The following is a 72,089-nucleotide window of genomic DNA, read 5'->3' as shown; positions in this document are numbered from 1 at the left end:
CCAAAAAGCGTATAAATTATCCGCTCATCACAACACCAAACTTAAATTGTTGCTTGTCCCCAAGCAACTAAAAATCAATTAGGATAAAAAGAAGAGAATATACTATAAATCCCAAAATATCAATGAACATTAGTTCTAATTAGATGAGCGGGACTTGTAGCTTTTTGCTTCTGAATAGTTTTGGCATCTCACTTTTTCCTTTGAAGTTTAGAATGATTGGCTTCTATAGGAACTCAGAGTTCAGATAGTGTTAATTGATTCTCCTAGTTAAGCATGTTGATTCTTGAACACAGCTACTTTTATGAGTCTTGGCCGTGGCCCTAAGCACTTTGTTTTCCAGTATTATCACCGGATACATAAATGCCACAGACACATGACTGGGTGAACCTTTTAAGATTGCGACTCAGCTTTGCTAGAGTCCCCAGTTAGAGGTGTCCAAAGCTCTTAAGCACACTCTTTTTGCTTTGGATCACGACTTTAACCACTCAGTCTCAAGCTTTTCACTTGGACTGCATGCCACAAGCACATGGTTAGGGACAGCTTGATTTAGCCGCTTAGGCCTGGATTTATTTCCTTGGGCCCTCCTATCCATTGATGCTCAAAGTCTTGGATCCTTTTTACCCTTGCCTTTTGGTTTTAAGGGCTATTGGCTTTTTCTGCTTGCTTTTTCTTTTTCTTTCTAATTTTTTTCGCAAAATTTTTTTTTCCGCAAGCCTGTGTTTTTTACTACTTTTTCTTGCTTCAAGAATCAATTTTATGATTTTTCAGATCATCAATAACATTTCTCTTTGTTCATCATTCTTTCAAGAGCCAAAAATTTTAACATTCATAAACAACAAGATAAAAAATATGCATTGTTCAAACATTCATTCAGAAAACAAAAAGTATTGTCACCACATCAATGTAATTAAACTAAATTCAAGGATGAATTTGAAACTCATGTACTTCTTGTTCTTTTGAATTAGAAACATTTTTCATTTAAGAAAGGTGAAGGATTCATGGAATTATTCATAGCTTAAGACATAGACACTAGACACTAATGATCATGTAATGAAGACACAAACATAGATAAACATATAGCATAAAAACCGAAAAACAGTGAAATAAGAACAAGGAGTGAGTCCACCTTAGTGGCGTCTTCTTCTTGAAGGACCAATGATGTCCTTGAGCTCTTCTATGTCTCTTCCTTGCCTTTGTTGCTCCTCCTTCATTGCTCTTTGATCTTCTCTAATCTCATGGAGAATGATGGAGTGCTCTTGATGTTCCACCCTTAATTGATCCATGTTATAACTCAAATCTTCTAGAGAATTGTTGAGTTGTTCCCAATAGTTATTTGGAGGAAAATGCATCCCTTGAGGCATCTCAGGGATTTCTTGATGATGAGCTTCCTCATGCATCTCTTAAGATCTGTGGATGGCCTCTCTTGTTTGCTCTATCCTCTTCTTAGTGATGGGCTTGTCCTCTTCAATGAGGATGTCTCCTTCTGTGATAACTCCAACTGAGTAGCATAGATGGCAGATAAGATGAGGAAAAACTAGCCTTGCCATAGTGGAGGACTTTTCGGCTATTTTGTAGAATTCAAGGGAGATGACTTCATGAACTTTTACTTCCTCTCCATTCATGATGCTATGAATCATGATGGCCCGATCCACAGTAACTTCGGATCGGTTGCTAGTGGGGATGATGAAGCATTGGATGAACTCCAACCATGCTCTAGCCACAGGTGTAAGACCCAAAACTTTTGAAAAGTCTTATTATGATTAAGTCTCAAATCATATAGTTATTTGTAGCCTTAATTTCAGAAATTATTTTATTAAAGATAATTAAGGCAATTTTTAATTTATTGAATTTGAGATAAGTTATGATTATTATCCAATTTTGCAATTATTGGATTATTTTCTATATATACTTGGTAGTTGTGAAGTAAAAAGGATTTTATATGATATGGACTAAATAATCAATATTTTAATATATTGATATTGCTATTTTGGAAAAATGAAGAAATTAAATATATTATTTCTAATTATATGATTTGGGCATTTTGTTGAAAATAATTTGTAAAAGTAATGAGTAAATAGTATTTTTCTATATACAAATAGTGTTGGATTTAAATTGGATTTCAATTACTATATTATCCCTATTTTAAGTGAAATTACTAAAATACCCTTAACCCTAATTTTTGAAAATGAAACCCTAACCCAGAAAAACCCTACCCGGTAACCCGGTTCCCCTGACCCGGTACACACTAAGGTACCTAATGCCACAACAGCAGCAGCTGTAAACTAATTGAAGGAAAGAAAAGAAGGGGGAAGCAGGGGAGGGGTTTTGCGGAATCAGGGGAGAGGGGAGAAGAGGGAGGCGGCGCGGTGGGTGCCATTGCCACCGTCGCCGCCGTCGCTAACAAAGGGGAGGGGAGGTCTGAATGAAAAGAGAGAGTGACGCGAAGGAGGGAGATGAGGCCTCACTACCGTCACACTCTGCCGCCATCGCGCCGTCACCTGACCGAGGGAGAAGACCGTCGCGCCTCACTGCCTCGCCACCGCCAAACTCGCGCGCAGAGAGAGAGAAGATGCGCGAAAGGGAGCCACCGCGGGGAAGCCATCACCGCCTGTCACCGTCGCCGAGCGTGGGGCCTTCGCCGTTCTCCTCGTCGCTGACTAGCTTGTCGTGTCGCCGCTGTCGCGCCGTCACTGCGCCGTCGTCCTCGTCACAGAGCCAGCCACCGTCGAGCTTCCACAGCCGCCGCGTTTAATCGCGGTTGAGGGCGTCTCCACCACCGCACCTTGGCCGACGGTGCTGCTGATCTATTGCTCCGCGTTGCCTAGCTTGAGCTTCTGTTGCTAATGACGGAGGTCGGTGGTTGTCGAAAGACACAATTGTTGTTGCTGCCGAAGGAGAGAGAAGCCCTGCCGCTGTTCTGGCCGCCGGGAGCAGTCTTGTGGCCGCCAGAAACACCGCTGGAGATGCCGTCACTGGGGGTCAGTCACTCCTTGGTTGCGGTAAGGATTTTGTTTTTGGCTTTGGTCCTTTTTGAATTCTCAGAATGCTGTAGTTACTGAATGTTGCTGCAGTCGCCCCTGTCGCCGGAAACAGCCACCGAGTCCCCTGTTTTGGGATATGGATTTGTGCTTGCATTCCGTGCTCAGAGTTTGTAGCTGCCTCGTTTTGTCGTTCCAGTAGAGCTGTTTATGTTGCTGCAAAAATGTGTGGGACTTTGCTTTGAAGCTGCCTTTGGTTTGGGTTGAAACGAAAAGAACTTTATGAGGCGTTTGGGCTATGGAATTGCGTTTTCAGGTAGGGACGCTTTCCAAACACTATGTTTTATGTATTGGAATTATTACATATGGATACTGATGTGAGATATTGTGTATTTGGTGATTTTATCTGCCTTATGTATTATTTGATTAACTCGAATGATTATGGATGTTGATTTGGCTGAATTGTTGTGCGGCTTGTGAAATGTAATGTTTGAAGTTGATTCTTTAAAGATTTGAAATCTGAGTTTAATCCGTTGAGGATTGATTTGATTTGAGTAAATTATTTTGATGATTTGAAAAGTCGAATGTACCTTTGAATTTAGCCTGGTTCATTTTAATTGATTTGGTTTTGGACAACTGATTTGTTATTGAACCATTTCTTTAAAGCTTTGGAAATGAGTTATATCGATTGATATTGAGTTGATTTTGAAATGGTATCCTTGAGATACGCCACTGAGGCAATTGTTGGATTTAGCTTGCTTTAAATTGATTTCTGGTTTTGAGCTGTTGAAAAGGAATGAGAAATGGTTTAGTTGGGACCCGAACCGGGTGACAAAAGTCCAAGTTTTAGGGGAGGTGCTGCCGAAATTTCTACAAAATCCTAGCCTTGTTTGAAAAGTTATTTGAAAAGGGTTGGATTTGAGAAATTGTATTATCTGATTTATTAAGAGAATATTTATGTTTCAAGCTTAACTTATGTAATGAACTTTATGCGTTGAGTTCGGCTTATTTAGAAATGAACTATTTGCACCGTTTGAATCACTAAAGGAAAGAATGATGCTCTAAGGTTTGATTTCAATACAAAAAGGGGTTTTTAGTGATCTTAAAGGAATCTAGACTTTTGATTGAGTAATTAAATTTGAAGTATTTTGGAAGAGTTAGAAAAATGGATTCCAACAAGAAACCTGAAAGTGGTTTAATTCAAATGAACCGGTTCCGTTTCAAATGAGTTGATTTTTGGACCGGGTTGGAACCTGTGATTCTTTATGGCCGGTTTTATAGTAAATTCAGTTTTATTTACTTGAACCGAGAATCTGTGATTTTAAGAGTTTCAATGAATTTTAAGGAAATTATATAAGTTGACCTTCCCTAAAGACTTGGGACTCTGCCGAGAAACTTTTGTTATAAAATCCCATTGTTGGATGGGTGATTTTGAATGCTTTGAAATAAATCCCTAACTTGCCATGGTTTGGAAGTTTGGAAAGAGAATGCCGAGAGTGGCTCTGTTTCAAAAAGGAAACTCACTTTGAGTAAATTTGGCTTATAAGCCTGAGATGATTTGAGAAATGAGATTTCTAAAAGCCAAGGCTAAAAAGAGTTGAAACTTGATTTCAAAGGGAAATGATATGAGAAAAAGTGATTTATGGCTTAAATGCCAATTTTACAAGTTGATGATGTTGAATGTGGAAGTGCTGTTTTGTTGTGAGCCGGAATGCCCGTGTATGTTATGAATATTGGCTGGTTCTGGATTGAACCGTGAGCCGGAATGGATGTGTATGTTATGAATATTGGCTGGTTCTGGACTGAACCGTGAGCCGAAATGGCTGTGTATGCTATGAATATTGGCTGGTTCTGGACTGAACCGTGAGCCGGATGGCTGAGATGGATGTTGATCCATGGATGAGAATGAATGCATGTATATGCTGAATTATTGATAATTTTGATTTGCACTTCCACTATCTGAGATACGAGTTTCCCTGGGTAGTAGCAGTGGCTAGCCACCACGTGCTCCAGGTTGAGACTTGATACTCTATTGACCCTATGTCGTAAGTGTGGCCGGGCACTGTGAAAGTCCCGGATGAGCTCGCCCCCGAAATATTCACCAGTGAGGGTGATGGATATGGATCATGTTTATGATCAAATTTATGATGAGTATAACTCGAGTTGGGGATGCGCGACAGAGGGACAGTCCAATGGTTAGCTACCAGGACTTGTCGGGTTGGCTCTATAACCGACAGATGATATCATCAGCCACTAAGGACAGGCATGCATCATATGCATCTATGTGACATTGTTTGGGTGTGCATATTGTACTTGGTTTGCCTATGTGATTAACTGCTAATTGTTCTACTTGCAATAACTATTTGTTTGTGTTTGCATCCTCCTACTTGTGTTTGCATTTGGAACTCTGTTGGACTGTGGTGATTGGTTGATGGTTGGATTATTTGGGCTTAAAGCCGTGGTTGTAATGAGATGAACCGATGGTTGATTTCGATTTTGTGTTTCTGGTTTGGAATAAAATATGAAAAAGGCTATTTTGTTTCAGCATAGATACACTGTTTTGAACAGCTTGAGTTGTTGAGAATTGAATGGTTCCTCTTTCAGAAAAGATTTCTGACTTTACTTTTATTGAAAACCGTTGTTTTTGAAAAGAGGCATAAGACGGTTATTAATCACTGGTACGGTTTTCTTCATGTATCCTATTACAGTAATTCCCAAAAACCCTCTACTGAGAACCCTTTCGAGGATGATGTTCTCACCCCCCTACATTTTTCCTTTTTCAGGATATGGACGCAGAAGTCACGAAGAGTTTATTTAGTTGTTGTGGAAATGCTCTGTATGCTTTAGATTATTATTTTTGTACCTTCGCCTTTATCTTGATATATTCTAAAAGAGGGATAGGAATTGTATTGGTTAATGTTTGTAATATTACTTATATATATGTACTTATATATATGGATGTATCTTTTAAGAGTTTTTGTAAGCTGTATGGTATCTATGGATGTACTTGGTCGAACGAAAGTATTTTGGGAGTGGTATTGCGTTTTTAAAGTTTTAAACAGGCTCATATTTTAGTATTAATTAGTATAAGTGTCGTCGTAATGTCCGAGCTATCAGAGTTGCACAGCCGGAAGCGTGAGCTTTGGTAGTTAGGGTGTTACAACATGCTTGAAGTCCAGTCTTTTTAATTGAACCGGCTCGCCTTTGGAGTCTCTTTTCCATTGAGCTCCTTCAACACATATGTCCATAAGGACTTGGTCCAACCTTTGATCAAAGTTGACCCTTCTAGTGTAGGGGCATTCATCTCATTGTATTATGGGAAAGTTGAACGCTAACCTCACATTTTCCGGACTAAAATCTAAGTATTTTCCCCGAACCATTGTAAGATAGTTCTTTGGATTCGGGTTTATATTTTGATCATGGTTCCTAGTGATCCATGCATTGGCATAGAACTCTTGAACCATTAGGATTCCAACTTGTTGAATGGGGTTGGTCAGAACTTCCCAACCTCTTTTTTGGATCTCATGTCGGATCTCCGGATACTCATTTTTCTTGAGCTTGAAAGGGACCTCGGGGATCACCTTCTTCTTGGCCACAACTTCATAGAAGTGGTCTTGATGGGCTTTTGAGATGAATCTCTCCGTCTCCCATGACTCGGAGGTGGAAGCTTTTGTCTTCCCTTTCCCTTTTCTAAAGGTTTCTCCGGCCTTAGGTGCCATCAGTGGTTATGGAAAAACAAAAAAGTTATACTTTTACCACACCAAACTTAGAATATTTACTCGTCCTCGAACAAAAGAAGAGAGAATAGATGAAGAAGAAGAAGATATGGAGGAGAAGGAGAGAGGGTGTATTTCGGCCAAGGAGGAAAAGAGAGGGTTATGTTGTGTGAAAATGAAGAAGAATGGAGGGGTTTATATAGTGGAGGGGGAGGGGTTAAGGTTCGGCCATATTGGGTGGGTTTGGGTGGGAAAGGGATTTTGAATTTGAAGGTAAGTGGGGTTTATAGGGAAGAGTGGATGGATATGAGTGGTGAAGAGGTGATGGGGAAGAGAGATTGAGGTGATTGGTGAAGGGTTTTTGGGAAAGAGTGTTATTGGATTGTGTGAAGAGAAGAGAAGGTGAGTTGAGGTAGGTGGGGATCCTGTGGGGTCCACAAATCCTGAGGTGATCCTGTGGGGTCCACAGATCTTGAGGTGTCAAGGATTTAACATCCCTGCACCAATTAGGCGTGTAAAACACCCTATGCATGCAATCCTGACATTTAACGCCAGATTGATGCTTGTTTCTGGCGTTGAACGCCAGCTTCATGCTTGTTTTGGGCGTTCAACGCCCATCTGCAACATGTTTCTGGCGTTGAACGCCAGTTCCATGCTTGTTTCTGGCATTCAGCGCCAGCTCTCCTCAGGGTGTATTGCTGGTGTTTGAACGCCAGGATGTTGCTTGTTTCTGGCGTTCAACGCCAGATCCATGCTCTGTTCTAGCGTTGAACACCAGCCAGATGCTCCTTACTAGCGTTTAAACGCCAGTAAGTCCTTCCTCCAGGGTGTGCTTTTTCTTCTGCTATTTTTTATTCTGTTTTTAATTTTAGTATTTTTTTCGTGACTCCACATGATCATGAACCTAATAAAACACAAAAGAACAATAAAATAAAAAATAAAATTAGATAAACAAAAAATGGGTTGCCTCCCAATAAGCGCTTCTTTAATGTTAATAGCTTGACAGCGGGCTCTCATGGAGCCTCAAAGGTGATCAGGTCAATGTTGTAGACTCCCAACACCAAACTTAGAGTTTGGATGTGAGGTTTTAACGCCAACTTTAAAGTTTGGCTGTGGCCTCCCAACACCAAACTTAGAGTTTGATTGTGGGGGCTTTGTTGACTCTGTCTTGAGAGAAGCTTTCCATGCTTCTTCTCCATGTATACAGAAGAATACCCTTGGGTCTTAAACACAAGGTAGTCCCCATTGAATTGAAGGACTAATTCTCCTCTATTAACATCTATCACAGCTCCTATTGTGGCTAGGAAAGGTCTTCCAAGGATGATGCATTCATCCTCCTCCTTCCTAGTGTCTAAGATTATGAAATTAGCAGGGATGTAAAGGCCTTCAGCCTTTACTAACACGTCCTCTACCAATCTATAAGCTTGTCTTACTGACTTGTCTGCCATTTGTAATGAGAATATGGCAGGCTGTACCTCAATGATCCCTAGCTTCTCCATTACAGAGAGTGGCATTAGATTTATGCCTGACCCTAGGTCACACAGAGCCTTTTCAAAGGTCATGGTGCCTATGGTATAGGGTATTAAGAATTTGCCAGGATCTTGTCTCTTTTGAGGTAAAATTTGCTAAACCCATGTATCTAGTTCACTAATGAGCAAGGGAGGTTCACCTTCCCAAGTCTCATTACCAAACAACTTGGCATTCAGCTTTATGATGGCTCCTAGATATTGAGCAACTTGCTCTCCAGTTACATCTTCATCCTCTTCAGAGGAAGAATAGTCTTCAGAGCTCATGAATGGCAGAAGAAGATTTAATGGGATCTCTATGGTCTCTATATGAGCCTCAGATTCCCTTAAGTTCTCAATAGGGAACTCCTTCTTGCTTGAGAGACGTCCCATGAGGTCTTCCTCATTGGGATTCATGTCCTCTCCTTCCTCTCTAGTTTCAGCCATCTTAATTATGTCAATGGCCTTGCACTCTCTTTTTGGATTCTCTTCAGTATTGCTTGGGAGAGTACTAGGAGGAGTTTCAGTGACTTTCTTACTCAACTGGCCCACCTGTGCCTCCAAATTTCTGATGGAGGACCTTGTTTCACTCATGAAACTTAATGTGGCCTTAGACAGATCAGAGACTACGTTTGCTAAGTTAGAAGTGCTCTGCTCAGAATTCTCTATTTGTTGCTGAGAAGATGATGGAAAAGGCTTACTATTGCTAAACCTGTTTCTTCCACCATTATTAAAGCCTTATTGAGGCTTTTGTTGATCCTTTCATGAGAAATATGGATGATTTCTCCATGAGGGGTTATAGGTGTTGCCAAAGGCTTCCCCCATGTAATTTACCTCTGCCATTGCAGGGTTTTTAGGATCATAGCCAATATGGCATTCAGAGCATCAATTTCAAGAACTTCCTTCCTCTGAGGCATCCTATTATTCACGGAATTCCTCTCAGAAGTGTACATGAATTGGTTATTTGCAACCATTTCAATAAGTTCCTGAGCTTCTGCAGGAATTTTCTTTAGGTGAATGGATCCACCTGCAGAATGGTTCAGTGACATTTTAGAGAACTCAGATAGACCATAATAGAATATATCTATCATGGTCCACTCTGAAAACATGTCAGAAAGACACTTTTTGGTCATCTGCTTGTATCTTTCCCAAGCTTCATAGAGGGTGAGCGGATAATTTATACGCTTTTTGGCATTGTTTTTAGGTAGTTTTTAGTAAGTTTAAGCTACTTTTAGGGATGTTTTCATTAGTTTTTATGTTAAATTCACATTTCTGGACTTTACTATGAGTTTGTGTGTTTTTCTGTGATTTCAGGTAAATTCTGACTGAAATTGAGGGATTTGAGCAAAACTCTGAAAAAGGCTGACAAAAGGACTGCTGATGCTGTTGGAATCTGACCTCCCTGCACTCGAAATGGATTTTCTGGATTTATGCATCAATTACTTACTCATGTAAACCCTAGTAGCTAGTCTAGTATATATAGGACCTCTTTCTATTGTATTAGATATCTTTGGTCTCAGTTTTGTTTTATTCTTCATCCTAAGAGGCTATTGATCACGTTTTAGGGGGCTGGCCATTCGGCCATGCCTGAACCTTCTACTTATGTATTTTCAACGGTGGAGTTTCTGCACACCATAGATTAAGGGTGTGGAGCTCTGCTGTACCTCAAGTATTAATGCAGTACTATTTTCTTCTATTCAATTCTCTCTTATTCTTATTCCAAGATATTCATTCGCACCCAAAAACATGACGAATGTGATGATTAGATAACCCTCATTATCATTCCCACTTATGAACGCACGTGATTGACAACCACTTCCGTTCTACATGCAACAGAGCTTGAATGCGTATCTCTTAGATTCCCCAACAGAATCTTCGTGGTATAAGTTAGATAGATGGCGGCATTCATAAGGATCCGGAAAGTCTAAACCTTGTCTATGGTATTCCGAGTAGGATTCTGGGATTGAATGACTGTGACGAGCTTCAAACTCCTGAAGGCTGGGCGTGATGACAAGCGCAAAAGAATCAATGGATTCTATTCCAACCTGATTGAGAACCGACAGATGATTAGCCATGCGAGTGACAGCCGCAGAGGACCATTTTCACTGAGAGGATGGGATGTAGCCACTGACAACGGTGATGCCCTACATACAGCTTGCCATGGAGAGGAGTAAGAAGAATTGAGTTGAGGCAATAGGAGAGCAGGCGTCCTTGAGCCATACAGTATCTCCATATGCTTATCTGAAATTCCCACCAATGAACCTGCATAAGTGTTCTATCCCTTTTATTATTTCATTTATTTCTTATTATTAATTTCTGAAACCATAAACAATTTTAATCTGCCTAACTGAGATTTACAAGGTGACCATAGCTTGCTTCATACCAACAATCTCTGTGGGATCGACCCTTACTCACGTAAGGTTTATTACTTGGACGACCCAGTACACTTGCTGGTTAGTTGAACGGAGTTGTGTTCACTCGTGCCAATTTCTTAAATTCCATAATTTTACAAGGAGTACATCTTAAAGAATATGGATCACAATTTCGTCCACCAAGTTTTTGGCGCCGTTGCCGGGGATTGTTCGAGTATGGACAACTGACGGTTCATCTTGTTGCTCAGATTAGGTAATTTTCTTTTCAAAAAGTTTTCTAAAATCTTTCAAAAATATTTTTTTTATTATTTTCGTTTTTTTAATATAATTTTCGAAAAAAAAATAATAAAAATACTAAAAAATTCATAAAATCATAAAAAAATCAAAAATATTTTGTGTTTCTTGTTTGAGTCTTGAGTCAATTTTTAAGTTTGGTGTTAATTGCATGCTTTAAAAAAAATTTTCTTGCATTTTTCAAAATTCCATGCATTCATAGTGTTCTTCATGATCTTCAAGTTGTTCTTGATAAGTCTTCTTGTTTGATCTTGATGATTTCTTGTTTTGTGTTGTTTGTTGTTTTTCATATGCATTTTTCGTTTGTTAGAGTCCATGCATTAAAGATTTCTAAGTTTGGTGTCTTGCATGTTTTCTTTGCATCAAAATTTTTTCAAAATTATGTTCTTGATGTTCATCATGATCTTCAAAGTGTTCTTGGTGTTCATCTTGACATTCATAGCATTCTTGCATGCATTCATTGTTTTGATCTAAAAATTTCATGCATTGAGTATTTTTGTTGTTTTTCTCTCTCATAATTAAAAATTTAAAAATCAAAAAATATCTCTTCCTTATTTCCCTCCAAAAATTTCGAAATTTTGGGATTGACTTGGTCAAAAATTTTTAAAATTAGTTGTTTCTTACAAGTCAAGTCAAAATTTCAATTTTAAAAATCTTATCTTTTTAAAATCTTTTTCAAAAATCATATCTTTTTCAGTTTTCTATATAATTTTCGAAAATTTCAATTTATTTTTAAAATCTTTTTCTTATCTTTACATCTAATTTTCGAAAATTCACTAATAATTAATGTAATTGGTTCAAAAATTTGAAGTTTGTTACTTTCTTGTTAAGAAGGGTTCAATCTTTAAAGTTCTAGAATCTTATCTTGTAGTTTCTTGTTAGTGAAGTAAAGAATTTTAAAATTTTTGAATTAAATCTTTTTATCTTTTATTTTATCTTTTTCAAAAATTTTATATTTTTCAAAATTTGATTTCAAAATATCTTATCTAACTTCTTATCTTCTTATCTTTTTAAATTTTGATTTCAAATTTTTTTCAATCAACTAACTAACTTTTTGTTTGTTTCTTATCTTTTTCAAAACCACCTAACTACTTCTCTCTCTTCTATTTTCGAAAATATCTCTCTCTTTTTCAAAAGTTCTTTTTAATTAACTAATTGTTTCATGTTTAATTTTAATTACATTTTATCTCTAATTTTCGAAAATCACTAACCCCTTTTTAAAATTATTTTCGAAAATTCCCTTCTCTTTTCTTCTTCTATTTAATTATTTAATTACTAACACTTCTCTTCACCTCTCTTCATCCAAAAATCCGAACCTCCTTCTCCATTCTTCTACCCCCTTTCTTTTTCTACTAACATAAAGGAATCTCTATACTGTGACATAGAGGATTCCTCTTTCTTTTCTTGTTTTCTTCTCTTTCATATGAGCAGGAACAGGGATAAAGGCACTCTTGTTGAAATAGATCCAGAACCTGAAAGGACTTTGAAGAGAAAATTAAGAGAAGCTAAATTAAATTATTCTAAAGGTAACCTTTCAGAAACATTAGAACAAGAGAAGGAGATGGCAGCCGAAAATAATAATAATGCAAGGAGAATGCTTGGCGACTTCACAAAGCCAACGTCCAAGTTTGATGGAAGAAGCATCTCCATTCCTGCCATTGGAGCCAATAACTTTGAGCTTAAGCCTCAACTAGTTGCTTTAATGCAACAAAACTGCAAGTTTTATGGACTTCCATCTGAAGATCCTTATCAGTTTTTAACTGAGTTCTTGCAGATCTGTGAGACTGTAAAGACGAATGGAGTTGATCCTGAAGTCTACAGACTCATGCTTTTCCCTTTTGCTGTAAGAGACAGAGCTAGAGTATGGTTGGATTCACAACCCAAGGATAGCCTGGACTCATGGGATAAGCTGGTCACTGCCTTTTTGGATAAATTCTTTCCTCCTCAAAAACTGAGCAAGCTGAGAGTGGATGTTCAAACCTTCAAACAAAAAGATGGTGAATCCCTCTATGAAGCTTGGGAAAGATACAAGCAGCTGACCAAAAGATGTCCATCTGACATGTTTTCAGAATGGACCATTTTAGATATATTCTATTATGGTCTCTCTGAATTTTCAAAAATGTCATTGGACCATTCTGCAGGTGGATCTATTCACCTGAAGAAAACGCCTGAAGAGGCTCAAGAACTCATTGACATGGTTGCAAATAACCAGTTCATGTACACTTCTGAGAGGAATTCTGTGAACAATGGGATACCTCAGAAGAAAGGAGTTCTTGAAATTGATGCTCTGAATGCCATATTGGCTCAGAACAAAGTGTTGACTCAACAAGTCAACATGATCTCTCAAAATCTGAATGGATTGCAACATGCATCCAACAATACTAGAGAGGCAGCTTCTGAAGAAGCTTATGATCCTGAGAACCCTGCCATGGCAGAGGTTAATTACATGGGTGAACCTTATAGAAACACCTATAACTCATCATGGAGAAATCATCCAAATTTCTCCTGGAAGGATCAACAAAAGCCTCAACAAGGCTTTAACAATGGTGGATGCAACAGGCTGGGCAATAGCAAGCCATATCCATCATCTTCTCAGCAACAGACAGAGAATTCCGAACAAAACACTTCTAATTTAGCCAATGTAGTCTCTGATCTGTCAAAGGCCACTTTCAGTTTCATGAATGAAACAAGATCCTCCATTAGAAATCTGGAGGCACAAGTGGGCCAGCTAAGTAAGAAAGTCATTGAAACTCCTCCCAGTATTCTCCCAAGCAATACAGAAGAAAATCCAAAAGGAGAGTGCAAGGCCATTGACATAGTCAATATGGCCGAATGCACAAGGGAGGAGGAGGACGAAAATCCTAGTGAGAAAGACCTCCTGGGACGTCCCTCAAGCAAGAAGGAGTTTCCTATTGAGGACCCAAAGGAATCTGAGGCTCATACAGAGACCATAGAGATTCCATTGAATCTCCTTCTGCCATTCATGAGCTCTGAAGACTATTCATCCTCTGAAGAGGATGAAGATGTAATTGGAGAGCAAGTTGCTCAATATTTAGGAGCTATCATGAAGCTGAATGCCAAGTTATTTGGTAATGAGACTTGGGAAAGTGAACCTCCCTTGCTCATTAATGAACTGGATTCTTGGATTCAGAAAACTCTACCTCAAAAGAAACAAGATCCTGGCAAGTTCTTAATACCTTGTACCATAGGCACCATGATCTTTGAAAAAGCTCTGTGTGATCTGGGGTCAGGGATAAATCTTATGCTACTCTCTGTAATGGAGAAGCTGGGGATTATTGAGGTACAGCCTGCCTTGTTCTCATTGTAATTGGCAGACAAGTCATTGAGACAAGCTTATGGGTTAGTAGAAGACGTACTAGTAAAGGTTGAAGGCCTTTACATCCCTACTGATTTCATAATCCTAGACACTAGGAAGGAGGATGATGAATGTATCATCCTTGGAAGACCTTTCCTAGCCACAGCAGAAGCTGTGATAGATGTCAACAGAGGAGAATTAGTCCTTCAATTGAATGGGGAATACCTTGTGTTTAAGGCACATGGCCATCCTTCTGTGACAAAAGAGAGTAAGCATGAAGAGCTTCTCTCAGTTCAGAGTCAAGAAGAGCCCCCACAGTCAAACTCTAAGTTTGGTGTTGGGAGGCCACAACCAAACTCTAAGTTTTGTGTTAAAATCCTATATCCACACTCTAAGTTTGGTGTGGACAACTATACAACATTGACCTGAGCACCTTGTGGCTCCATGAGAGTCACTGTCAAGCTATTGACATTAAAGAAGCGCTTGTTGGGAGGCAGCCTAATTTTTATTTATCTAATTTTATTTTTTTCTATTTTATTGTTATTTTGTGTTTTATTAGGTACATGATCAGGAGGAGTCACGAAAAAATCAAAAAATTTAAAAACAGAATCAAAAACAGCAGAAGAAAAAAATACACACCCTGGAGGACGCACAGGCTGGCGCTCAACGCCAGTAAAATGCATCTGGCTGGCGTTCAACGCCAGAACAGAGCACCATTCTGGCGCTGAACGCCAGAAACAAGCAACATCCTGGCGCTGAACGCCAGGAATGTGCCTAGAGGAGAAAAGCTGGCGCTGAACGCCAGTAACAAGCATGAAACTGGCGTTCAACGCCAGAAACATGCATTACATGGGCGTTGAACGCCCAGAACATGCACCAATGGGCGTTTGAACGCCAGAATGATGCATGAAGGCATTTTACATGCCTATATAGTGAAGGAATGGTATTTGTTTACACCTCAGGATCCTGTGGACCCCACAGGATCACCTCAGGATCTGTGGACCCCACAGGATCCCCACCTACCATATTCCCACCTTACCTTTTAATCCTAATCACACTCTCCTAATCCTAAATCTCATTCTCTCTACTCCCCATGTCACACTTCCCATTCACCATTCACATCACCCCACTCTTCCCCATAAACCCCACCTACCTTCATAAAATTCAAATTCAATTTCCCACCCATTCCCACCTAATTTGGCCGAACACCCACCCTCCCCTCTCCCTATAAAAACCCTTCCCTTCTCTTTCATTTTCACACAACACTACACCTTCTTCTCCCACATAGCCGAACCTACCTCTCTCCCTCTCCACCATATTTTCTTCTTCTTCTTCTACTCTTCTTTTCTTTTTTTTTTTGCTCGAGGACGAGCAATATTTAAGTTTGGTGTGGTAAAAAACACAAGCTTTTTGTTTTTCCATTACCAATGGCACCTAAGGCCGGAGTTTCCTCTAGAAAAGGAAAAGGGAAGACAAAAGCTTCCACCTCCGAGTCATGGGAGATGGAAAGATTCATCTCCAAGAGCCATCAAGACCACTTCTATGATGTTGTGGCAAAGAAGAAGGTGATCCCTGAGGTCCCTTTCAAGCTCAAGAAAAATGAGTATCCGGAGATCCGACATGAAATTCGAAGAAGAGGTTGGGAAGTCTTAACCAACCCCATGCAACAAGTCAGGATCTTAATGGTTCAAGAGTTCTATGCCAATGCATGGATCACTAGGAACCATGACCAAGGTATGAACCCGAGCCCAAAGAATTATCTCACAATGGTTAGGGGGAAATACTTGGATTTCAGTCCGGAAAATGTGAGGTTGGCGTTTCACTTGCCTATGATGCAAGGTGATGAACGCCCCTACACTAGGAGGGTCAACTTTAATCAAAGGTTGGACCAAGTCCTTATGGACATTTGTGTGGAAGGAGCTCAGTGGAGAATAGACTCCAAAGGCAAGCCAGTCCAACTAAGAAGATCGGACCTCAAGCCTATAGCTAGAGGATGGTTGGAGTTCATTCAACGCTCCATCATTCCTACTAGCAACCGATCTGAAGTTACTGTGGATCGGGCCATCATGATTCATAGCATCATGATTGGAGAGGAAGTAGAAGTTCATGAGGTCATCTCCAATGAAATCTACAAAATAGCCGACAAGCCCTCACCTATGGCACGGCTAGCTTTTCCTCACCTTATTTGCCATCTATGTTACTCAGCTGGAGTTATCATAGAAGGAGATGTCTCTATTGAAGAAGACAAGCCCATCACCAAGAAAAGGATGGAGCAAGCAAAAGAAGCTTCTCACGGCCCTCAAGAAGTGCATGAGGAAGCTCATCATCAACAAATTCCTGAGATGCCCCAAGGGATGCACTTTCCCCCAAACAATTATTGGGAGCAACTCAACACCTCCTTAGAAGATTTAAGCCACAATGTGGAACAATTAAGGGTGGAACATCATGAGCACTCCATCATTCTCCAAGAAATAAGAGAAGATCAAAGAGCAATGAGGGAGGAGCAACAAAGGCAAGGAAGGGACATAGAAGAGCTTAAGAACACCATTGGTCCTTCAAGAAGAAGACGCCACTAAAGGTGGATTCATTCCTTGTTCTTATTTCTTTCTGCTTTTTGGTTTTTAGTATTATGTTTATCTATGTTTTGTGTCTTTATTTCATGATCATTAGTATGTAACCATGCCTTAAAGCTATGAATAAATTCCATTAATCCTTCACTTCTCTTAAAAGAAAAATGTTTTAATTCAAAAGAACAAGAAGTACATAAATTTCGAAAATAGCTATTGAATTTAGTTTAATTATATTGATGTGGTGACAATACTTTTTGTTTTCTGAATGAATGCTTGAACAGTGCATATGTCTTTTGATCTTGTTGTTTATGAATGTTAAAATTATTGGCTCTTGAAAGAATGATGAACAAAGAGAAATGTTATTGATGATCTGAAAAATCATGAAATTGATTCTTGAAGCAAGAAAAAGCAGTGAAAAAAAAAGGGCTAAAAAGAGTATATAGAAAAAGAAGGAGCAGTAGAAAAAGCCAATAGCCCTTAAAACCAAAAGGCAAGGGTGAAAAGGATCCAAGGCTGTGAGCATCAATGGATAGGAGGGCCCAAGGAAATTAAATACAGGCCTAAGCGGCTAAATCAAGCTGTCCCTAACCATGTGCTTGTGTCATGAAGGTCCAAGTGAAAATCTTGAGACTGAGTGGTTAAAGTCGTGATCCAAAGCAAAAGAGTGTGCTTAAGAGCTCTGGACACCACTAACTGGGGACTCTAGCAAAGCTGAGTCACAATCTGAAAAGGTTCACCCAGTTATGTGTCTGTGGCATTTGTGTATCCGGTGGTAATACTGGAAAACAAAATGCTTAGGTCCACAGCCAAGACTCATAAGTAGCTGTGTTCAAGAATCAACATGCTTAACTAGGAAAGTCAATAACATCATCCGAAATTCTAAGTTCCTAGAGACGCCAATCACTCTAAACTACAAAGGAAAAAGTGAGATGCCAAAACTGTTCAGAAGCAAAAAGCTACAAGTCCCGCTCATTTAATTATAATTAATATTCATTGATATTTCTGAATTTATAGTATATTCTCTTCTTTTTATCCTATTTGATTTTCAGTTGCTTGGGGACAAGCAACAATTTAAGTTTGGTGTTGTGATGAGCGGATAATTTATACGCTTTTTGGCATTGTTTTTAGGTAGTTTTTAGTAAGTTTAAGCTACTTTTAGGGATGTTTTCATTAGTTTTTATGTTAAATTCACATTTCTGGACTTTACTATGAGTTTGTGTGTTTTTCTGTGATTTCAGGTAAATTCTGACTGAAATTGAGGGATTTGAGCAAAACTCTGAAAAAGGCTGACAAAAGGACTGCTGATGCTGTTGGAATCTGACCTCCCTGCACTCGAAATGGATTTTCTGGAGCTACAGAACTCCAATTGGCGCGCTATCAACGGCGTTGGAAAGTAGACATCCAGGGCTTTCCAGCAATATATAATAGTCCATACTTTATTCGGAAATTGACGACGTAACTTGGCGTTGAACGCCAAGTACATGCTGCTGTCTGGAGTTAAACGCCAGAAAAACGTCATGATCCGGAGTTGAACGCCCAAAACACGTCATAACTCGAAGTTCAACTCCAAGAGAAGCCTCAGCTCATGGATTGATCAAGCTCAGCCCAAGCATACACCAAGTGGGCCCCGGAAGTGGATTTATGCATCAATTACTTACTCATGTAAACCCTAGTAGCTAGTCTAGTATATATAGGACCTCTTACTATTGTATTAGACATCTTTGGTCTCAGTTTTGTTTTATTCTTCATCCTAAGAGGCTATTGATCACGTTTTAGGGGGCTGGCCATTCGGCCATGCCTGAACCTTCTACTTATGTATTTTCAACGGTGGAGTTTCTGCACACCATAGATTAAGGGTGTGGAGCTCTGCTGTACCTCAAGTATTAATGCAGTACTATTTTCTTCTATTCAATTCTCTCTTATTCTTATTCCAAGATATTCATTCGCACCCAAAAACATGACGAATGTGATGATTAGATAACCCTCATTATCATTCCCACTTATGAACGCACGTGATTGACAACCACTTCTGTTCTACATGCAACAGAGCTTGAATGCGTATCTCTTAGATTCCCCAACAGAATCTTCGTGGTATAAGTTAGATAGATGGCGGCATTCATGAGGATCTGGAAAGTCTAAACCTTGTCTATGGTATTCCGAGTAGGATTCTGGGATAGAATGACTGTGACGAGCTTCAAACTCCTGAAGGCTGGGCGTGATGACAAGCGCAAAAGAATCAATGGATTCTATTCCAACCTGATTGAGAACCGACAGATGATTAGCCATGTGAGTGACAGCCGCAGAGGACCATTTTCACTGAGAGGATGGGATGTAGCCACGGACAACGGTGATGCCCTACATACAGCTTGCCATGGAGAGGAGTAAGAAGAATTGAGTTGAGGCAATAGGAGAGCAGGCGTCCTTGAGCCATACAGTATCTCCACATGCTTATCTGAAATTCCCACCAATGAACCTGCATAAGTGTTCTATCCCTTTTATTATTTCATTTATTTCTTATTATTAATTTCCGAAACCATAAACAATTTTAATCTGCCTAACTGAGATTTACAAGGTGACCATAGCTTGCTTCATACCAACAATCTCTGTGGGATCGACCCTTACTCACGTAAGGTTTATTACTTGGACGACCCAGTACACTTGCTGGTTAGTTGAACGGAGTTGTGTTCACTCGTGCCAATTTCTTAAATTCCATAATTTTACAAGGAGTACATCTTAAAGAATATGGATCACAATTTCGTCCACCAGATTCACCATCTTTTTGCTTGAAGGTCTAAACATCCACTCTAAGCTTGCTCAACTTTTGAGGAGGAAAGAACTTAACCAAGAAGGCCATGACCAGCTTATCCCAAGAGTCCAGGCTATCCTTAGGTTGTGAGTCCAACCATGTTCTAGCCCTGTCTCTTACAGCAAAAGGTAAAAGCATGAGCCTGTAGACTTCAGGATCTACTCCATTAGTCTTAACAGTCTTACAGATCTGTAAGAACTCAGTTAAAAACTGGTAGGGATCTTCTGATGGAAGTCCATGAAACTTGCAGTTCTGTTGCATTAGAGCAACTAATTGAGGCTTCAGCTCAAAATTGTTTGCTCCAATGGCAGGAATTGAGATGCTTCTTCTATCAAATTTGGAAGTAGGTGTAGTATAGTCACCAAGCATCCTCCTTGCATTATTGTTGTTGTGTTCGGCTGCCATATCCTTTTCTTGTTCGAAAATCTCAGTAAGGTTGTCTCTGGATTGTTGTATTTTAGCTTCTCTTAGTTTCCTCTTCAAAGTCCTTTCAGATTCAGGATCAGCTTCAATAAGAATGCCTTTTTTTTGTTTCTGCTCATATGAAAAAGAAGAGAACAGAAAAGGAAGAGGAATCCTCTATGTCACAGTATAGAGATTCCTCTATGTCACTTGGTGTGTGCTTGGGCTGAGCTTGAATTTTACACGTGCAGATGCTTCTTTTGGAGTTGAACGCCAAGTTGTAACATGTTTTTTGCGTTTAACTCTGGTTCGTGATGTGTTTTTGGCGTTTGACTCCAGAATGCAGCATGTAACTGGCGTTGAGCGCCAGTTTGCATCGTCTAATCTCGAATAAAGTATGGACTATTAAATATTGCTGGAAAGCTCTGGATGTCTACTTTCCAACGCCGTTGAGAGCGTGCCATTTGGAGTTCTGTAGCTCCATAAAATCCATTTCGAGTGCAGGGAGGTCAGAATCCAATAGCATCAGCAGTCCTTTGTCAGCCTTCTTATCAGAGTTTTGCTCAGGTCCCTCAATTTCAACCAGAAAAAACCTGAAATCACAGAAAAACACACAAACTCATAGTAAAGTCTAGAAATATGAATTTAGCATAAAAACTAATGAAAACATCCCTAAAAGTAGCTAGATCCTACTAAAAACTACCTAAAAATAATGCCAAAAAGCGTATAAATTATCCGCTCATCAGTTCTTCAAGAGGAAGACGCCACCCTCACTAAGGTGGACTCATTCCTTAATCTCCTTGTCTATCTATTGTTCTATTTTCAGTTTTGAGCTTCATGTTTGTCTATGTTTGTGTCTTCATTACATGATCATTAGTGTCTATGTTTGTGTCTAGTGTCTTTATTACTATGAATCCTTCACCTCTCTTAAATGAAAAATGTGCTTAATTACAAAAGAACAAGAAGTACTTGGATTTCAAATTTTATCTTAAAATTAGTTTAATTATTTTGATGTGGTGGCAATACTTTTTTGTTCTCTGAATGAATGCTTGAATAGTGCATATTTTTTATGGCTCTTGAATGAATGATGAACAAAGAGAAATGTTATTGATAATCTGAAAAATCATGAAATTGATTCTTGAAGCAAGAAATAGCAATGAATAAGAAAGCTTGCGAAAAAAAAAGAGAAAGAGAAAAATGGCAAAAAAAAGAGAAAGAAAAAGAAAAAGCAAGCAGAAAAAGCCAATAGCCCTTTAAACCAAAAGGCAAGGGTAAAAAGGATCCAAGGCTTTGAGCATTAATGGATAGGAGGGCCCAAGGAAATAAAATCCAAGCCTAAGCGGCTAAATCAAGCTGTCCCTAACCATGTGTTTGTGTCACGAAGGTCCAACTGAAAAGCTTGAGACTGAGTGGTTAAAGTCGTGATCCAAAGCAAAAAGAGTGTGCTTAAGAGCTCTGGACACCTCTAACTGGGGACTTCAGCAAAGCTGAGTCACAATCTGAAAAGGTTCACCCAGTTATGTGTCTGTGGCATTTATGTATCCAGTGGTAATACTGGAAAACAAAGTGCTTAGAGCCACGACCAAGACTCATAAAGTAGCTGTGTTCAAGAATCAACATACTGAACTAGGAAAATCAATAACACTATCTGAAATTCTGAGTTCCTATAGATGCCAATCATTCTGAATTTCAAAGGAAAAAGTGAGATGCCAAAACTGTTCAGAAGCAAAAAGCTACTAGCCCCGCTCATCTAATTGGGACTAAGTTTCATTGATACTATGAGATTCATTGTATATTCTCTTCTTTTTATCCTATTTTGATTTCAGTTTCTTGGGGATAAGCAACAATTTAAGTTTGGTGTTGTGATGAGCGGATAATTTAAACGCTTCTTGGCATTATTTTTAGATAGTTTTTAGTAGGATCTAGCTACTTTTTAGTATATTTTTATTAGTTTTTAAGCAAAATTCACATTTCTGGACTTTACTTTGAGTTTGTATGTTTTTCTATGATTTCAGGTATTTTCTGGCTGAAATTGAGGGACCTGAGCAAATATCTGATTCAGAGGCTGACAAAGGACTGCTGATGCTGTTGGATTCTGACCTCCCCGTACTCGAAATGAATTTTTTGGATCTATAGGAGTCCAAATGGCGTGCTCTCAATTGCGTTGGAAAGTAGACATCCAGGGCTTTCCAGAAATATATAATAGTCCATACTTTGCCCGAGTTTAGACGACGCAAACTGGCGTTTACCGCCAGCTTTCTGCCCTATTCTGGCGTTAAACGCTAGAAACAAGTTGCAAAGCAGAGTTAAACGCCAGAAACAAGTTCCAAACTGGTGTTTAACTCCAAGGAAGATGTATACACGTGAAAGCTTCAATGCTCAACCCAAGCACACACCAAGTGGGCTCGGAAGTGGATTTCTGCATCATTTACTTGTTTTTGTAAACCCTAGTAACTAGTTTAGTATAAAAGAACTTTTTACTATTATACTGGGGGTCATTTTCCCTATTTTTGAATTCAGATGCTATTTGGGGAGGCTGGCCATTCGGCCATGCCTAGACCTTGTTCTTATGTATTTTCAACGGTGGAATTTCTACACACCATAGATTAAGGGTGTGGAGCTCTGCTGTTCCTCGAGTATTAATGCAAAGTACTATTATTCTTCTATTCAATTCATGCTTATTTTTATTCTAAGATATTCATTTGCACACAAGAACATGATGAATATGATGATTATGTGACACTCATCACCATTCTCACATATGAACGTGTGATTGACAAGCACTTCCGTTCTACATGAAGACAAGCTTGAATGTATATCTCTTGGGTTTCTAATCAACGATTCACATCGACTCCCCTCTGACAATGGGGCATCTGAATCCGAGATTAGAGTCTTCATGGTATAGGCTAGAATCCATTGGCAGCATTCTTGAGATCTGGAAAGTCTTAACCTTGTCTGTGGTATTCCAAGTAGGATCTGGGAAGGGATGACTGTGACGAGCATCAAACTCGCGACTGTAGGGCGTGGTGACAGACGCAAAAGGATAGTAAATCCTATTCCTGCACGATCGAGAACCAACAGCTGATTAGCCATACGATATCTGTGCATGGTATTTTTCATCCGAGACGAGCAATCCGACAATTGATTAGCCGTACAGAAACCGTAGAGGACTATTTTCATTGAGAGGACGGGAAGTAGCCATTGACAATGGTGACACCCAACATACAGCTTGCCATGGAAAGGAGTATGAAGGATTGGATGAAGGCAGTAGGAAAGCAGAGATTCAGAAGGGACAAAGCATCTCCATACACTTATCTGAAATTCCCACCAATGATTTACATAAGTATCTCTATCTTTATTTTATGTTTATTTATCTTTTAATTATTAAAACTCCATAACCATTTGAATCTGCCTGACTGAGATTTACAAGGTGACCATAGCTTGCTTCAAGCCGACAATCTCCGTGGGATTGACCCTTACTCACGTAAGGTTTATTTCTTGGACAACCCAGTGCACTTGCTGGTTAGTTGTGCGAAGTTGTGAAAAAGAGTGATATTACAATTGTACATACCAAGTTGTTGGCGCCATTGAGATCACAATTTCGTGCACCAGGAACTCCTTTTCGTTCAGAGGACATTCCATGAGGTTTTTCTCACTGGGAATCATGTCCTCCTCACTCTCTCCAGGTTCGGCCATGTTGGTCATGGTTATGGCCTTGCACTCTCTCATGGGATTTTCTTCTGTATTGCTTGGGAGAGTGCTAGGAAGAGTTTCAGTAACCTTCTTACTCAACTGACCCACTTGTGCCTCCAAATTTCTAATTGAGGGTCTTGTTTCTTTCATGAAACTTAGTGTGGTCTTAGATAGATCAGAGATTATGGTTGCTAAGCCAGAACGATTTTGCTCAGAATTTTTAGTCTGTTGCTGAGAAGATGATGGGAAAGGTTTGCTATTGCCAAACCTGTTTCTCCAACCATTATTGTTGTTGAAGCCTTGTTAAGGCTTCTGTTGATCCTTCCATGAGAAATTTGGACGATTACTCCATGAAGAATTATAGGTGTTTCCATAGGATTTTCCCATGTAATTCACCTCTTCCATTGCAGGATTCTCAGGGTCATAAGCTTCTCCTTCAGAGGAGGCTTCTTTAGCACTGCCAGATGCAAGCTTGCAATCCAGTCAGATTCTGAGAAATTATATTGACTTGCTGAGTCAATAATTTGTTCTAAGCCAATATGGCATTCAGAGTATCATCTCGAGAACTCCTTTCTTCTGGGTTGTCCCATTGTTCACAGGATTTCTTTCAGAAGTGTACATGAACTGGTTATTTGCAACCATTTCAATGAGTTCCTGAGCTTCTGCAGTCATTTTCTTCAGATGAATAGATCCGCCTGCAGAATGGTCCAATGACATCTTGGATAACTCAGACAGACCATCATAGAAGATACCTATGATGCTCCATTCTGAAAGCATGTCAGAAGGACACCTTCTGATTAATTGCTTATAGCTTTCCCAAGCTTCATAGAGGGATTCACCTTCCCTCTGTTTGAACGTTTGAACTTCCACTCTAAGCTTACTCATTTTTTGAGGTGGAAAGAATTTAGCTAAGAAGGCATTGACCAGCTTTTCCCAATAGTTCAGGCTGTCTCTAGGTTGTGAGTTTAACCATATACTAGCTCTGTCTTTCACAGCAAAAGGGAAGAGCATAAGTCTGTAGACCTCGGGATTAACTCCATTGGTCTTAACAGTGTCACAGATTTGCAAACATTCAGCCAAAAACTGACGAGGATCTTCCAATGGAAGTCCATGAAACTTGCAATTCTATTGCATCAGAGAAACTAATTGAGGTTTAAGCTCAAAGTTGTTTGCTCCAATGGCAGGAATAGAGATGCTTCTCTCACAAAAGTCGGGAGTAGGTGCAGTAAAGTCACCAAGCACCTTCCTTGCATTGTTGGCATTGTTGATATTTTTGGCTGCCATGTCTTTTTCTTTTTTAAAAATTTTTGTCAGGTCCTATCCAGAGAGTTGTGCTTTAGCTTCTCTTAGCTTCCTCTTCAGAGTCCTTTCAGGTTCAGGATTAGCTTCAACAAGAATGCTTTTATCTTTGTTCCTACTCATATGAAAGAGAAGAAAACAAGAAAGTATGGAATCCTCTATATCACAGTATAGAGATTCCTTGATATGTCAGAGGAAAAGAAGAATAGAAGGATGAGGTAGAGAATTCGAACTTATTAAGAGGGAGAGAGTCCGAATTGCTAATAGAGGAGAAGTGTTAGTCTCTAAATAGAAAGAGATGAGAGAGGGAGTTTTCAAAAATTAAAAAGATTTTTGGAAAAGTGGTTAGTGATTTTCGAAAAAGATAAGAAATAGTGATTAGTTGAAAAAGATTTGAAAATAATTTTAAAAAGATAAGAAGTTAAAAAAAAAGTTTGAAATCAAATTAAAAGAGATATGATTGAAAAAATTTGATTTTTAAAAAGATATGATTGAAAATATATGGTTGAAAAAGATTTGATTGAAAAAAATATGTTTGAAAATATATGATTGAAAAACAAATTTTTGAAAAAGATTTGATTTTTAAAATTTGATGACTTGACTAACAAGAAATTAAAAGATATGATTCTAAAATTCAAAAATTGAACCTTTCTTAACAAGAAAGTAACAAACTTGAAATTTTTGAATCACAACATTAATTGTTAGCAAAGATTTTCAAAAATCTTAAAAGAAAAATGAAAAATATTTGATTTTGAAAAAGATATGATTGATAAGAGAGGATATGAAAAAGATAAGATTTTGAAAAATTAGTTTTAAAACTTGAAAAATTGAAAAATATATGATTTGAAAACAAAATTTCCTTCTTTGTGCTATCCTGGCGTTAAACGCCCAGAATGGTGTCCATTCTGGCGTTAAACGCCCAGAATGGTGTCCATTCTGGCGTTTAACGCCCACTTGTCTACCTTTTTGGGTGTTAAACGCCCAGCTAGGTACCCTGTTTTGAACGCCCAGCTTTTTCTCTGTGATTCCTCTGTTGTATGTTCTGAATCTTCAATTCTCTGTATTATTGACTTGAAAAGACATAATTTTTTTGAAAATTTTTAAGAAAAGAGAAACATGCAAGACACCAAACTTAGAAATTTTCATACTAGGGACACTAACAATTTGAGAATGCATATGAAAAATAACAAAAGACACAAAACAGGAGAATTTAAAGATCAGAACAAGGAAGATCATCAAGAACAACTTGAAGATCAATGAAGAACACAATGCATGAGTTTTCAAAAATTTGAAAGAAAAATGAAAACATGCAATTGACACCAAACTTAAAAATTGACACTAGACTCAAACAAGAAGCACAAAATATTTTTGATTTTATGATTTTATGATTTTTTTTGTAATTTTTCAAAAAAATTTTTGAAAAAGAAAATAAGAAACTCAAAAACTTTTAATAAGAATTCCAAGAATCATGCAATCTTAGTCTAAAGCTTCAGTCTAAAAAGATTAGACATGGTCAGCCAAGCTTCAGCAGGACATTACATACAACAGCCAAATTGATGGGAATCAACTAGCTCCTGTGATGATGAAAACATCATCTGAAACTCTAAAACTCATTCTTAAAAATTCTGAAGAAGAAAATAAGAAGAAAAATACCTAATCTAAGCAACAAGATGAACCATCAGTTGTCCAAACTCAAACAATCTCCGGCAACGGCGCCAAAAACTTGGTACACGAAATCGTGATACACAACTTCGTGCAGCTGACCAGCAAGTGCACTGGGTCGTCCAAGTAATACTTTACATGAGTAAGGGTCGATCCTACGGAGATTGTCGGCTTGAAGCAAGCTATGGTCATCTTGTAAATCTCAGTCAGGCAGATTCAAATGGATATGGGGTTTTGATAATTTAAAAATAAAATAGAACAGAAAATAGGATAGAAATACTTATGCAATTCAATGGTGGGAATTTTAGATAAGCGTATGAAGATGCTTTATTCTTTCTGACCTTCTGCTTTCCTATTGCCTTCATCCAATCATTCATACTCCTTTCCATGGCAAGCTGTATGTAGGTGGATCACCGTTGTCAATGGCTACCATCCATCCTCTTAGTGAAAATGGTCCTCTACGGTTTTCTGCATGGCTAATCATCTGTCGGTTCTCGATCATGTCGGAATAAGATCCATTGATCCTTTTGCACACTGTCACTGCGCCCAATACTCACGAGTTTGAAGCTTGTCACAGTCATCACATCCCAGATCCTACTCGGAATACCACAGACAAGGTTTAGACTTTCCGGATCTCAAGAATTCTGCCCATGTGATTCTATCTTATACCACGAAGACTCTGATCGAACGGAATGGAGGCTCTGTTGTCAGGAGAGGCAACCATGCGTCGTGAACCAAGAGGCCAAGAGATACACACTCAAGCTCTCGCAGATAGAACGGAGGTGGTTGTCAGGTACACGTTCATAAGGGGAGGATGATGATAAGTGTCACGGATCATCACATCCACCAGGTTGAAGTACAAGTGAATATCTTAGAACAAGAATAAGCTTGAATTGAATAGAAAATAGTAGTAATTACATTGATTCATGAGGAACAACAGAGCTCCACACCTTAATATATGGTGTGTAAAAACTCCACCGTTGAAAATACATAAGAACAAGGTCTAGGCATGGCCGAATGGCCAGCCTCCCAAAATTGATCAAAAGATCAAAGGATGATCCAAAGATGAAAATACAATAGTAAAAGGTCCTATTTATAGAGAACTAGTAACCTAAGGTTTACAGAAATAAGTAAATGATGCAAAAATCCAGTTCCAGGGCCCACTTGGTGTGTGCTTGGGCTGAGCATTGAAGCTTTCACGTTCATAGGTTTCTCTTGGAGTTAAACGCCAGCTTTGGTGCCAGTTTGGGCATTTAACTCCAGCTTTTATGCCAGTTTGGGCGTTTTACGCCAGAATTTTTATGCTGACTTGGAACGCCAGTTTGGGCCATCAAATCTCAGGCAAAGTATGGACTATTATACATTTCTAGAAAGCCCAAGATGTCTACTTTTTAACGCAATTTAGAGCGCGTAAATTGGGCTTTCGTAGCTCCAGAAAATCCATTTTGAATGCAGGAATGTCAGAATCTAACAGCATCTGCAGTCCTTTTTCAGCCTCTGAATCAGATTTTTGCTCAGGTCCCTCAATATCAGCCAGAAAATACCTGAAATCACAGAAAAACACACAAACTCATAGTAAAGTCTAGAAATGTGAATTTTACATAAAAACTAATAATTATATACTAAAAACTAACTAAATCATACTAAAAACTACCTAAAAACAATGCCAAAAAGCGTATAAATTATCCGCTCATCACTACATTACAGGACCACAAGAGGTCGGTTTTAAAAGCAGTAAAGAGGAAAGTAATACCTAGCTGGCTAAAGAAGTAATCGTAAGCATAGAAAAAGGGACGCTCAGCCCGAGTTAAGGGAGGGAAACTAACCCTCTCTTCAAGGTCGGGTGACACCAGCTCATAATTCTTCTTGAACTCCCTATTACTACATATCCTATGAAACCTTCTAAGCCTCTCACAGTACTCGAGATCAGCCACAGTCACACACATCAGAACAATTGAATCTAGCCAATCGGCCATACCAACAGGAACTTTGGAGGACATCTCAACAATGTTTTTATGCGAAGACATAGACCAACTATCCCTACAAGTAAAGAAAATGAAAAGTCACTAACAAACAACTCGGACGGAAACAGCAAGCACGAAACAACCAAACAAGCAACAAACTTTAGCAAGAAAAAGGATACCCCAGGATTCACACAAAAGAGATCAAACGCCAGAAATCCAAGGGCAATCCTTTGGAGGCAACATTACAAAGCAACAACATTACAGAGCAACAACATTACAGAGCACATGAAAAAGAGTAAAACCTAACCCTCTTAAAACAGAAGAAAAGTACAAATCTAAGTATCAACACTGGAGAAGTAAAAAGATTGCGACTTTCAAACACATACAATGAGAATCAAAGAAAGCTTCGTCTTTTTTATCTTTTGAGGAACTCAACAAAAATCAAAACCTTATTGTAGAGAAAAACAACGCATGCAACAATCATTATTGAAAGTAAAACAGAATTGGAAAGTAACGCAAATAAGTTCAGGATGAAAGAACGAACCTGGAAAAGAAGAAGGCAGAAAGACAAACTGCACGAAGCCACAAGACACAGCTGCTACCAAAAGGAAAAACTCGAAAAGAGGCAATCTTAGGTCAGGGGGCAAGGAGAAAGAAGCTTATTTTCACTAAGCAAGCGAAATACACGAACGGACCAAGAGGAAAAAACTCCAGAGAAAGAAGAAAAAGCTTGGGGCAAAAGTGAGTTCTTTTTCAAAAATGAAGTAAGCAAAGGAAGAAGAAGGGGTTAAAATTCAAAATTCGTTTGATCTCAAAGAAAAGAGGGAAAAAGAAACGGCAAAGTAAAAGCACCATCAAGAAGCATTAAAAGCACGTGCATGTTTCCAAGGAAGTACCCCCCCCCCCCCCAGAGGAACGAACGCGACAATAAAGGAGCTGAGAAATAAAACGCTTCGCAATTAAAAAACTCGCAAAGGGAAGAACGGACTGAACCAAGATGCTTGAGCACAACTTCCCCAAAGAGATCGAAGCTCTGAAAAGCACGATCTCATGGAAAGGTCCGAACTCAAGCAAGGGCACTGTTCATACCCTAGACCGAGTTGTATTACCCTGGTTGGATGATGTCAGAGCGACCGACCTCTCGTAAAGGTTGGCTCGCGGCCCAAAAAAAGGACGTAGCCCACTTCAAAGGCGGATGGCCTGAAAGATAAGGTGACTTCACTCAAAGATAAGATAAGATAACTAACTTATCTCAAGAAAGGTCACTCTACACTACTATAAATATACTGGAGCACCCAGGTATAACTCATACTCTGATTCTACAAAAAAAACCTGCCTAAAGCACGTGCTAACTTAAGCATAGGAGTCTCTTACAGGTACCACCACCCTCCGATGACGAAGGATCAGCAGCATTTCCAACTCTACCAGGTCGGACATAGCCGCACCGACCAGGACATAAGATGTCGTCCGAGATCGACCTTTAGTTTTAGGTAACCCTCGGAATAGTCACCGATCTGAGAAAAATAAAAAAAAATAAAAGGAGAGTTGACACAGTGTTAGAAATGTAATAGTATGTACAAGAATAGAATCATAGGATGGCTGAATCAGTATCAATAATAAAATAATTCAATGGAAGAACAGAATACATCATTATTTTCTCCCCTATCTCCACCGCGACCACCAACTTTATTGTCTATACCCCCTACCATCACCCAAGATTTCCAATTTTTCTATGATACCTTCTTTGGAAAGTCACTTTCTGGCTTGGTAAACGCTGGAGACTTTAGTCCTTCCTTATATGAGTGGTTAGACATAGCTGAAGAAGATGCCTCGCCAACCGAAATGCCAATAAAGCATCCTCTTCCTTCCCTGTCTCTATACGTAGTTATTCTAGAATCTTTTGAAGTAGGTGCATAGTCACAAAATCCAGTGCTTTCCATAATCCCATCCAATCCTGAAGTGGTCGTTTCTAACAATAACATCACCAACAACAGAGCTGGAGGGCCTAAACGTTCAGTGGAATCAATTGTTGTTGGAAATGGAAATCCGAGAGGCGATGAACCAGATGATGAAGAAGATAATATTATAACTAGGTAAGAAGAAAAAAAAATAATAGTAACAGTACTGAAAAAAAACAAATAATACAATTAAATGACTATTATTTTCCTTGTTTACTCTTTCTAATGGTATACTTTTTGCTGTTATGATTTAATCTTCCATTTGAAAATTTTCACCACTTTTATTTATTGTTGTAACAGATGTTTTTTGAAAAATATCAAATAATAAAAAAGAAAAAATGAGAAAAAAATTTGTTATAGAAAGAGAGAAGGCCAGGAAAGGGTTCATCATACATAGCATGATGAGTGAGAAATAAAAACCTTAGAATATGGGGTCTTTGTACTAATATTTTCTTTTTTGCTCTCTGTTTTCTTAGGTTGAAACTTTGAGCATCGACGCTGGCATCGGTTGCTGATACCATGAGGATGAACAACAAAAGGAATAAAAATAGTCTTTCAAAAATTACTTACTTGACAGAGAGCGAGTCTGAAAACCTCGAAGATGGTTATAAATGACGCAAGTACGGCAAAAAATCGCTCAAAAAGAGCCCTTTCCCAAGGTGATGATCTAACTACCACACTACTGCAGCAAAATCTGCGGTGTTGTTTAAAATATTAAATAAAGACACATGGATAGCTTTACCTCTAACAATACTGTTGTGGCTTCTTTTGCAGGAGCTACTATCGTTGCACTACAATTGGTTGTAATGCAAAGAAGAGAGTGGAGCGGTACATGGATGATCCCACCCATATACTAACCACCTATGTGGGTTTGCACGCTTATGATTTGCCACCAATCCTCCCTCCTCCATCAAGATCTTTCAACCTCTACAATAACTCCACCATAAACCCTAAACTTGGTAAAGGAAGCGGTGTACAAAAACTTATACTTTCAGATGCAAGTTCAGGTGCAAGGAAAAGAATGTACGCCAACAACACTATTACTAGTGTTAATGTTAGAACTGACAGTGATAGTTGTGTTAATGACGTTGGCTCGATTGAGGATATTGGTACCGGACTGCTTGAGGATATTGTTAATTTGTCATCAATAGCACCTCATTATCAACATCATCAACCAACATCTCTATAGCTGAAGAAAGTATAACAAATAATTCTTAGATATTCTCAACAGTCTTGTTTAATATTTTAGCCATTTTGAGTATTTTGAAATAGGCATAAAATAATTTCAGTGCTTTTCCTTTTTATCTTATCTTTTTCTTTATTGATTGTTAGGCAATAAAAAAAATCTATTGGCAATGTATTAAAATCATAGCCATTAGTTAACAATAAGAAATATAAAAAGGAAAGTTTAGAAGGTATAAACGTTTACATATTCAAAATAATTGTACATATATGATAATAGTTTGAATTTACTATTTAATTATCATAATTATGTGTATTGAGGTGTATTTATATTTGAAAATGGTCAAATCTTTAGATTAAATATTGTGTTTTAAAAGGTAACAAAACTGATGATATTTAATAGCAGCAATTAATGTTAAATTTTGTAAATTATAAGTATTATGAAATAAATTATATATGCGTGATATTTTTATTATTAAATTTTTTACATGAAAAACTTAAACTATTGTATTTTTTTATTTATTCTTACTTTAAAATAGTCAACATAGTACTAAATGTAGGGTTTATGAGAAATGGAATTCACGAAAGTATTTGTTAATAAATATAAACATAACAAAAATTATAGAAAATTTAAATAACTTAATTATTGATAAACAATTATTTCAATTAGTTTTTATCCATGTTTATAAAATAGTCAGATAAATTCAAATCTTAAGCATGATGTCAGAATGACCCTCAAACCAGGCTTAGTCAGCATGTGTACAATGATTAACAATAATTTTAAAACCGCCATGAATATCTATAGCTGGAATTTTATTTTTGATAGAGATCATTGTTCTTTGCATAATCAGTTTATAATGGGAACACTATGTACAACTATATCGGATTTATATATGTATCGTTTCTTTATATCTTGTAAATTTTCAAAATTGTATACACTTAGTCATTGCATCGAATTAAAGCCGATATGTTATGATGTATAAACATAGAAGCGGACACAGAGCATAATATAATATTGGAATCGCAGACATAGAAATGTTGAATTTTAATAATATATATATATATATATATATATATATATATAATTTCATTAAATGAATTATAATGATATTTTGGTATTCTATTAGTATTAAAATATAAATCCATTTTTTAGTTATTTTAATGTCTATTTTAATTATATAAAGTATTTGAAAATATATTTCTCTTAATAAATAATAATATGTATTATTTTTAAACTTATTTCAAAAATATATATTGGTATTTATGTTTGAAGAAATATTTTTTATGTTTTATTAAGATACAGTTGGACACGAAAGACACGTGTGTTAGATGAATGTCGGACGAGTGTTGTGTTCAAAATGTGTTTGGCATACATACATTGAAACTCAGCAAAGTGTTTGCAATTCATAGTTTATATACAAATTCTGGTATTCTATCTATTCACCCTCAGATCACTAAAACTCGCTTTTAAGCTAAGAGATACGCTCTTAGCATTCTGATGTGTAATCGACATGCTACTAACTTCAATTAACCAATTCAATTGAATAAGAATAATTGATCCGAGCAGCCTTCCATGTTAAATGACCTTTTAAGGGATTACGAAGAACATGGGATATTCAAACACCAACAAGTGGGACGAAGGTAGTCGTTCTCCTAATTATAAGAATCCTACACTCAAAAAAGAACTTGAGATGTTGTTGAGGTGGGGATTGACTGAATATTGATCTACGTTCTATCAATAATTCAATTGAATTACCATTATTTTCCTCGTTTACTCTTTCTAATAGTCTACTTTTCCCGGTTGTGATTTAGTCTTCGATTTGAAATTTTTACCACTATTATTTATCGTTGTAACAAATTTTATTTTAAAAAATATCAAATAAAATAAATAAAAAGGAAAAAAAAGTAGTTATAGAAAGAGAGAAGGCCACGAAAGGGTTCATCATAAACAAGATGATGAGTGAGAAACAAAAACCTTAGAATGTGAGGGTCTTTGTACTAATATATATATATATATATATATATATATATATATATATATATATATATATATATATATATATATATATTTTGCTATCTATTTTCTCAGGTTGAAACTTCGAGCATCTACGATGCCATCGATTGTAGATATCATGAGCATGAACAACAAAAGGAATACAAATAGTCTTTTAAAATTTGATTTCTTGACAGAGAAGGAATCTGAAAATCGTGAAGATGGTTATAAATGGTGCAAGTATGGCATAAAATCAATAAAAATAGCCCTTTTCAAATGGTGCAAGTTTCGGCAGATTCAATTCACAGATCAACATATAAAATTCATAATTAAAAATATTAAAATAAAAAATTGTACCTAATATTTTCTTATCATATTTCTATTTTTGATAAATTAAGATCATACATCATCACTGTTATTAACATAACAAAAAAAATTGTAAAAGAATAAAAATTGTAATTCCTAGAGTATCCCTTTCATGTATGGTAGCTCCCTTTTCTCTGTTTTTTCCTTAAGTAGTATAACAAAATTGCAACTAAGAGGCACCGATCTGAGAAAAATAAAAAAAAAATAAAGGGAGAGTTGACACAGTGTTAGAAATGTGATAATATGTACAAGAATAGAATCATAGGACGGTCAAATCAGTATCAATAGTAAAATAATTCATTTAAAGAACAGAATAAATAATTAGTTTCTCCCTTATCACCACCGCCACCACCATCTTTATTGTCTACACCTACCACCATTACCCAAGATTTTAGCTTTTTCAATGATACCTTCTCTGAAAAGTCACTTTCTGGCTTGGTAAACGTTGGAGACTTTGGTCCTTCCTTATATGAGTGGTTAGACATAGCTGAAGAAGATGCCCCGCCAACCGAAACGCCAATAAAGCATCCTCTTCCTTCTCTGTCTCCATATACATAGTTATTCTAGAATCTTCTGAAGTAGGTCCATAGTCACAAAATCCAGTACGTCCTTTACATAATCCCATCCAATCCTGAGGTGGTCGTTTCTAACAATAACATCACCAACACCAGAGCTGGAGGGCCTAAACGTTCAGTGGAATCAATTGTTGTTGGAAATGGAAATCTAAGACGCGATGAACCAGATGATGAAGAAGATAATATTATAACTAGGTAAGAAGAAAAAAATAATAGTAATAGTACTGAAAAAACAAATAATACAATTAAATGACATTTATTTTCCTTGTTTACTATTTCTAATGGTATACTCTTTGCTATTATGATTTAGTCTTCCATTTGAAAATTTTTACCACTTTTATTTATTGTTGTAACAGATGTTTTTTGAAAAATATCAAATAATAAAAAAGAAAAAACGAGAAAAAAATTTGTTATAGAAAGACAGAAGGCCAAGAAAGGGTTCATCATACATAACATGATGAGTGAGAAATAAAAACCTTAGAATATGGGGGTCTTTGTACTAATATTTTCTTTTTTGCTCTCTATTTTCTTAGGTTGAAACTTTGAGCGTCGACGATGGCATCGGTTGCTGATACCATAAGGATGAACAACAAAAGGAATAAAAATAATCTTTCAAAAATTACTTACTTGACAGAGAGCAAGTCTGAAAACCTCAAAGATGGTTATAAATGGCGCAAGTACGGCAAAAAATCACTCAAAAAGAGCCCTTTTCCAAGGTGATGATCTAACTACCATACTACCGCAACAAAATCTGCGGTGTTATTTAAAATATTAAATAAAGACACATGAATAGATTTCCCTATAACAATACTGTTGTGGCTTCTTTTGCAGGAGCTACTATTATTGCACTGCAATTGGTTGCAATGCAAAGAAGAGAGTAGAGCAGTACATGGATGATCCCACCCATGTACTAACCACCTATGTGCGTTTGCACGCTCACGATTTGACACCAATCCTCCCTCCTCCATCAAGATCTTTCAACCTCTACAATAACTCCACCGTAAGCCCCAAACTTGGTAAAGGAAGCGGTGTACAAAAACCTATACTTTCAGATACAAGTGCAGGTGCAAGAGAAAGAATGTATGCCAACAACGCTATTATTAGTGTTAATGTTAGAACTGACAGTGATAGTTGTGTTAATGACGTTGACTCGATTGAGGATATTGGTACCGGACTGCTTCAGGATATTATTAGTTTGTCATCAATAGCACCTCATTATCAACATCATCAACCAACATCTCTATAGCTGAAGAAAGTATAACAAATAATTCTTAGATATTCTCAAGAGTCTTGTTTAATATTTTAGCCATTTTGAGTATTTTGAAATAGGCAAAAAATAATTTCAGTATTTTTTCTTTTTGTCTTATCTTTTTCTTATTGATTGTTAGACAATAAAAAAAATCTAGTGGCAATGTATTATAATCATAGCCATTAATTAACAATAAGAAATATAAAAAGGAAAGTTTATAAGGTATAAACGTTTATATATTCAAAATAATTGTACATATATGATAATAGTTTGAATTTACTATTTAATTATCATAATTATGTGTATTGAGGTGTATTTATATTTGAAAATGGTCAAATCTTTTAGATTAAATATTGTGTTTTAAAAGGTATCAAAATTGATGATATTTAATAGCAGCAATTAATGTTAAATTTTGTAAATTATAAGTATTATGAAATAAATTATATATGCCTGATATTTTTATCATTAAATTTTTACATGAAAAACTTAAACTATTGTATATTTTTATTTATTCCTACTTTTAAATAGTCAACATAGTACTAAATGTAGGGTTTATGAGAAATGGATTTCACGAAAGTGTTTGTTAATAAATATAAACATAACAAAAATTATAGAAAATTTAAATTACTTAATTATTGATAAACAATTATTTCAATTAGTTTTTATCCATGTTTATAAAATAGTCAGATAAATTCAAATCTTAAGCATGATGTCAGAATGACCCTCAAACCAGGCTTAGTCAGCATGTGTACAATCATTAACAATAATTTTAAAACCGCCATGAATATCTATAGCTGGAATTTTCTTTTGGATAGAGATCATTGTTCTTTGCATAATCAGTTTATAATGGGAACACTATGTACAACTATATCGGATTTATATATGTATCGTATCTTTATATCTTGTAAATTTTCAAAATTGTATACACTTAGTCATTGCATCGAATTAAAGCCGATATGTTATGATGTATAAACATTGAAGCTGACACAGAGCATAATATAATATCGGACACGCAGACATAGAAATGTTGAATTGTTGAATTTTAATATTATATATATAAAATTTCATTAAATGAATTATAATAATATTTTGGTATTCTATTAGTATTAAAATATAAATCCATTTTTTAGTTATTTTAATGTCTATTTTTAATTATATAAAGTATTTGAAAATATATTTCTCTTAATAAATAATAATATGTATTATTTCTAAACTTATTTCAAAAATATATATTGGTATTTATGTTCGAAGAAATATTTTTTATGTTTTATTAAGACACAATTGGACACGAAAGACACGTGTGTTAGGTGAATGACAGATGAGTATCGTGTTCAAAATGTGTTTGACATATATACATTGAAACTCAGCAAAGTGTTTGCAATTCATAGTCTATATACAAATTCTGGTATTCTATCTATTCACCCTCAGATCACTAAAACTCGCTTTTAAGCTAAGGGGTACGCTTTTAGCACTCTGGTGTGTAATCGACATGCTGCTAACTTCAATTAATCAATTCAATTGAATAAGAATAATTGATCCGAGCGGCCTTCCATGTTAAATGACCTTTTAAGGGATTACGAAGAACAGGGGATATCCAAACACCAACAAGTGGGACGAAGGTAGTCGTTCCCCTAATTATAAGAATCCTACCCCCAAGAAAGAACTTGAGATGTTGCTGAGGTGGGGATTGACTGAATATTGATCGACGTTCTATCAATAATTCAATTGAATTACCATTATTTTTCTCATTTACTCTTTCTAATGGTCTACTTTTTCCAGTTGTGATTTAGTCTTCCATTTGAATTTTTCCACCACTGTTATTTATCGTTGTAACAAATTTTATTTTAAAAAATATCAAATAATAAAAAAATAAAAAAGGAAAAAAAAGTAGTTATAAAAAGAGAGAAGGCCACGAAAGGGATCATCATACACAAGATGATGAGTGAGAAACAAAAACCTTAGAATATGAGGGTCTTTGCACTAATATATATATATATATATATATATATATATATATATATATATATATATATATATATATATATATTTGCTATCTATTTTCTCAGGTTGAAACTTCGAGCATCTACGATGCCATCAATTGTAGATATCATGAGCATGAACAACAAAAGGAATACAAATAGTCTTTTAAAATTTGCTTTCTTGACAGAGAGGGAATCTAAAAACCTTGAAGATGGTTATATATGGTCCAAGTATGGAAAAAAATCACTAAAAATAGCCCTTTTCAAATGGTGCAAGTTTCGGCAGATTCAATTCACAGATTAACATATCAAATTCATAATTAAAAATATTAAAATAAAAAATAGTACCTAATATTTTCTTATCATATTTCAGTTTTTGATAACTTAAGAACATACATCATCACTGTTATTAACATAACAACAAAAAAAATTGTAAAAGAATAAAAATTGTAATTCCTAGAGTATCTCTTTCATGTTTGGTAGCTCCCCTCTCTCTGCTTTTCCTTAAGTAGTATAACAAAATTGTAACTAAGAGGCACCGATCTGAGAAAAATAAAAAAAATAAAGGGTGAGTTGACACAGTATTAGAAATGTGATAGTATGTACAAGAATATAATTATAGGACGGTCAAATCAGTATCAATAATAAAATAATTCAATGGAAGAACAGAATACATCATTACTTTCTCCCCTATCACCACCGCCACTACCATCTTTGTTGTCTACACCTACCACCATGACTCAAGATTTCAGCTTTTTCAATGATACCTTCTCTGAAAAGTCACTTTCTGGCTTGGTAAATGTTGGAGACTTTGGTCCTTCCTTATATGAGTGGTTAGACATAGCTGAAAAAGATGCCCCGTCAACCGAAACGCCAATAAAGCATCCTCTTCCTTCTCTGTCTCCATACGTAGTTATTCTAGAATCTTCTGAAGTAGGTGCAAAGTCACAAAATTCAGTCCTTTCCATAATCCCATCCAATCGTGACGTGGTCGTTTCTAACAATAACATCACCAACAACAGAGTTGGAGGGCCTAAACGTTCATTAGAATCAATTGTTGGTGGAAATGGAAATCTGAGAGATGATGAACCAGATGAAGAAGAAGATAATATTATAACTAGGTAAGAAGAAAAAAAAATAATAGTAATAGTACTGAAAAATACAAATAATACAATTAAATGACTATCATTTTCCTTGTTTACTCTTTCTAATGTTATACTTTTTGCTGTTATAATTTAGTCTTCCATTTGAAAATTTTCACCACTTTTATTTATTTCTGTAACATATGGTTTTTGAAAAAATCAAATAATAAAAAAGAAAACACGAGAAAAAAATTTGTTATAGAAAGAGAGAAGTCCAGGAAATGGTTCATCATACATAGCATGATGAGTGAGAAATAAAAACCTTAGAATATGGGGGTCTTTGTACTAATATTTTCTTTTTGGCTCTCTGTTTTCTTAGGTTGAAACTTCGAGCATCGACGATGGCATCGGTTACCGATACCATGAGGATGAACAACAAAAGGAGTAAAAAAAATCTTTCAAAAATGACTTACTTGACAGAGAGCGAGTCTGAAAACTTCGAAGATGGTTATAAATGGTGCAAGTACGGCAAAAAATCACTCAAAAAGAGCCCTTTCCCAAGGTGATGATCTAACTACCATACTACCGCAGCAAAATCTGCGGTGTTGTTTAAAATATTAAATAAAGACACATGAATGGCTTTACCTCTAACAATACTGTTGTGGTTTCTTTTGCAGGAGCTACTATCGTTGCACTGCAATTGGTTGCAATGCGAAGAAGAGAGTGGAGCGGTACATGGATGATCCCACCCATGTTCTAACCACCTATGTGGGTTTGCACGCTCATGATTTGCCACCAATCCTCCCTCCTCCATCAAGATCTTTTAACCTCTACAATAACTCCATTGTAAGCCCCAAACTTGGTAAAGGAAGCGGTGTACAAAAACCTGTACTTTCAGATGCAAGTGCAGGTGCAAGGGAAAAAATGCATGCCAATAACACTATTACTAGTGTTAATGTTAGAACTGACAGTGATAGTTGTGTTAATGACGTTGGCTCGATTGAGGATATTGGTACCGGACTGCTTGAGGATATTGTTAATTTGTCATCAATAGCACTTCATTATCAACATCATCAACCAACATCTCTATAGCGGAAGAAAGTATAACAAATAATTTTTAGATATTCTCAACAGTCTTATTTAATATTTTAGCCATTTTGAGTATTTTGAAATAGGCAAACAATAATTTTAGTGCTTTTCCTTTTTGTCATATCTTTTTCTTTATTGATTGTTAGGCAATAAAAACAATCTAGTGGAAATGTATTATAATCATAGCCATTAATTAGCAATAAGAAACATAAAAAGGAAAGTTTATAAGGTATATATGCTTACATATTCAAAATAATTGTATATATATGATAATAGTTTGAATTTACTATTTAATTATCATAATTATGTGTATTGAGGTGTATTTATATTTGAAAATGGTCAAATCTTTAGATTAAATATTTTGTTTTAAAAGGTAACAAAATTGATGATATTTAATAGCAGCAATTAATGTAAAATTTTGTAAATTATAAGTATTATAAAATAAATTATATATGCCTGGTATTTTATCATTAAATTTTTTACATGAAAAACTTAAACTATTGAATATTTTTATTTATTCCTACTTTAAAATAGTCAACATAGTACTAAATTTTGGGTTTCTGAGAAATGGAATTCACGAAAGTATTTGTTAATAAATATAAACATCACAAAAATTATAGAAAAGCGGTAGGGCAGTAGGAGTCAAGGCAATAGGATCCGTAGACGGAAATGGCCTAAGTTGGAAGGCTTATTTGAAAAAAAATTTCTCATCACACCACACGGTACTTAAATGAAACTTAAACCGTATCTCTTGTAGCCAAACAAATTGAGCCTCTTCTTTGGAAGTCTCTACTAACCTTAGCTCCAAGCCTCACCAAAACTCCTCAAGCAACACCAATCTCCCATTTGTGGACCAAAATCACCAAATACACTAACATAACCAATTTTACATATATACATTCACCAAATACACTAACAACAACCTCAACTCATCATCAGATTTCATTCCCTAAATTTTATCATTAACTATCATCCCCTCTCAAGCCTTCTAAGTCACCACTAGTATAGTATTCCGCCCGCTTACCCACAACTACAGAAACCTAAGTTTTCATCTTCTAACTCATACAGAAATTACTAATTTAGCTCATTAACCCATCTCTATTAGTCTTAAGGTCTAATTACTAGTTAGCAACCTTAAACAGTAGATAAAGAAGTTTGGAAAGCTAGAGAACCCTTGAAAAACGAAGAAAAATAAATTTTCAGCAAAACAGGGTGTATGCATACGCATGCATTATGTATGTGTATGCATACATACATTTTGGCCCATTTTGCGTACGAATACACATGTATGCATACGCATAGGTGTCAAACAGAATAGCACTCTTGCGTATGGGGTATTCGTGTACGCATGCATTCCCAGACTTAGAAAATTTTACAAAGTTACAGAAATTAGTTTTAAACACCAACTTTAAACGTTCATAACTTCCTCTACAAAAATTCTTTTTCACCAAACTTTATATCAATTTGAATATCTTTGAATGAACTTTAATTTAAGATAAATTTCAACCAATTTCAAAAACTGAGGCTCAAGTTATGATCCGTCAAAGTTCACCAAAAACTTTTTTTTTACCAAAGAAGACAATTCTCAAATTTTCCAAAACTTCCAAACCCAACCAACTCAAACATACTCAAAACAACCCCCAAAATCATTATAAACACTCCCCAAATATTTATCAATCACCTAACTATCAAAACCTCTCAATACTCCCCTGCTTCAACTTCAATTCCTCCTAAATTCACACCAAAATTCCTCAATCATCCATTCTCAACAAGAACTACAATAACCAATAATCCATATCATCATCAAAAATCATCTTTAACATTAACACCCAACATTATAACTCATCAAGACATCATACTCATCAATAATCATCATCTACCAACATATATATACTTATCATCATGTTCAAACTCATACAACCTCCATCTAAACCACAATCAAACATAGCATTTATGTACAATTAATCATACAACCTCATTATTCAAACTTATCTTAATGGCCACTAGCCTAAGTTTCACAAAACATTATATACTACATATAAAAAACCGAAACCAATCCTTGGCCGATTATCCTCCATGCACAAAACCATTTTACCACAAGCTCTCAAGCCTCCACTCAACACCAAACAACACCAAGAACACTATATCATTAAAAATAGCAAGAATCAAAGCTAGGGTTGATGACATTCAACTAAATACAAGGTTTTAGTGATATCTTACCTTGCCCAATGAGTTTTGGGGTAAAACCCACTACTCACCCAAGCTAGATTACACCTAAATAACAAGAACACAAAGAAACTCAACAACCCAAAAAGTCTTTTTCAAAAATAACATAGGGTAGAGAAACTAGGATGGAAAGAGTAAGTTTCTCCCCCCCCCCCCACTTTGTTTTCATAGAAACAAAGAGCTTGACAAGAGCTTTGCGTGGCCATAAACGGCTTGTCAATCGGAGCTCCGTAGCTCAAGATATGGCCAAAAGAAGGAGGAGAAGAATAATGCTCTTCTTCTTCCTTTCCTCTCTCAAAACCAGCGCCCCTTTTGTGTGTATGGGTGTTAGGAGCTGAAATGGCTCATTAAAGGGTGTATATATGTTGGGCTTGGGCCGAACTTGGGCTCGATCTAACCACGTAGCGTTCTTGATTCATTTGGCCTAACTTTGGGCCAAAACCTTTAGAATAAGTGCCCAGTTTGCTATTTCAAAAACTCTCCTAAGGTTTTCTACTATTTTATTTCTCTCTCACACAATAATAGACACAAAACGTTTCATAAGAGAACATTTTTCCACTCAGAAAAATCCACTGAAGCCGAATCTCACCTTTATATTTAAAAAAAAATAAAAAACATTTTTATATTTTTAAACCTATTCCGGGCAATTGAATTATTCTATTCTACTTGAGCGGATTTACGTGAAAACTCGGGTTCTTACATCCTCCCCTCCTAAAAAAAATTTCGTCCTCGAAAATGCTAATCTACACGCTTTTGTTGCGCTACTCTGATCATACGTCATCACACATCCGAACCCCTCGGCTAAATCCACTGGAGTCTTCCTTTCCCATGGTTTACTTCCAACAACAACCTTAAGTTCTTTCTGTCCTAACGACGACTTTCCAAAGATAGAACTAAGCTAGCCTTAAGTCTAAGCAACATATCATAACAACTTTACATGCTTACCTCTCATCGAAGGATCCGACCCCGTCCTTGCACCCAAAGTGAACACACAACCTGGTTGCTGATTCTGACCCGTGTTCTGGTTTCCCCCACGACGGCAGTTCTTGGCTAGGTGTCCAAGCAGCCCACAAGTATAACACAGACGATTCCCCCTCACTTGGTGAAACTGGTGTTATTTCTCCTTCCGAAATTCCCTTGCCTTTGAAGATGTTGAGGAGCATATCCATCCCTCTTAAAGATTTGTCCCATCGGCAAAAAATAGTCTCCATGACCTCGGTTGTTAGTACCATTATGATTTTCTCTCACCACAGTTATCTTCTTGGCACCGTCCTCTACAACCCTCGCCAAAGCCATCTTCTTAGCACATTCTTCCATAACTCTTGCTTTGTTTACTAACTTGGAAAATCTCCTAATCTCCAAAGGAGCCACCGCGGTCATGATGTCATCCTTGAGCCCCCCTTGGTACTTGATGCACTTTCAACCTTCATAAGACTCGGAAACACCTTGGCAAACCCTCAAAAATCTGCAAAGCTCCTCAAACTTGCTGGTGTACTCTACTACGGTCATAGACTCTTGCTTCAGCTGCATGAGTTCCAACTCTCTTACTTCCCTCATCGACTCCGAAAAGTACCTCTTATAGAATAGAGTCTGAAACAGTTCTTATGGGATGTTCCCATTCTACAGCTGCATTAGTCTGCACTCCCCTTGTCACCAGTGTTGTGCCTCACCTAACAACTGATAGTCTAAATGTAACACACTACCACATAGAGTCTTATGCTTAAGTCATAAGATATAGGTGGCGAGGTATTACGACCTCTAAAATAAAATTTAGTACGTATAGTATTGCAAAAATGTTCATAACTAGGAGCCTGTGAAGAAAAGTGGGTAAATCAATACCGACGAATCAAAAGCGCAACACTCTGATCGATAACGTAAACAAACAGATAGAGATTAAGCTAAAGCGAAGAGATATACAAAAGAGTGCCAAAATACATATATCAAGACTCAGGACTTGGCTTGCGAAGATAACCAGTCCGAGCATACAGTATACATACATATATAGTAAGGAAATCCCAAAAGACAACCCAAAAGACATTACACAAATTCTGTTTCTCCAAAATAACTTCTAAGAGGAATCAATACAATATATATATATATACACACAGGGGGAATATAAGAATCTAACAAGTATAAAATGATCAAAATAAAACCCAAAAGCTAAGGATCTCCGCCAAAAGGAAGTCTCTCCAGCACAACTCAGCGAGGAGCCTCATGACCTGCATCTGAAAACCACAAAATCTGCATGGGTGAGAACCGGAGGTTCTCAGTATGGTAACAGTGCCTAAATATCTAACATGTAATGTCCTGGGAAAGCCGAAGGCAATCCTAGAACTTCCAGATTACACTACAAGAAAAAAGGCCTATGGCCACGCTTTTTTCTTGCCACGCTTCAAAAGCGTGGCCAAAAGTGGTCTATGGCCACACTTTTATTAGGGTGGCGATAGATTAGAGATTTGGCCACTTTTTTTTTGCCACGCTTCAAAAGCGTGGCGAAAAGGATCAACGGCCACGCTTTTGTAAGGGTGGCAATTGATTAGAGAAAAGGCTACGTTTTTTTCTGCCACGCTTCAAAAGCGTGGCCATAGATAGAAACAAGGACGTTTTAAAAGCGTGGCCACAGGGTTTCATTACGGCCACGCTTTCAAAACGTGGCTATATGCTGGTACACTTTTGCCACGCTTTAAAAGCGTGGCCAAAAGTTTCTTTTTTGCCATGCTTCAAAAGCGTGGCCGTAGAGAGCAACAATAACGTTTTAAAAGCGTGGCGAGAGGGGCCAAACCAATTGACCCAAACCCGGCTCTCAACCCGGCCCAAACCGGCCCCCTGATGAGCGGATAATTTGTACGCTTTTTGGCATTGTTTTTAGTATGTTTTTAGTATGTTTTAGTTAGTTTTTAGTATATTATTATTAGTTTTTAATTAAAATTCACTTTTCTGGACTTTACTATGAGTTTGTGTGTTTTTCTGTGATTTCAGGTATTTTCTGACTGAAATTGAAGGTTCTGAGCAAAAATCTGATCCAGAGACTGAAAAGGACTGCAGATGCTGTTGGATTCTGACCTCCCTGCACTCGAAGTGGATTTTCTGGAGCTACAGAAGCCCAATTGGCGCGCTCTTAACGGCGTTGGAAAGTAGACATTCTGGGCTTTCCAGCAATATATGATAGTCCATACTTTGCCTAAGATTTGATGGCCCAAACCGGCGTAGCAATTCGGCCTCAGAAATTCCAGCGTTAAACGCCGGAACTGGCATAAAACTTGGAGTTAAACGCCCAAACTGGCATGGAAGCTGGCGTTTAACTCCAGAAAAGGTCTCTACACGAAATTGCTTCATTGCTCAGCCCAAGCACACACCAAGTGGGCCCGGAAGTGGATTTTTCTGTCATTTACTCATTTCTGTAGACCTTAGGATACTAGTTTACTATATATAGGATCTTTTGACATTGTATCTGACACCTGATGACCTCATGACATTTTTACACGTTTCTTTGTGTACATTCCATGGCATGAGTCTCTAAACCCCATGGTTGGGGGTGAGGAGCTCTGCTGTGTCTTGATGGATTAATGCAATTACTACTGTTTCTTATTCAATCATGCTTGCTTCCATTCTAAGATATCACTTGTTCTTAACCCGGATGAATGTGATGATCCGTGACAATCATCATCATTCTCAACTATGAACATGTGCCTGACAACCACCTCTGTTCTATCTTAGATTGAGTAGATATCTCTTGGATTCCTTAACCAGAATCTTCGTGGTATAAGCTAGAACTGATGGCGGCATTCAAGAGAATCCGGAAGGTCTAAACCTTGTCTGTGGTATTCTGAGTAGGATTCAATGACTGAATGACTGTGACGTGCTTCAAACTCCTGAGGGCGGGGCGTTAGTGACAGACGCAAAAGAATCACTGGATTCTATTCCGGCCTGATTGAGAACCGACAGATGGATAGCCGTGCCGTGACAGGGTGCGTTGAACATTTCCAATGAGAGGATGGGAGGTAGCCACTGACAACGGTGAAACCCTACATACAGCTTGCCATGGAAGGAGCCTTGCGTGTTTGATGAAGAAGACAGTAGGAAAGCAGAGATTCAGAAGATGGAGCATCTCCAAACCTCAACCTATTCTCCATTACTGCAAATCAAGTAACAATTTCATGTTCTTCTGCTTTTTACAATCAATCCTGATAATTTCTGATATCCTGACTAAGATTTACAAGATAACCATAGCTTGCTTCAAGCCGACAATCTCCGTGGGATCGACCCTTGCTCACGCAAGGTATTACTTGGACGACCCAGTGCACTTGCTGGTTAGTTGTGCGGAGTTGCAAAAGTGTGATTGCAATTTCGTGCACCAAGTTTTTGGCGCCGTTGCCGGGGATTGTTCGAGTTTGGACAACTGACGGCTTATCTTGTTGCTTAGATTAGGACTATTTATTTTTGTTGGTTTAGAGTCTTTTAGTTGAGTCTAGTTTCATATTTTAAGTTTGGTGTCAATTGCATGCTTTTGTTTTTCTTTTAAATTTTCGTTTTTGCATGTTCTTAGTCCCTTTTTGATTCATAAAAATTCTAAGTTTGGTGTCCTCTTTGTGTTTTTCCTTTAAAATTTTTTCGAAAAAAATTATTGTTTGATTTCTAAAAATTTTAAGTTTGGTGTCTTTTTGTGTTTTTCTCTTTCCTCTTTTTAAAAAAAAATCAAATCTTTTTCATAAAAATTTTTCAATCATATCTTTTTAATTGCTATTTTCAAAATCTTTTTAAGTAACTAATTGATTCAGTTCTCAATTTGCTTTGACCTTATTTTCTTTTTTATTTTCGAATTTTTTTATTTTAATTTCCCTTTGTTTTATTTTTTTCGGTTATTTTTTTAAAAAAAAATTTTAAATAAACAAAATTTATCTCTTTGCAATCATTATCATTTCCCTTTTGTCCATGATGGACTTAAGTGGAATTAATCAGTCCAAAAGGACTCTGGGGTCATATGCTAACCCCATTACAGCTGCATATGGGAGTAGCATCTGCACACCTCCCATCAAAGCAAGCAGCTTTGAGCTAAATCCTCAACTCATTATCATAGTGCAGCAAAATTGTCAGTATTCCGGTCTTCCACAGGAAGAACCTACTGAGTTTCTGGCACAATTTTTACAAATTGCTGACACAGTACATGATAAAGAGGTGGATCAGGATGTCTACAGACTACTACTGTTTCCATTTGCTGTAAAAGATCAAGCTAAAAGGTGGTTAAATAACCAACCTACAGCAAGCATAAAGACATGGAAACAGTTGTCAGACAAATTCCTGAATCATTTTTACCCTCCAAAAAGGATGACACAGCTAAGGCTGGACATCCAAGGCTTTAAACAAGAGGATAATGAATCCCTTTACAATGCCTGGGAGAGGTATAGAGGTATGCTAAGGAAATGTCCCTCTTAAATGTTTTCAGAATGGGTACAGTTAGACATCTTCTACTATGGGCTTACAGAAAAAGCTCAGATATCTTTAGACCACTCAGCTGGTGGATCTATACACATGAGGAAGACAATTGAAGAAGCTCAAGAGCTTATAGACACTGTTGCTAGAAACCAATACTTATATTCTAGCAATGAGTTCGTTCCAAATGAGGAAGTCATGACAGTAGTCACTGACCCTAATCCTCAAGAACAAATAATTGAGCTTAATCAACAATTGCTCCTGATGACAGAACAGTTAGCAGAATTTAAAGAGATGCTCTATGAAACAAAAGTTGCTAACAAGAGCATAGAACTGCAGTTAAATCAAGCAAAACAGCAAATATCTAAACAGATAACAGAGGAGTGTCAAGTAGTTCAACTGAGGAGTGGGAAGACACTGAATAACACTGCTCAAAAGAGCAAAAAGCCAAACAAGGAACAATTGACAGAGGATAACCAAACCACTGTTCAAAATCCCTCTGAGGACAGTAAGAGCCCAGAGAGGAATGTTATTGGCGTTCAAACGCCAGAAAGGGAAGGAAAGCTGGCGTTAAACGCCCATTCCTTGCCCAGTTCTGGCGTTCAAACGCCAGAAAAGGGGGAAAAGCTGGCGTTAAACGCCCATTCCCTGCCCAGTTCTGGCGTTCAAACGCCAGAAAAGGGGGAAAAACTGGCGTTTAACGCCCATTTTCCACCCAATCCTGGCGTTCAGACGCCAAGGGGAGATCAGACACCTGAGAGTGCTGACAGTAATCCCTCTAACAAGGCTTCTTCAACCACTTCTATAAGGAATAAACCTGCAGCATCTAAGGTTGAAGAATATCAAGCCAAGATGCCTTATCCTCAGAAACTCCGCAAGGCGGAACAGGATAAGCAATTTGCCCGCTTTGCAGACTATCTAAGGACTCTTGAAATAAAGATTCCGTTTGCAGAGGCACTTGAGCAAATACCTTCTTATGCTAAGTTCATGAAAGAGATCTTAAGTCATAAGAAGGATTGGAGAGAAACTGAGAAAGTGTTTCTCACTGAAGAATGCAGTGCAGTCATTCTAAAAAGCTTACCAGAAAAGCTTCAAGATCCTGGAAGCTTTCTGATACCATGCACATTAGAAGGCACTTGCACCAAGACATCCCTATGTGATCTTGGAGCAAGCATCAATCTAATACCTGCATCCACTATCAGAAAGCTTGGGTTGACTGGAGAAGTCAAGCCAACCAGGATCTGCCTCCAACTTGCTGATGGCTCTATTAAACACCCATCAGGCATAATAGAGGACATGATTGTCAAGGTTGGGCCATTTGCCTTTCCAACTGACTTTGTGGTGCTGGAAATGGAGGAGCACAAGAGTGCAACTCTCATTTTAGGAAGACCTTTCCTAGCAACTGGACGAACTCTCATTGATGTACAAAAGGGGGAAGTAACCTTGAGAGTCAATGAGGATGAGTTCAAGTTGAATGCTGTAAAAGCTATGCAGCATCCAAACACACCACATGACTGCATGGGCGCTGACATTATTGACTCTCTGGTAGAAGAGATCAATATGGCTGAAAGCCTAGAATCAGAGCTTGAGGACATCTTCAAAGATGCTCAACCTGATCAAGAAGAACCAGAGGAGGCAAAGGAATTTTCAAAAATTCTTTAGGAAAAGGATAAGCCTCCTAAGCCTGAACTCAAACCACTACCACCATCCCTGAAATATGTATTTTTGGGAGAGGGTGACACTTTTCCAGTGATTATAAGCTCTGCTTTAAATTCACAGGAAGAGGAAGCACTAATTCAAGTGCTAAGGACACACAAGACAGCTCTTGGGTGGTCCATAAGTGATCTTAGGGGCATTAGCCCAGCTAGATGCATGCACAAGATCCTATTGGAGGATAATGCCAAACCAGTGGTCCAACCACAGAGGAGGCTAAATCCTGCCATGAAGGAGGTGGTGCAGAAAGAGGTCACTAAATTACTGGAGGCTGGGATTATTTATCCTATTTCTGATAGCCCCTGGGTGAGCCCTGTCCAAGTTGTTCTCAAAAAGGGAGGCATGATAGTGGTTCATAATGAAAAAAATGAACTGGTTCCTACAAGGACAGTCACAGGGTGGCGCATGTGTATTGACTACAGAAGGCTCAATACAGCCACCAGAAAGGATCATTTTCCTTTACCATTCATAGACCAAATGCTAGAAAGACTAGCTGGTCATGATTACTACTGCTTTTTGGATGGCTATTCAGGCTACAACCAAATTGCAGTAGATCCTCAGGACCAAGAGAAAACAGCATTCACCTGCCCTTCTGGCGTGTTTTCCTACAGGAGGATGCCTTTTGGTCTGTGCAATGCACCTGCAACCTTTCAAAGGTGCATGCTCTCTATCTTCTCAGATATGGCAGAGAAATTTCTGGAAGTCTTCATGGATGACTTTTCAGTATATGGAGACTCATTTAGCTCCTATCTTAATCACCTAGCACTTGTCTTGAAAAGGTGCCAAGAGACTAACCTGGTTTTAAACTGGGAGAAATGTCATTTTATAGTGACTGAAGGAATTGTCCTTGGGCACAAAATTTCAAGCAGGGGAATAGAGGTGGATAAGGCAAAGGTAGAGGTAATTGAAAAATTACCACCACCTGCCAATGTTAAGGCAATCAGAAGCTTTCTGGGGCATGCAGGATTCTACAGAAGGTTTATAAAGGATTTTTCGAAAATTGCAAAACCTTTGAGTAACCTGTTAGCTGCTGACACACCATTTGTGTTTGACACACAGTGTATGCAGGCATTTGAGACCCTGAAAGCTAAGCTGGTCACAGCACCAGTCATCTCTGCACCAGATTGGGCATTACCATTTGAATTAATGTGTGATGCCAGTGATCATGCCATTGGTGCAGTGTTGGGACAGAGGCATAACAAACTTCTGCATGTCATTTATTATGCTAGCCGTGTTCTAAATGATGCACAGAAGAATTACACAACCACAGAAAAAGAATTACTTGCAGTGGTCTATGCCATTGACAAGTTTAGATCCTACCTAGTGGGATCAAAGGTGATTGTGTACACTGACCATGCTGCTCTTAAATATTTACTCACAAAGCAGGATTCAAAACCCAGACTTATAAGATGGGTGTTGCTTCTGCAAGAGTTTGATATAGAAATAAGAGACAGAAAAGGGACAGAAAACCAAGTAGCTAATCACCTATCCCGGATAGAACCAGTAGCTGGGGCGTCCCTCCCTTCTACTGAGATCTCTGAGACTTTCCCAGATGAGCAACTCTTTGCCATTCAGGAAGCTCCATGGTTTGCAGATATTGCAAACTATAAAGCTGTGAGGTTCATACCCAAGGAGTACAGCAGAGTGCAAAGAAAGAAATTAATTTCAGATGCCAAGTACTACCTCTGGGATGAACCATATCTCTTTAAGAGATGTGCTGACTGAGTGATCCGCAGATGTGTACCCAGAGAAGAAGCACGAAGGATCCTATGGCACTGCCATGGATCACAGTATGGAGGACATTTTGGAAGTGAGCGAACAGCCACTAAAGTTCTCCAGTGCGGCTTCTACTGGCCTACTCTCTATAAAGATTCCCGAGAGTTTGTGCGTAGCTGTGACAGTTGCCAAAGAGCTGGTAACCTGCCTCATGGATACGCCATGCCTCAACAAGGGATATTAGAAATAGAATTGTTTGATGTATGGGGAATTGACTTCATGGGGCCATTCCCACCATCATACTCAAACACTTACATTCTGGTGGCGGTGGACTATGTATCTAAGTGGGTAGAAGCAATTGCTACACCCACTAATGATACCAAGACCGTGCTCAAATTCCTCCAGAAAAACATTTTCAACAGATTTGGTGTTCCCAGAGTACTAATCAGTGATGGGGGCTCTCATTTCTGCAACAAACAGCTATACTCTGCAATGGTTAGATATGGAATTAGCCATAAAGTGGCAACTGCGTATCATCCACAGACAAATGGGCAAGCTGAAGTCTCTAACAGAGAGCTAAAAAGAATCCTAGAACGGACTGTGATAGCCCGAAGAAAGGATTGGGCAAAGAGCTTGGATGATGCTCTGTGGGCATACAGAACAGCATTCAAGACTCCTATAGGAACCTCTCCATACCAACTGGTGTATGGGAAGGCCTGTCATTTGCCTGTGGAACTGGAACACAAAGCCTATTGGGCAACCAGATTCCTAAACATGGATGCACAGTTAGCTGGTGAAAAAAGATTACTCCAGTTAAATGAGCTAGAGGAGTTCAGACTCAATGCCTTTGAAAATGCAAAAATTTATAAGGAAAAGGCAAAGAAATGGGCACCATTCTGGGCGTTTAACGCCAGGTGTGCAGCATCCTGGGCGTTTTGGAAAAACGCCCAGTGACAAAGGATTTCTGGCGTTTAACGCCAGCCAGGGCACCTGGCTGGGCGTTAAACGCCCAAAAGGGGTAACAAATGGGCGTTAAACGCCAGAATGGGTGCCATTCTGGGCGTTTAACGCCAGCAAGGTGGGGGGACCACAATTTTGTTTTCAAATCAGATTTTTTCAAACTTTCCTTTTCTTACCCATATTTTTCTACAAAAATACATTTCAATCTCTCATCATTCACTTTCAAATCTTCAAAAATCAAAACCATTTTTCAAATTTATTTCAAATCAATTACAAACATTGTTCAAAAATTTCACCCTTTTCTCAATTTCTTTTCATATCTTCTCAAATCTCCTTTCAAATTCCTCTTTTTTTCGAAAACTCCCCTCCCCACCTTATAAGTACACGTTTTCTCCCCCTCTTCCAACCACACCATTCGAATTTCCTCTTCCTCCCCCTCTCTTCTCTCTTTTCTTTTGCTTGAGGACAAGCAAACCTCTAAGTTTGGTGTGCTTTTCCGTGATCACTAAGCCAAGATTCATCAATATCATGGCTCCTAAGGGAAAACAAACCAATTTAAGAGGCAAGAAAGAGAATAATCCAAAGAATCTTTGGAATCAAGAGAAGTTCTTAACCAAAGAACATGAAGACCATTATCACAAAATAATGGGTCTGAGGTCAGTGATCCCGGAAGTTAAATTTGATCTAAAAGAAGATGAATATCCGGGGATCCAAGAGCAAATTCGAAACAGAGGATGGGAAGTTCTAACCAATCCTGAGACAAAGGTTGGAAGGAACATGGTTCAGGAATTCTACTCAAATCTGTGGCTGACAGATAAGCAGAGAATGACTGGAACCGCTTACCATACTTACAGAACCATGGTCAGAGGGAAAGTTATGTACTTCCATCTGGACAAAATAAGAGAAATCTTCAAATTGCCTCAACTGCAAGATGATCCTGACTCCTTTAATAGGAGGATGGTGAGAGTAGATAAGGGGTTGGATCAAGTTCTAGAAGACATATGTCTCCCTGGGACTAAGTGGATAACCAATTCAAAGGGTGTCCCAAACCAACTCAAGAGGGGAGACCTCAAGCCAATTGCAAGAGGTTGGCTAGACTTCATTGGGCGTTCCATATTGCCCACTAGCAACCGTTCTGAGGTCACCATCAAGAGGGCAGTGATGATTCATTGCATTATGCTTGGAAAAGAAGTGGAGGTCCATCATGTGATTGCTTGTGAGATCTACACAATTGCAAATAAGAATTCCACTGAAGCCAAACTGGCTTACCCAAGCTTAATCTCCTTGCTCTGTAAAGAGGCTGGGGTGAAGATGGGAGTAGATGAATTCATACCCATTGAACACCCAATCACCAAGAAGTCAATGGAAGGACAAGTGCAAGACAACTCTATCAAAAGGAGGGCGCATGAGTTCCCCCCTGAATTTCCTGAAATTGGCTACTGGGCCAGCCTGGAAGCATCCATCACCAAGTTGCAAGAGACTATGGAGCAACTTAAGGAAGAACAGCAGAATCAGAACTGCATGCTCTGCAAATTGTTGAAGGAACAAGAGAAGCAGGGGCGTGAAATCCAAGAGATGAAGCGCCAAAAGCTCTCCTCTCAAGCTGAGGGAGCATCCACTTCTCAAAATCAAGGTTGTTGAGTCCTAACTCTGTGAAAACCTCTACCATTAGGAGCCTATTTTTTTTCGTTTTTCTTGTTTTGTTTTCTATTTTTATTTTTAGTCTCATCTTATATCTATATTTGAGTCTTGTTCTTAGTTCATAATTAATAAAATTCATGCCTTAAAGTTATGAATGTCCTATGAATCCATCACCTCTCTTAAATGAAAAATGCTTTAATCACAAAAGAACAAGAAGTACAGGATTTCGAAATTTATCCTTGAAACTAGTTGAATTAGCTTGATGTGGTGACAATACTTTTTGTTTTCTGAATGAATGCTTGAACAGTGCATATGTCTCTTGAATTTGTTGTTTTAAGAATGTTAAAATTGTTGGCTCTTGAAAGAATGATGGAAAAGGAGAACTGTTATTGAGGATCTGAAAAATCATCAAAATGATTCTTGAAGCAAGAAAAAGCAGTGAATACAAAAAAAAAATTTCGAAAAAAAGAAAGAAAAAAAAAAGAGAAAAGGAAAGAAATAAAGTTGTGAACCAAAGCAAAAAGAGTGTGCTTAAGAACCCTGGACACCTCTAATTGGGGACTTTAGCAAAGCTGAGTCACAATCTAAAAAGGTTCACCCAATTATGTGTCTGTGGCCACTACAAGAAAAAGGCGTATTTGTAACAAAAAAAAATTGTTACAAACGTCAAAATTTTGAAACAAAAGTTTTTTGTAACAAAAAAAGGGGCCGTTGCAGTAAGTCCCGTTACAAAAAGTTTTTGTAACGAAAAATGGAACTGTTACAATTCAATATGATGTTTTGTAACAATTTTTTCTGATACAAAAAACCAGAAGCCGTTACAAAAATGGTAACAAATTTTGATCTTCAAGGTATTTTTCGTGACAATCTATTTTTTTCTATCAAAAAATTTTGTTACAAAATGTAACTTGAATTTGTAACATTTTTTTTTCTTTAGTAACAAAAGTAAAATAATTATTTTGTAACATTTTCTTTTAATTAACTATTTTATTAAGCAAGTCTACATTTATATAATATGTAAAAACATACATAATTCAAACATGCCTCATTTAGCTAAAATTGTTTTAAAACAAAATAACATTAGTGAGTACATTGATTAGTTCTACAAGTTATATGTCTTGCACAAGTTCAACCAAAAGTTAAAAGTTCTAACATAGATTAGTGTCTCTATAAATCAAAATATTCTTGAGCCCTCCAAGTAGCATGCGGTCACTATTTCAGCACTCCTATAAATAAGAAAATCCAAAACAAAAAGTTAGGTGCATAGTCAAAAGAAATATCTTGAGGCAATCAGAAATCATGTAGCAAACAAGGGTCTATTTTGACACAGAAATTCGTCAAATAGAACTTGTTTGCTCAAACAACACAATGCAGTTTAATTGAACAACCAAATAGGACAACAACCAAATAGTGAATAACAAAACCCAAGCTTCCATCTTCCAACAACCAAAACAGTGAAGCACTTAGCCGGATAATCAATCAATTGAGCTTAGCAACAGTTGAAAACCAAAAGCAATTAAATACCAACTCAATCAATTAATTGAATCAAAGATGAATATTGAAAACAGCTTAAGATAAATTCTGGCAGGATTTCAGCAGTAAAGTTGTCTATTTCACAATTTCAATCAATCAATTCAAATTTCATATGAATTCTTTGACAATTAAAAACACAAAAAATCATAATGAATTCATATGAAGGAAGTAAATAAGCCAATTTCAGCAAGAAAACATGAGGAAACAATTAAAACCAATCCAACCAGCAAGAAGCAGAGCAGCACTCAGCAGAACAGCAATCAATGGCCCATCATACAGCACCCAAAACAGTTAAATGAACAAAGGTAATGGATTCAGGCAGCATTCTATTCATTGAAGTCAATAACTATTACACTTGCAAGCAGCAGGGGCACAGCAGTTTATCCATTAATTCAACAGAAAATCAATCAAGCCAAACTAAATAATTTCAGCAACAGATTTATCAATAAAACCAATCTCAGTTCAGCAACCATCATCTATTCCTACACAAACAACAATAACTCAGCAGCATTTCCTTTCTCATTGAATTTAACAATCATTCAACAAGTAAGCAATGAGGGGGAAAAATCAGCAGCAACCAACAGCAAGTATAGAGCAGCAATAACAACTTAATGTGAGAAATTATTCAACAACAAATGCACACACAAATACAAGGATTACTTAAATGACTCATCATGCTTATCCACATAAGTCTGCAGTGAAACCACTTACCGTTTCACTTAAGAGGCTTGTAACAACAGCTTTTTTATCAACTTCTTTCTCATTCTCCCTTTCAGGCTCACTGTCAGTACTGGTAGGAGGCGGAAGTGCTGAAGCACCAAACATGGCTTCGTCATGAGCAGCTTGGATTTGTTCCTCCCTTATTGCCTTGATAAGAAAATGGATTCGATCTATGTTTAGTCTTCCATACATAGATGATGCATGTATGTTAACAAGGAACAAAACTGACTATTCATGAATATAAGAAGAGGAATATACCTCTATTTTAGAATACCGGAAACTCTGGCCAATTTGCTTGACCAAGAAAGCATCATCTTCAGCCACTGCAGATAGGTGGGCAAATACAATCAGTTCAATTAAGTTTCAGGCTTCAAGCCAAATCCCAAATCATTACTCATTATCATTTATAAGAAAAAATATCATTGGCATTCAATAATTAAAAGAATCACCATGACTAAGCAATGAACAATTAAAATCAGTAAGTATTGGTGGTATTAACAAGCACACAACAACAGTATTCAACATTGGATCAATTAAAAATGAAGTTTACATTATCAGGATTCAGGACCCTGTGTTGCATTATCAGGAAAACATAGGAAGACTAAAAAAACTGTCCATTTTAAAACAGATTGTGTTTGCAATGAAGAAGTCTGGGCAAATTTATTTAGAATAATAAAATTGGCAAACAAGTCCAACATTCAATGGCAACCTTAGATTTGACATGAAATCATCGGAACTCAACCCTACAATACCAACAACTCAGAACTTGTGACAACTTATATCGAAATACTGATTTCAAAGCTTCCGGAAACAAAAAAATGCGTACCCAGAAGACAAAGGTTCTTGCGGCAGTTTCTGGCGGCCACATCCACGGCGGTGCAGCCCAGAACGGTGACGATGCATGGTGGAACAACGTTCTTCACCTCTATCGCGTCCTTCTCTTCCTCGGGCTCTCTTTCTTTCTCTGGCACTCAAAGACGACGGCGACCGTGGCTTCAACGGCGGCGGTCGAAGTTCAACGACAATGGAGACCAGGCGCGGCAGCTGTAGCTCCTCCATTTCCTTATCATTGCGTCTCCCTTTTCCCCTAACAACAACGCGGCGGCGAGGTGCGGGCTCGGGATCCATGAATGGGACTGCAACGACAATGACGGCACAGCTTCTCACATGCAGCAGTTTGGCGATTGGGCAGTGGCATGGCGCGAACAGCAAGCGCAGTCGGCAACCAGTGACGCGGTTGGGCATGGCGTGGCGGTGGCGAGCTACGCGGTCTTCCTCTCCCGTCAGTGCTTTCTCTTCCCGGGTCTCTTTCTCTCTCGGTGATGTATGTGAACTCAATGAAGAGGGGAGAAGGAAATTGAGTGGCGGTGCTGATGGAAACATAGGAGACTGTGGGTGTTTGAAATTAGGGTTAGTGTAGGTTGATTTGGGGATTTAGTGTTTTGGTAAAAATTAGGTACAGGGATAGTTCGGTAATTTTAATAAAATTGGAGCATAAAATATTAATATTTGAAAAATTAATTTAATCTCTAAAATTACTTTAAAATACTATTTGTGGTATAAAAATACTAATTGATTCTCAATAAATTACTCCAATTGAAAATACACAGTAATATGATTAATTTTCTTTATTTTTAACATATAATATTAAATGATATAAATTAAATTATCTAAAACCAAATCATATAAAATTCTTATTATTTCATAACTACTAACTTTATAATTTAAATATAGAAAATAATTCAATAATTATAAAATTAGGTGAAATTCTAATAAATTCTCAAAACCTGATTTAATTTTTAATTTAATTAACTTTAATAAAATAATTTCTAGGAATAAAATTTCTAATGAATAAATGAATTGAAATTAATTCATAATAAGATTTATTTGAAAATTCTGGGTCTTACAGATGACGACAGAACAGAGGCGGCGACGGCGAACGGCGGATCTGATGCGTGAGAATTAGGATTAGGGTTTGTGTATTGAATTAGGGATTTTGGGTTTAATTTGAGTAAAATATTTTTAATAAAATTAGAGTATAAAGTATTAATATTTGAAAAACTAATTTAATCTCTAAACTTTAAAATATTATTTGTGATATAAAAATACTTATTGATTCTCAATAAATTACTCTAATTGAAAATGCATGGTAATACAATTAATTTTCTTTATCTTTAAAAAAAATTATTTAATCATAAATTTACAAATTAATTTTAATAAAATATTCTAATTAAAGTATTAGAGATAATATAATTAATTTTTTTTGTTTATAAAAATTAAAGTATTAAATTCTAAAATCTAAAATATTTAAACAAAATCATATAAAGTTCTTATTATTTTATATTTGCTAAATTTTATAATTTAAATATAAAAAATAATTCAATAATTATAAAATCAGATAAAATCTTAAATTATTTTAAACTCAATTAATCAGAATTTGTTTTAATTATCTTTAATAGAATAATTTCAGAGATTAAAATACTTAATGATAAATAAATCTAAATTAGCTCTTAATAAGATCTTCTAAAATTTTTACGTCTTACACACTATATAAAAAATTTTAATTTTTGAAATAAAATAAAATTATTTTAAAAAAAATATATACACAATTTTTTTTACTCTTAAAGTGTTTAACACTTTGAAAAAAAAATTGTTATAAAATATACTTATATTTTGGGACGAATAATTAATTTATTACAAACAATATTGAATTTTGTGACGAATTAATTTTTTGTTACAAAATAATTGGAGTTTTTGAAACAGAAAGTTGTTTTGTTACAAAACAATTGGAGTTTTTGAAACAAAAAAATATTTTGTTATAAAATATTTTAAATTTTTGCAACTTATTTTTTTTGTTACAAAATATTACAATATTTTGTAACAAAACACCATCTCATTACAAAAACTAACATAATATGTAACAAAATAAAACAAGTTGTTACAAAATATTATCATGTTTTGTAACAACTTGTAATGTTGTTACAAAACATTATCCTTTTGTAACAATCACTAATTATTATTACAAAATACTATTTTTTTGTAACAATTTTAAATTTGATACAATTTTTTTGTTACAAATGTTTCATTTTCTTGTAGTGGGCATGTATGTATCCGGTGGTAATACTGGAAGACAGAGTGCTTTGGGCCACAGCCAAGACTCATACACTAGCTATGTTCAAGAATCAATATACTTAACTAGGAGAATCAATAACATTATCTGAGTTCTGAGTTCTCATAGATGCCAATCATTCTGAACTTCAAAGGATAGAGTGAGATGCCAAAACTGTTCGGAGGCAAAAAGCTACTAGTCCCGCTCATCTAATTGGAGCTATGTTTCTTTGATATTTTGGAGTCTATAGTATATGCTCTTCTTTTTATCCTATTTTGATTTTCAGTTGCTTGGGGACAAGCAACAATTTAAGTTTGGTGTTGTGATGAGCGGATAATTTGTACGCTTTTTGGCATTGTTTTTAGTATGTTTTTAGTATGTTTTAGTTAGTTTTTAGTATATTTTTATTAGTTTTTAATTAAAATTCACTTTTCTGGACTTTACTATGAGTTTGTGTGTTTTTCTGTGATTTCAGGTATTTTCTGACTGAAATTGAAGGTTCTGAGCAAAAATCTGATCCAGAGACTGAAAAGGACTGCAGATGCTGTTGGATTCTGACCTCCCTGCACTCGAAGTGGATTTTCTGGAGCTACAGAAGCCCAATTAGCGCGCTCTCAACGGCGTTGGAAAGTAGACATCCTGGGCTTTCCAGCAATATATGATAGTCCATACTTTGCCTAAGATTTGATGGCCCAAACCGGCGTAGCAATTCGGCCTCAGAAATTCCAGCGTTAAACGCCGGAACTGGCATAAAACTTGGAGTTAAACGCCCAAACTAGCATGGAAGCTGGCGTTTTACTCCAGAAAAGGTCTCTACACGAAATTGCTTCATTGGTCAGCCCAAGCACACACCAAGTGGGCCCAGAAGTGGATTTTTCTGTCATTTACTCATTTCTGTAGACCTTAGGATACTAGTTTACTATATATAGGATCTTTTGACATTGTATCTGACACCTGATGACCTCATGACATTTTTACACGTTTCTTTGTGTACATTCCACGGCATGAGTCTCTAAACCCCATGGTTGGGGGTGAGGAGCTCTGCTGTGTCTTGATGGATTAATGCAATTACTACTGTTTCTTATTCAATCATGCTTGCTTCCATTCTAAGATATCACTTGTTCTTAACCCAGATGAATGTGATGATCCGTGACAATCATCATCATTCTCAACTATGAACATGTGCCTGACAACCACCTCTGTTCTATCTTAGATTGAGTAGATATCTCTTGGATTCCTTAACCAGAATCTTCGTGGTATAAGCTAGAACTGATGGCGGCATTCAAGAGAATCCGAAAGGTCTAAACCTTGTCTGTGGTATTCTGAGTAGGATTCAATGACTGAATGACTGTGACGTGCTTCAAACTCCTGAGGGCGGGGCGTTAGTGACAGACACAAAAGAATCACTGGATTCTATTCCGGCCTGATTGAGAACCGACAGATGGATAGCCGTGCCGTGACAGGGTGCGTTGAACATTTCCAATGAGAGGATGGGAGGTAGCCACTGACAACGGTGAAACCCTACATACAGCTTGCCATGGAAGGAGCCTTGCGTGTTTGATGAAGAAGACAGTAGGAAAGCAGAGATTCAGAAGATGGAGCATCTCCAAACCTCAACCTATTCTCCATTACTGCAAATCAAGTAACAATTTCATGTTCTTCTGCTTTTTACAATCAATCCTGATAATTTCTGATATCCTGACTAAGATTTACAAGATAACCATAGCTTGCTTCAAGCCGACAATCTCCGTGGGATCGACCCTTGCTCACGCAAGGTATTACTTGGACGACCCAGTGCACTTGCTGGTTAGTTGTGCGGAGTTGCAAAAGTGTGATTGCAATTTCGTGCACCACCCCCAACCCGGTCCCCAACCCTAATCTCTCTTTCCCCTTCGAAACCACTAACCCTAATGTCTCTTTCACCTTCGAAACTACTCGTCTGTATCGAAGAGCTCCTCCCTTCGCCCTTCGCCCTTCACCCTTCTCCCTTCGCCCGTCGCCCTTCGCCGTCCGAGCTCCTCCCTTCGCCCTTCGCCCTTCGCCCTTCACCCTTCGCCGTCCGAGCTCCTCCCTTCGCCCTTCGCCCTTCGCCTTTCGCCCTCCGCCCGTCGCCTTTCGCCCGTCGCCCTTCGCCCGTCGCCCTTCGCCTTCGCCTTCGTCACTAATGGAAACCACTTCTTCTTCATCTTGGTAATCTTCATACCCTTCTTCTCTTTCTTGTTCTTCTTCGAATCAGTGAGGATCTCTCTGTTCACCTTCAAGCTCCAGCAAACATGGGCGACGGCAAGCTCCTCCCTCTTCTTCTCCTCCAAGCCCTCGAATTCCATAGGTATGATCGATTTTCCTCTTTTTATTTTCTCGATTTTTCCATTGTTTTTACGTTTAGGGCTTTCCCTTTTCATTTTCATTTTCCCCTGATTCGTTCTCTCTAATTGCATGTTCCTTTTCATTTTCATTTTCATGTCCCTGGTTAAATGATAATGCTGAAGACGCGTTGCTTGCGATGCTGTGGACGTACGTGGTTTTTTTCTGGAATGAGAAAGCCACAAAGGTGCACTCTATTCACTATATTCTCCTATGATTTTCGATATCTTATGTTGACTGTTAATATATGTTGTTCGCGGGTAATAATGGATTCCATGGACTTTTTCCTACTATGATGAATGCTGATGATGATGAATGAAATGTCTCAGCCACGTGAGACACAAGGCTTCTGTAATTTACTCGTGTTGGTGTCAGAAAGAGTGAAATCTATCTTCTTCCTTGTGCAGTTGTGAATGATTGAAGTCAAAACCATGTTTTATGCTGATAAATCGAATTATAGAAGTTGACTAGAACCAAACATTAATCTCATTATTTAAGTACATTAAATTGATGTTTTTAATTTTAATTTTAAACTAGTTTTTTTTATTTTAATTTTATTTGGTGGATCGGTGTTTTTTAAGTTAAGAGTATTACTTAATTTGTATGGACGATGATGAATGAGCATTATTTCATCATCACTTTGTTTGTGTGTCTTGAATAATACAATGGTGGCCTGGGAGCCTAAAACAGTTGCATTGTTAAGACCAGCATCTTAGCATTTTTTTTATTTCTTTTTAATTCTCCGCTTGATGCTTGTTAAGTGATTATATGTGCCAGTGTGTGTGTGCGTCTGTGAGATGATATGGTTGAAACTCCCGTGCTCATTTAAAGGGACTAACGTCACTCATTTCTATTAAATATAAATGTTATCTAACATGGTTCAAACTTTCTGTCCCGTTTTAAGGACTATTTAACGTTACTTATTAGCGTCAATTGTATTTTGTTTTGGATTCTTCTATCCACTTTGCATAAAAACTCGCTTCTGATGAAAGATGTTGAAGTCACATAAAAAGTGTGTTTTCTTGCTGGTTTTGGTATTCCATTAATTCTCACTGTTTTTTGCCTTTTGCCTAAACAATATTTTCACCTCTAATGGCCTTATTTATTATTAGCTTTCCCCTAAAGAAGTTTTAAGTTACTGACTTTATATGATGTCATTTCTATTGGTGGACTGTGACTTCGTGAATGAATTTTAAGATAATCATACAATCGTCTTACTTATCAATACTTGATATGATGTCGTTTATTTGAACTAATTAGTTACCTTTATTCTTTTTCAGCATGGCACTCTCGGGGCACTTGTCCAAGATTCTGTTAAGAGCCACTACGAGACCCTGTTTTACTGTTTTCCCTTCCCTTCCCTTCCCCTGCTCCAATTCTCTGCTTTCCAGGTTCCCCTTTCATCTCATTTGATTTTATTTCTATTTGATTAATCTGGTTTAGCTCATTCTGTTTAGCTTATTTAGTTCAACTAATTTAGTTTAGTTGAATTAGGTGGTTAGAGAATCTGGACTGGTTAGTGGATGTAGGTTTTGTTTTGTTTACTGCTGTTGTTCGGAATGAATTTGTCTTTCCTCTGAAAGTTGCCCTGGATGAACTTGTTTATTGTGCTGTTTTGGTGTTGAATTCTGGACCTGTGATTGCTGTTTGTTGTATTTTTTTTCATTGTCCAAAATAGATGCTGTGGAAGTGTTACTGTTTCATTAATTTTTCTTGGTTTGTTGTTGCTGAGTTCTGCTCTGCTTGTTGCTTGGTCCATATTATATGAACTGCAATGATTTCAGTTTGTGGAACTGGTTAAGTCATATGAATTCTGTTTGGTGCTTGCTTGAACCTGGGAAACATGCTATTTACTACTGCTGTTTATTAAGTGTTGCTGCTTCGTGCCATGTGTTACAACTCGTTTCCTTGTTGCGATTCTTTGTGCTTATTATGCATTCATGCTCATTACATCCTTAATCATTGGCTGTTGCTGATTTCTCAATTTGCATTTCCTCTTCTGCTCACTTTCTATGCATGCATATATGATGTTCATTCTTGGATTCTTTTGGGGGGGTTTGCCTAAATTTGCTTGGCATTGGGAAATTGTTGTGTGATCATGCAATTGCACTTGGATTCTTTTGCAACAATTATTCATGGATCTTATTTTTCATTTTCTTTTCACTATTAAGTAAATAATTAAATTAATTTCACATTGTACAAAAGCACATGGGACTGTGGCCTAAAACATTGGATATCTGAAAGTAAATAGAAATTAAATTGATGTTTTCAGTGAGAAGGATTTCTGCTAATTCTGAAAGATTGAGGTTATTCATTTGTTTGTGATAGAAAACATTGTGTCCCTACTTTGATGTGGTTTCTGATGCTTGCATTGTGCTGCCATTATCTAATATAATCTAAAATTCTGAACAGCCATTTGAATTTGTATTTGCATTTCTCAATCATGCACTATTATTATATTGTCTATTGTTAATTCAAGTATAGTACACACGTCCTTTTCTTTTCTTTTAGCAAAAAAAAAATCCTGAAAATATATAGATAAAATTGTGGCATGATTCACATTCTTTATTTTGTTAAAAAAGAGATAAAATTGAGAGAGAAATAGTCAAATAGTAGGCTTCAATTTCAAAAAAGGTGAATGCTATTTCACTTTGATAAAGTCTATTCAAGTCTTGTATTTACTAGCTGGAGGAGTTTTATCTATAGAAGTCCTACTTAGCTTGACCAGGTTAGTTGATCTCTAGTTGACTAAGGATAGAACTGATTTAGGATTGTAAGTGAAGAAAGAAAAATATCCTGCTACTAAATGGAGATTCAGTGACTAAAACCGCTGGATTAGAAATAAAAAAGCTTGCAATATGGTCTGAAACTCTGAATAAATAGTGGCAATGTGAAAATGGAGATCAGCCTGGACCTAGAGGAGATAAGTTAAAGTGCAGTGGACTGTGGATATGAACTCTGTTATTTTGACTCCTTAAAAGACTTTATTACCAGCAATGTCTGGTCTTTTAGAGTGTAATATTTTTGTGTATGTCTGTATTTTTCTACTATGATTGTTTATGTCTGTAATACATTTGATGACTTCTTCCATTTAGATATTAGTCTACATGTTAAAGCTTCTGCCTGCTGTTTAGTTGCTTTGATGATGTCCACATAATTATAGTTCCAAGCTTGTCATGCTAAAAAAGCAGATGAAAATAATGGTAGATCTACTGAAAATATTATGCATTTTCTGTTTTTTTGAATATGTTATATCAATGCATTGAAGATTGAAGATGCTTGTTTAGCATATGCCTACATTCTCTTTGCTTCTCTTAAACTCGCATTCTTTTGAGTGCACCATTCTGATTATTCAAAATGGTATTACTTGTAAATATAGGAGGCAAGAGCCTATGAATATACTTCCATGAAGAACCTGAATGAGTCCGAGAATGGATTTTGGGGTGCTCTGGCCAGGAAAGCCAAATCAATTTGTAGTTGTTCATTTGTGTTTTTTATTTTGCAGGGCATAGGTCAAAACAATTTACCTTGCAATGATGATACATGAAGTACAAGAAGACTTTGATTAGGAATTCTAATTCATGTATTAGGAATTTCACACTTTTGGTATTTTGAAGACGACTTTGATTAGGAATTCTAATTCATGTATTAGGAATTCATGAGTAGTTATGATTTTCACTTTTGGTATTTTGTTAGTGTATGTTGTTATGTGATCACACACTTATTTTGGTGACAATTTTATGAAAGTTGGATTACTTGATAATTGGTTATTGACTAAATTATAAAATTATCTATGAATTCATATTAGGTTTTATATATTTATGAAGATTAAAAAAGGAATTAGGTTACTGACCATCTTTTTCGCCATGCTTTAAAAACGTGGCCATATGGCCATATCTCTGTCTATTGCCACGCTTTCTAAGCGTGGCTGTATCTAAGCTTTTTCGCCACGTTTTTCAAGCGTGGACAAATCTCCTCTACTACCACGCTTTCGCCACGCTTTAAAAGCGTGGTCATATTTGGTCTACTGTCACGCTTGAAAAGCGTGGCCAGATCTACCCTATTGCCACGCTTTTACAGCGTGGCCATATCTTGTCTACTGTCACGCTTGAAAAGCGTGGCCAGATCTTCCCTATCGCCACGCTTTTACAGCGGGGCCATATCTCTGCCTATCGCCACGCTTTAAAAGCGTGGCCGTATTTCCCACCTATAGCCACGCTTTTACAAGTGGCAGTTTGTAAAAAAGCGTGGCAAACAAAAAGTGTGGCAATAGGCTGCAAAAAGCGTGGCGATAGAGCAACCGCCACCCTTTGATAGGTCACCCTTTCAAAAGCGTGGCGGTAGCTCAAAAAGCGTGGCGAAAAGCTATCGCCACGCTTTTTTGAGCTTTTCGCCACGCTTTAAAAGCGTGACAAAAAACGTGTTTTCTTGTAGTGTTATAATCAAAGTGTATAGACATAACTAAACCATAACAATTGTAAATAGGCGACTAACTTATGGATCTTCAGTCTAACTATATATCCCCTTTCCAAATCCTGCAAACCTCCCAACCGCAAACAGTAATGGAAAAACAAACACAAGTATATCAAGCAAAGAATGCACAATTAGGAAGCAAATAAGGCAATTAGGCAATTAGCAAGTAATGATGCAATCAATTAGACATTCCAAACAAATCACATATAATGCATATGATGCATGCATGTCCTAGTGGCTGATGAGTCTCATCTGTCGGTTATAAAGCCAGCCCGACAAGTCCTCATAGCTAACCATTGAACTGTCCCTCTGTCGCACATCCCCAACTCGAGTTATCCACAAACATAATTATAATATATAATCCAACACCTTCGCTAGTGTATATTTACGGGGGCGAGCTCATCCGGAACTTTCACAGTGTTCGGCCACACTTACGACATAGGGTCAGCAGAGTATCGAGTCTCCACCTGGAGCACGTGGTGGCTAGCCACTGCTTTCACCCAGGGAAACTCGTATCTCAGATAGGTGGAATGCAAACAATCATAATATCAACAATTCAATTCAGCATATATGCATTAAATCACAGCCATACATTAATATTCATCTCAGCCATCCGGCTTTCAAACCATAGTACATAATCAGCCATAACTACCATCATACACCACCATTCGGCTCATAACATGCTCAGCCATTCGGTTCCTCTCATATACAGCACTCCACCACCCTCCTCAACAACTCATATCATCATCATTCATCATAACATCCCTTTTTTTCACCCACTAATTACCCTCTTCCCTAGCCTTCTCTCAATCTCTAGGCGTTCTATACCAATTTAAGGTTTAAGGGATGAATTTGGGGGTTTATAAGCGTGAAATAACATCTTAGAAGGTTACGAGCTTGTTGGGAATGTGAAGAGGTTAAAAACAAAGTTTTAGAAATGAATTGGGTCGCGTGCGTACGCACAGGGGTGTGCGTGCGCACGCCTAGAAATATTTTTAAATATGTGCGTATGCACAAAAAGCAAAATCTTCAGGGTGGGGCGCGCGCACAACGTGTGCTAGTGCCACCACCAGTATGCCATTCCCAACGTGTGCGTGCGCACAGGCTTGTCCGTACGCACAGCTCGCAATCCTTCGTTGGTTGCGCGTGCGCATAGGGCGTGCTAGAGCTGCCACCTGCCTTATCTTCATGTGTGTGTACACACAAGGCTGTGCATGCGCACAGGACCAAATTTTTTCCGAGTGTGCGTGTGCACCGGGCTGTGCGTGCGCACACAAACCAGAAATCACAAATTCTGCAGAAGTTGCAGAATTCAGATTTTTAACCCAAACTTCCAACGATCATATCTCCTTCCACAAAATTTGGATTTCCACTAAATTTAAACCATTTTAAAGCTTATAAAATTATCTTTCCATTGATATAAAAATCATCAAATTTCGAAAACAATTGCTCAAGATATGATCCGTTGAAGTTCATCAAAATTCTAATTTTCACCAAAACTTATAAACTCCCCATTTTAAGACATACACTTACCAATTCATACCAAATCAGTTCAACTAACACTCAACCATTCCAACTCTCCATCATCCCCAAACCCCTTTCAATCATCAACCCACCATATTTAACCAAATCTCACATTATAATCAATATTTCATTACTCAATTCAATACTCATCCTTCCCTCTCTCAATTTCCAAAACAACAACCAATTTTATCAATCACCATATATTTTCACATATCAGTATCATACTTAAAAACATGCTCATCAACAAGAGCTTCAACCTTTCCATCAATTAGACATATCAATCCATATATCCATACAACATCACATACTTTACGAACCACCATCATCATCACTCATATATTCCACTCAATTCAAATCATCCAAGCAATTACATCAACATCTCACAATCCACCAAAAATGCATACATACTAATACAAGTCACATCATCCATTAATTACATCAATAACTCCAAATCCTATCCTAGGGCCACTAGCCTGCGTTTTCACAACCACATTACATTTTAGATACAGGAAACCGAAACCATACCTTGGCCGATTTCTGTTCCACCCGGAACACTTAGATTTTCCACCTTTCAAGGTTCCCAAAGCCTCAATAACAGATCTCCAAGCACCAAGTTCCTTTCTAAGCTTTCCAAAACCACCAATCAAGCTCCAATACAAATATACATAAAGCCTAAGCCATAATATCACATCAAAACACAATAACTCAATACCCAATACCTAAAATTCAATATTCTTACTAGGGTTTGAGGTCTCTTACCTTACCCAAGGATCAAGGGAGCAAGAACAAGCCTTTCTCTCAAGCTAATTAGATCCTATAACACAAGGGAGCTCAAAATCTCAACATTTTGCCTAAGAAACTTGAAAATAAAGGCTGGGAATTTGAAGAAGAAAACATGGCTTACCTCAAGATTGTTTGTATGGGTTTTTTAGAGCTCAACACTGTGGTCGTGTGGCCACAAACGGTGCGTCAATCAGAGCTCCAGATCAAAAGTTATCAACCATGGAAGATTGAGATGAATAGGAACAAGGGTTTCAATCTCCCCCTCCTCCTTTCTTTGTTTCCAGCTTGTGTGTGTTTGTTTTAGGGAGAAGAGAGCTGAGCTCTCATTAATAAATGAGGCTTGGATGGGCCCTTGGGTCCGGTTGGCCCGGTTTGGCCCGTTCAGCCCAATCTTGGGCCGATTACTTTAAAATTGGTGTCAAAATTCTCATTTCAAATTTCTCTACCACATTAGACCATAAAAACCTCATTTCTCATTGTCTATAATATATTCTAATTTATGGGTTAATTAGCCACAAATTAACCAGGTTTTACACTAAAAAGTCCACAAACTGATTCTCTGGGACATGTTGAGCTTGTAACGCACGCTCCATGGCTTGAAACCAATTATCTGCTTCAGTAGGATCCGTTGATCCCATAAAACTTGGCTGGTTAACTTTTAGAAAGGTCGTTAATGTCATCGGAACACTACCTCCCAAACCGTGTCTCGCACCTTCTTCATTCCCATTGCCGTTACCATTCCCATTGCCGTTACCGTTCCCATTTCCCATCCTTTCCATAGCCTGAGCGGTCGCAGTAGCATTTGCTTGCATGGTGTTTGCTAGGTGGGTCATAGCCGCCGTAAACTCAGCGTGGTTATCGGCCGGTTGGTCATTCTCACTTTCTCTCCGTGTACGGGAACGACTTTGTCCATGGGTAGCCATTCAGGTTCCTGTCTACACCAAACAATCAATATCAAGGTGCTCAGTCTCAATATCTTAAGTCTAGTGCTTCAATTTCCCTAAAAAGGCACTCGTAAACAAGTATGCTATACATATCAAGCAAATAACCTAAATAGCATAAAAGAAAAAGACACAAAGTATGCTTTGAAGCACAGTCGGTCTATCTCTCAGGCTCACGAGGACGCACCGCTCTGATACCATAAATGTAACACCTTGTTACCCTAAACCTTACCTCTAGACGTAAAACGAAGGGTGACAAGACGTCACGACAGTTCTAAAACTCATACATTAATAAATATAGAAGGAAATAGTAATACTAGGAGCCCGATGAAGGAGTTGTAAGGCCCACATTGGTTGGGGAGGGGAACGAAGCATGTCTTATAAGGATGTGGATACCTTTCCCTAGCATGACGCGTTTTGACCAAGGTTGCGAGAACCGGATCGGTCAATAAACCGGTGAGTTCACTGGTTCAATGGTTCACTGGTTCGACCGGAGTTCAACCGGTTTAATTAAATATTAAATAAAATTAATAAAAAACCTATATATAATTTGAATATATAAATTAAATAATTTTTAACTTAATAAAATTTAAAATTTCACAATTTTACTTCATAAATTATCCATAATTTAATATTAAAAGCTCACAAACAACTTCAATCATCAAAATTCATAACAAAAAACAACCATTTCTCTAAGGTATGACCCAAATTGCTTCCATTTACACAACAACATTCAACGATCATATCAATCAAAATCAAAATCAAAGTTTTATTACTCAACAAGAAGTATAGTTCACTTGAGCTGCAACTATTCATAACTAAATATGCATTAACAAACATGTTGAATAATGTGAAGAGGATCAAGAAAGGGTTAGAGAGAACAAGGTCAGCTATTATTAGAATTAGACCAATGATTGATGTTCCAATTTGCACCCAGGGCAAATTCTGACTTTTGTAAAATCATATGGAATGTGCATTCCCTTGTGATGTCACTAGAGGCCAGAAATATTTGATGTTCTGCATGTGGGTAGCTAATTAGGAAAGAAGTGGGGGTCATCTCACATGATGGATGCAGAATTCCTCAAATAAGTGAGTCCCACATGGCTGCTTGATCCATCAGCCTCAAAGATTTGATCAATTGACACAATATTAATGAGTGAGTGGTGCAACAATTCAGTTTCAGGAAAAAAGCATAGTTGAATAAAATTCAGCTCAGACTTACAGCAACACCCAAGTTCCATCGAGAAGCGCGGGTTCCTCAACAAACAATAACCTCGGCCTCAGGAAAAAATCATGAATAGAAAATCAGATTCCAATATAAACAATATTTTCCCTCAAATCCAGCAATCCATAATCAACAAAACACCATCAATAACTTAAATCCGGCAACCAGAATCAACAAAGCAGACAAATTAGCAGAATCAACTCAGAATAAAAATCATACCATAACTCAAAATAAAAAAATTTCAGCATCAATAATAAACAATGCAGTGAGAAAAGGACGTTGAGCTCTGACCCTCAGATAGAGAGAAAACTCGAAGAGAGAGACAGACACCAAAAAATTGAGCAGCGACGACGATGGAGCAGTCCTTCGCGACGGCGATGCCAACATCTCAAACTCAACGTCGAGGAGAAGTGAAAGTGACAGTAATAGGGGTTGACCTTGAAGAGAGCGACAGAGAGAGATCTCTGAGACAACGAGTGGCTGACGGCGATAAGAAGAATAACGATCTGAAGGGACGACGACCGACTGACGGCGATGAAGAGAAGAACGATGAGAAGAGTGCGATGGTAGGATAGTGATGGTGGCTGGGTTTAGGGTTTTTCAGAGACGAAGAGAAAGGGGAGGGGAGGGGTATGGTGGGGTTAGAAGAGTGCGATGGTGGAAGAGGGATCGCGACTGGGTTTAGGGTTTCTCAGAGAGGGAGAGAAGGGGGAGGGGTGGGGGTGGGGGTGGGGGTAGGGGTGGGCTGGGTTGGGTATCTGGTGGGTTTGGTTTTTTTTATATATATATATATAAAACCGGTAGCCCTGAAAAAATCTGGCCGGTTCTGGTGGTTCAATGGTTAACTGCCGGTTCAGCCGGTTCTTATCCCATTTTTTACTAAACGGTTTTACACTCCAACCGAACCGACCAAATGACCGGTTCCCGGTTAATTCGGTTGAATCGGCCGGTCCGGTTCGGTTTTCAGAACACTGGTTTTGACGAGTGAGTGTGGGGGTTTCGGCTATCATACCTATCGTCAAAGGCAAAAACCGTGAGGCCTTCTGTGCCAAAGCGGACAATATCGGGCTAACGGGTGGTCTGGGCTGTTACAGATGGTATCAGAGTCAGAACCCGGATCGATGTGCCAGCGAGGGTGCTGGGCTCCCTTAGGGGTGGATTGTAAGGCCCACATTGGTTAGGGAGATGAACGAAGCATGCCTTATAAGGATGTGGATACCTCTCCCTAGCATGACGCGTTTTGACTAGTGAGTGTGGGGGGTTTCGGCATCATCCCTATCGTCAAAGGCAAAAATCGTAAGGCCTTGTGTGCCAAAGCGGACAATATCATGCTAGCGGGTGGTCTAGGCTGTTACAAGAGTAAAGTTCAAAATTACATAAGCGGAATTACAAAGCGCGAAGCATTCACACACAATAACTAAAAATGTAAAGGCACAAGGTACAACTTGAGACTTAATATAATAATAGTCAAGATAGATATATATAAGTATAATAAATGTAGAGTACTAGACGTAGCCCATGGAGTTTAGGCTGACTAGTCATATACAGACATAACAGAGTTTTTAAGTTAAAATAAGTTATACAACTTATCTCTCAAAGTAAGCCTGTAAGGCAATAGAGTTTAATAACAAAAGTGAGAGAACTACAGCATAATAATCAAAATACAAGATAACATAAGATC

At 37.5% G+C, this 72,089-nt stretch overlaps 3 protein-coding genes across 3 annotated transcripts; all 3 read left to right on the top strand.

Annotated features, from left to right (window-relative positions):
• Positions 1 to 31,136: 31,136 nt before the first annotated feature.
• On the top strand, positions 31,137 to 31,724 carry LOC130962674 (probable WRKY transcription factor 48). The gene is made up of 2 exons (XM_057888854.1): positions 31,137 to 31,234; positions 31,310 to 31,724. The coding sequence occupies exons 1-2, from the start codon at positions 31,137 to 31,139 to the stop codon at positions 31,722 to 31,724; spliced, it is 513 nt and encodes a 170-aa protein (XP_057744837.1).
• A 3,482-nt stretch (positions 31,725 to 35,206) lies between these two features.
• LOC130962673 (WRKY transcription factor 68-like) lies at positions 35,207 to 35,897 on the top strand. Its single transcript, XM_057888853.1, has 2 exons — positions 35,207 to 35,367; positions 35,483 to 35,897. The coding sequence occupies exons 1-2, from the start codon at positions 35,207 to 35,209 to the stop codon at positions 35,895 to 35,897; spliced, it is 576 nt and encodes a 191-aa protein (XP_057744836.1).
• Positions 35,898 to 38,536: 2,639 nt separating this feature from the next.
• LOC130962672 (WRKY transcription factor 28-like) lies at positions 38,537 to 40,053 on the top strand. Its single transcript, XM_057888852.1, has 3 exons — positions 38,537 to 39,000; positions 39,341 to 39,523; positions 39,639 to 40,053. The coding sequence occupies exons 1-3, from the start codon at positions 38,537 to 38,539 to the stop codon at positions 40,051 to 40,053; spliced, it is 1,062 nt and encodes a 353-aa protein (XP_057744835.1).
• Positions 40,054 to 72,089: the final 32,036 nt, after the last annotated feature.

The sequence above is a fragment of the Arachis stenosperma genome, chromosome 2 (genome assembly GCF_014773155.1).
Source record: "Arachis stenosperma cultivar V10309 chromosome 2, arast.V10309.gnm1.PFL2, whole genome shotgun sequence".
Taxonomy (NCBI): Eukaryota; Viridiplantae; Streptophyta; class Magnoliopsida; order Fabales; family Fabaceae; genus Arachis; species Arachis stenosperma.
This window is presented reverse-complemented; position numbering and strand designations above follow the sequence as displayed.

Coding starts and splice junctions, on each gene's coding strand:
- LOC130962672 (XM_057888852.1), top strand. CDS start 38,537: ATGGAAGAACAGAATACATCATTACTTTCTCCCCTATCACCACCGCCA. Junction 39,001..39,340: donor GAAGATAATATTATAACTAG/GTAAGAAGAAAA, acceptor CTGTTTTCTTAG/GTTGAAACTTCGAGCATCGA. Junction 39,524..39,638: donor AAAAAGAGCCCTTTCCCAAG/GTGATGATCTAA, acceptor TTTCTTTTGCAG/GAGCTACTATCGTTGCACTG.
- LOC130962674 (XM_057888854.1), top strand. CDS start 31,137: ATGGTTATAAATGACGCAAGTACGGCAAAAAATCGCTCAAAAAGAGCC. Junction 31,235..31,309: donor CTACTGCAGCAAAATCTGCG/GTGTTGTTTAAA, acceptor CTTCTTTTGCAG/GAGCTACTATCGTTGCACTA.
- LOC130962673 (XM_057888853.1), top strand. CDS start 35,207: ATGGCATCGGTTGCTGATACCATAAGGATGAACAACAAAAGGAATAAA. Junction 35,368..35,482: donor AAAAAGAGCCCTTTTCCAAG/GTGATGATCTAA, acceptor CTTCTTTTGCAG/GAGCTACTATTATTGCACTG.